The 72,089-nt window shown below is 43.3% G+C and overlaps 2 protein-coding genes across 3 annotated transcripts; one reads left to right on the top strand and one right to left on the bottom strand.

Moving 5' to 3' along the window:
* Nucleotides 1-13,111: 13,111 nt before the first annotated feature.
* LOC118380123 (zinc finger protein ZIC 4-like) lies at nt 13,112-30,371 on the bottom strand. Its single transcript, XM_035767115.2, has 2 exons — nt 28,469-30,371; nt 13,112-14,290 (listed from the first exon to the last, which is right to left on the bottom strand). Exons 1-2 carry the CDS (start codon nt 29,625-29,627, stop codon nt 13,854-13,856), a joined length of 1,596 nt encoding a protein of 531 aa, XP_035623008.1. The 5' UTR covers nt 29,628-30,371; the 3' UTR covers nt 13,112-13,853.
* A 225-nt stretch (nt 30,372-30,596) lies between these two features.
* On the top strand, nt 30,597-43,602 carry zic1 (zic family member 1 (odd-paired homolog, Drosophila)). 2 transcript variants are annotated; one of them, XM_035767117.2, is made up of 4 exons: nt 30,597-30,726; nt 40,459-41,455; nt 41,957-42,120; nt 42,548-43,602. In XM_035767117.2, the coding sequence occupies exons 2-4, from the start codon at nt 40,489-40,491 to the stop codon at nt 42,746-42,748; spliced, it is 1,332 nt and encodes a 443-aa protein (XP_035623010.1). In that variant the 5' UTR covers nt 30,597-30,726; nt 40,459-40,488; the 3' UTR covers nt 42,749-43,602. The 2 variants fall into 2 exon arrangements, with proteins under 2 accessions (XP_035623010.1, XP_035623009.1); XM_035767116.2 differs by lacking the exon at nt 30,597-30,726 and having other exon boundaries at nt 39,853-41,455.
* The last annotated feature ends 28,487 nt before the right edge of the window (nt 43,603-72,089 follow it).

The raw sequence follows: 72,089 nt of genomic DNA, 5'->3' as shown, positions 1-72,089 counted from the left end.
TAGATTGTGAGTTCCGGCCGGGCCTCTCCATGTCTGGTAACTATGACATGAAATGGAACGTTGAATGGCTTCCAGAACTGCCCGCGCGCTAATCCCCCCATTAAAAGAGCTTTATTCAATAATGCAAGACAGTTTCCGGAAGTCGGATTACCGCCTCCATTATTTTGCAAAGAAATTATATTTCACACTCAAACGAGTCTTGGGAAGCTTTGATATGATGCTGAGCGGGCCAGAGACAAGAAAGCAAATGGATTCATCTTATTTTTTTTGCGGCATTAGTCCCCAAATTATATACATTTTTAGGTAGGCCTAATCTGCAATTAATTTTAAATGTACTTTAACAAAAATGACCTTTCTACCATTGAATTCGGCTTCTTTCTCCAGTAATTTGATTTCTTATTCAGTGAACTATACTTTAAAAACTCCCATGTTCCAGAGTTAAAATAAAATTTTAGTCGTTGATTCAACTAACCCTAACCGATGTGAGACTAATTTTGGGCAGCAGGGTAGCCTAGTGGTTAGAGCGTTGGACTGGTAACCGGAAGCTGACAAGGTACAAATCTGTCGTTCTGCCCCTGAACAGGCAGTTAACCCACTGTTCATTGAAAATAAGAATTTGTTCTTAACTGACTTGCCTGGTTAAAAAAAGGTAAACATAAAATTTTAAAAATTCAAATGAGCATTTCCTTCATGCATTTGTGAATGGTGCTTTATGTAGTGATGCGTAGAATCAGATCCCGTTACACAGGCCTATGTTTCTGATTTCACTTATTTTTGGGCAGGAATATACATTAAATATACATTCTACATTAAAATTGTAATCAAATGCATTAGTCACAAACACGTGTTTAGCAGACGTTATTGTGTGCGGAGCGAAATGGTTGAGCTTCTCGCTCCGACATCGCAGTAATATTTAACAAGTAATATCTAACAGTTCCACAACCTATACCCAAAATACACATACATCTAAGTAAGGAATGGATTAAGACTATATACACATGTGTGAGAGCAGCATTGGACTAGGATACAGTGGCAAATTGATAATGCTGATACTGTTGTCTTCTAGACTGATGTACTGGTAGAATACAGGACGCTCGAACACAAGGGTGTCAAACTCATTCCGTTGAGGGAATAGTCTCTGCGGGTTGTTGGTTGTTGCCTTCAATTAAGCCCTAGAAAACCAGGTGTGGGTTAAGAACCTTAAGGACCTTCATTCATAAATGAATTGAAAGGGAGGAGGGACATAAACCCACAGACTCTCAGCCCACTATGGAATGAGTTGGACATAAACCCACAGACTCTCAGCCCACTATGGAATGAGTTGGACATAAACCCACAGACTCTCAGCCCACTATGGAATGAGTTGGACATAAACCCACAGACTCTCAGCCCACTATGGAATGAGTTGGACATAAACCCACAGACTCTCAGCCCATTATGGAATGAGTTGGACATAAACCCACAGACTCTCAGCCCACTATGGAATGAGTTGGACATAAACCCACAGACTCTCAGCCCACTATGGAATGAGTTGGACATAAACCCACAGACTCTCAGCCCACTATGGAATGAGTTGGACATAAACCCTCAGATTCTCAGCCCACTATGGAATGAGTTGGACATAAACCCTCAGACTCTCAGCCCACTATGGAATGAGTTGGACATAAACCCACAGACACTCAGCCCACTATGGAATGAGTTGGACATAAACCCACAGACTCTCAGCCCACTATGGAATGAGTTGGACATAAACCCTCAGACTCTCAGCCCACTATGGAATGAGTTGGACATAAACCCACAGACTCTCAGCCCATTATGGAATGAGTTGGACATAAACCCACAGACTCTCAGCCCATTATGGAATGAGTTGGACATAAACCCACAGACTCTCAGCCCACTATGGAATGAGTTGGACATAAACCCACAGACTCTCAGCCCATTATGGAATGAGTTGGACATAAACCCACAGACTCTCAGCCCATTATGGAATGAGTTGGACATAAACCCACAGACTCTCAGCCCATTATGGAATGAGTTGGACATAAACCCACAGACTCTCAGCCCACTATGGAATGAGTTGGACATAAACCCACAGACTCTCAGCCCATTATGGAATGAGTTGGACATAAACCCACAGACTCTCAGCCCACTATGGAATGAGTTGGACATAAACCCACAGACTCTCAGCCCACTATGGAATGAGTTGGACATAAACCCACAGACTCTCAGCCCACTATGGAATGAGTTGGACATAAACCCTCAGACTCTCAGCCCATTATGGAATGAGTTGGACATAAACCCACAGACTCTCAGCCCACTATGGAATGAGTTGGACATAAACCCACAGACTCTCAGCCCACCGTGGAATGAGTTGGACATAAACCCACAGACTCTCAACCCATTATGGAATGAGTTGGACATAAACCCACAGACTCTCAGCCCATTATGGAATGAGTTGGACATAAACCCACAGACTCTCAGCCCACTATGGAATGAGTTGGACATAAACCCACAGACTCTCAGCCCACTATGGAATGAGTTGGACATAAACCCACAGACTCTCAGCCCATTATGGAATGAGTTGGACATAAACCCACAGACTCTCAGCCCACTATGGAATGAGTTGGACATAAACCCACAGACTCTCAGCCCACTATGGAATGAGTTGGACATAAACCCACAGACTCTCAGCCCACTATGGAATGAGTTGGACACTCACGCATCTTATGGTTGGTGATAGGAAGAAACAGGAGATGGAGCTGAACCCTGACCCTTTGTAAAAACCCACAGACACACGGAAAAGGAGACATAAACTTACAAAATCAGCCCACTAGTAATGAGGGCATCACGTCTCCTTTCCACTGCCCATTATGGAAGCCTTCCCCTTTAAACCCACAGACTCTCAGCCCCTTGGAATTTACACTCAGACTCAGCCCACTATGGAATGAGTTGGACATAAACCCACCAGACCTCAGCCCACTGGAATGGAACACTGACATAAACCCCAGACTCTCAGCCCATTACATGGAACCAGACCTAAACCCACAGACTCTCAGCCCACTATGGAATGAGTTTACATGCCCAACAGCCTCTCAGCCCTTTACACTGGAATGAGTTGGACATAAACCCACCCTTTGGAACACTTCAACCAGCCCCCTATGGAATGAGTTGCCCATAAACCAGCCTTCACCTTTACACTGCCTAACCAGCCTTCCCTTTACATAAACTGCCCAACTCAGCCCTTCCCTTTACACTGCACAACTCAGCCCTTCCCTTTACAGACTCAGCCCACCATGGAAGACATAAACCCACTTCTCAGCCCCCTTTACACTTCCAACCAGCCTCAGCCCCTTTACACTAAACCCACAGACTCTCAGCCCCTTGGAATGAGTTACACTTCCAACCAGACTCTCAGCCCTTTGGAATGACTGCCCTACCAGCCTTCAGCCCATTTGGAATGAGTTGCCCACCCCAGCCTTCACATTTACACTGCATCAACCAGCCTTCCCCTTTACACTGCCCAACCAGCCTTCCCCTTTGGAACACTGCATAAACCAGCCTTCCTATTTACACTGCCCAACCAGACTTCCCCTTTACACTGCCCAACTCAGCCTTCCCCATCATGCTGCTGAACCAGCCTTCCCCATCATGCTGCCCAACCAGCCTTCCCCTTTACACTGCCCAACCAGCCTTCCCCTTTACACTGCTCAACCAGCCTTCCCCTTTACACTGCCCAACCAGCCTTCCCCTTTACACTGCCCAACCAGCCTTCCCCTTTACACTGCCCAACCAGCCTTCCCCTTTACACTGCCCAACCAGCCTTCCCCATCATGCTGCCCAACCAGCCTTCCCCTTTACACTGCCCAACCAGCCTTCCCCTTTACACTGCCCAACCAGCCTTCCCCTTTACACTGCCCAACCAGCCTTCCCCTTTACACTGCCTAACCAGCCTTCCCCTTTACACTGCCCAACCAGCCTTCCCCTTTACACTGCCCAACCAGCCTTCCCCTTTACACTGCCCAACCAGCCTTCCCCTTTACACTGCCCAACCAGCCTTCCCCTTTACACTGCCCAACCAGCCTTCCCCTTTACACTGCCCAACCAGCCTTCCCCTTTACACTGCCCAACCAGCCTTCCCTTTACACTGCCCAACCAGCCTTCCCTTTACACTGCCCAACCAGCCTTCCCCTTTACACTGCCCAACCAGCCTTCCCCATCATGCTGCCCAACCAGCCTTCCCCATCATGCTGCCCAACCAGCCTTCCCCTTTACACTGCCTAACCAGCCTTCCCTTTACACTGCCCAACCAGCCTTCCCCTTTACACTGCCCAACCAGCCTTCCCCTTTACACTGCCTAACCAGCCTTCCCCTTTACACTGCCCAACCAGCCTTCCCATTTACACTGCCCAACCAGCCTTCCCCTTTACACTGCCCAACCAGCCTTCCCCTTTACACTGCCCAACCAGCCTTCCCATTTACACTGCCCAACCAGCCTTCCCCATCATGCTGCCCAACCAGCCTTCCCCTTTACACTGCCTAACCAGCCTTCCCCTTTACACTGCCCAACCAGCCTTCCCTTTACACTGCCCAACCAGCCTTCCCCTTTACACTGCCCAACCAGCCTTCCTTTACACTGCCCAACCAGCCTTCCCATTTACACTGCCCAACCAGCCTTCCCTTTACACTGCCCAACCAGCCTTCCCCTTTACACTGCCCAACCAGCCTTCCCATTTACACTGCCCAACCAGCCTTCCCTTTCACTGCCCAACCAGCCTTCCCCTTTACACTGCCTAACCAGCCTTCCTTTACACTGCCCAACCAGCCTTCCCATTTACACTGCCCAACCAGCCTTCCCCTTTACACTGCCCAACCAGCCTTCCCCTTTACACTGCCCAACCAGCCTTCCCCTTTACACTGCCCAACCAGCCTTCCCCTTTACACTGCCCAACCAGCCTTCCCCTTTACACTGCCAACCAGCCTTCCCCTTTACACTGCCTAACCAGCCTTCCCTTTACACTGCCTAACCAGCCTTCCCTTTACACTGCCCAACCAGCCTTCCCTTTACACTGCACAACCAGCCTTCCCTTTACACTGCCCAACCAGCCTTCCCCATCATGCTGCCCAACCAGCCTTCCCCTTTACACTGCCTAACCAGCCTTCCCCTTTACACTGCCCAACCAGCCTTCCCCTTTACACTGCCCAACCAGCCTTCCCCTTTACACTGCCCAACCAGCCTTCCCCTTTACACTGCCCAACCAGCCTTCCCTTTACACTGCCCAACCAGCCTTCCCCTTTACACTGCACAACCAGCCTTCCCCTTTACACTGCCCAACCAGCCTTCCCCTTTACACTTCCAACCAGCCTTCCCCTTTACACTGCCCAACCAGCCTTCCCCTTTACACTTCCAACCAGCCTTCCCCTTTACACTGCCCAACCAGCCTTCCCCATCATGCTGCCCAACCAGCCTTCCCCATCATGCTGCCCAACCAGCATTCCCCTTTACACTGCCCAACCAGCCTTCCCCTTTACACTGCCCAACCAGCCTTCCCCATCATGCTGCCCAACCAGCCTTCCCCATCATGCTGCCCAACCAGCCTTCCCCTTTACACTGCCTAACCAGCCTTCCCCTTTACACTGCCCAACCAGCCTTCCCCTTTACACTGCAGAACCAGCCTTCCCCTTTACACTGCCCAACCAGCCTTCCCCTTTACACTTCCAACCAGCCTTCCCCTTTACACTGCCCAACCAGCCTTCCCCTTTACACTGCCCAACCAGCCTTCCCCTTTACACTGCCCAACCAGCCTTCCCCTTTACACTGCCCAACCAGCCTTCCCCTTTACACTGCCCTACCAGCCTTCCCCTTTACACTGCCCATCCAGCCTTCACATTTACACTGCTCAACCAGCCTTCCCCTTTACACTGCCCAACCAGCCTTCCACTTTACACTGCCCAACCAGCCTTCCTTTACACTGCCCAACCAGCCTTCCCCTTTACACTGCCCAACCAGCCTTCCCCATCATGCTGCCCAACCAGCCTTCCCCATCATGCTGCCCAACTTTACAGCCAACCCCTTTACACTGCCTAACCAGCCTTCCCTTTACACTGCCCAACCAGCCTTCCCTTTAGACTGCCCAACCAGCCTTCCCTTTACACTGCCTAACCAGCCTTCCCTTTACACTGCCCAACCAGCCTTCCCATTTACACTGCCCAACCAGCCTTCCCTTTTTGCCCAACCACTTCCCCATCATGCTGCCCAACCAGCCTTCCCTTTACACTGCCCAACCAGCCTTCCCTTTACACTGCCCAACCAGCCTTCCCTTTCACTGCCCAACCAGCCTTCCCTTTACACTGCCTAACCAGCCTTCCCTTTACACTGCCCAACCAGCCTTCCCATTTACACTGCCCAACCAGCCTTCCCTTTACACTGCCTAACCAGCCTTCCCCTTTACACTGCCCAACCAGCCTTCCCCTTTACACTGCCCAACCAGCCTTCCCCATCATGCTGCCCAACCAGCCTTCCCCTTTACACTGCCTAACCAGCCTTCCCCTTTACACTGCCCAACCAGCCTTCCCCTTTACACTGCCCAACCAGCCTTCCCTTTACACTGCCTAACCAGCCTTCCCTTTACACTGCCCAACCAGCCTTCCCTTTACACTGCCTAACCAGCCTTCCCTTTACACTGCCCAACCAGCCTTCCCCTTTACACTGCCCAACCAGCCTTCCCTTTACACTGCCCAACCAGCCTTCCCATTTCACTGCCCAACCAGCCTTCCCTTTACACTGCCTAACCAGCCTTCCCATTTACACTGCCCAACCAGCCTTCCCTTTACACTGCCCAACCAGCCTTCCCTTTACACTGCCCAACCAGCCTTCCCATTTACACTGCCTAACCAGCCTTCCCTTTACACTGCCCAACCAGCCTTCCCATTTACACTGCCCAACCAGCCTTCCCTTTACACTGCCTAACCAGCCTTCCCTTTACACTGCCCAACCAGCCTTCCCATTTTACACTGCCCAACCAGCCTTCCCTTTCCACTGCCCAACCAGCCTTCCTTTACACTGCCCAACCAGCCTTCCCTTTCCACTGCCCAACCAGCCTTCCCTTTACACTGCCTAACCAGCCTTCCCCTTTACACTGCCTAACCAGCCTTCCCTTTACACTGCCCAACCAGCCTTCCCTTTACACTGCCTAACCAGCCTTCCTTTACACTGCCTAACCAGCCTTCCCTTTACACTGCCCAACCAGCCTTCCTTTACACTGCCCAACCAGCCTTCCCTTTACACTGCCTAACCAGCCTTCCCTTTACACTGCCCAACCAGCCTTCCCCTTTCCACTTCCCAACCAGCCTTCCTTTACACTGCCCAACCAGCCTTCCCCTTTACACTGCCGAACCAGCCTTCCCTTTACACTGCCCAACCAGCCTTCCCTTTACACTGCCCAACCAGCCTTCCCTTTCCACTGCCCAACCAGCCTTCCCCTTTACACTGCCCAACCAGCCTTCCCCTTTACACTGCCTAACCAGCCTTCCTTTACACTGCCCAACCAGCCTTCCCTTTCCACTGCCTAACCAGCCTTCCTTTACACTGCCCAACCAGCCTTCCCCTTTACACTGCCTAACCAGCCTTCCCCTTTACACTGCCTAACCAGCCTTCCTTTACACTGCCCAACCAGCCTTCCCCTTTACACTGCCCAACCAGCCTTCCCCTTTACACTGCCTAACCAGCCTTCCTTTACACTGCCCAACCAGCCTTCCCCTTTCCACTTCCCAACCAGCCTTCCTTTACACTGCCCAACCAGCCTTCCCTTTACACTGCCGAACCAGCCTTCCCCTTTACACTGCCCAACCAGCCTTCCCCTTTACACTGCCTAACCAGCCTTCCCCTTTACACTGCCCAACCAGCCTTCCCCTTTACACTGCCTAACCAGCCTTCCTTTACACTGCCCAACCAGCCTTCCCCTTTACACTGCCCAACCAGCCTTCCCCTTTACACTGCCCAACCAGCCTTCCCCTTTACACTGCCTAACTAGCCTTCCCCTTTACACTGCCCAACCAGCCTTCCCCTTTACACTTCCCAACCAGCCTTCCCCTTTACACTGCCCAACCGGCCTTCCTTTACACTGCCCAACCAGCCTTCCCCTTTACACTGCCCAACCAACCTTCCTTTCCACTGCCCAACCAGCCTTCCCCTTTACACAGTCCTCATGAAGCTATAGAGGTGCAGACGGTCCTCATGAAACTATAGAGGTGCTGACTTTCCTCATGAAGCTATAGAGGTGCTGACGGTCCTCATGAAGCTATAGAGGTGCAGACGGTCCTCATGAAGCTATAGAGGTGCAGACGGTCCTCATGAAGCTATAGAGGTGCTGACTTACAGTCCTCATGAAGCTATAGAGGTGCAGACGGTCCTCATGAAGCTATAGAGATGCTGACTTTCCTCATGAAGCTATAGAGGTGCTGACTTTCCTCATGAAGCTATAGAGATGCTGACGGTCCTCATGAAGCTATAGAGATGCTGACGGTCGTCATGAAGCTATAGAGATGCTGACGGTCCTCATGAAGCTATAGAGATGCTGACGGTCCTCATGAAGCTATAGAGATGCTGACGGTCCTCATGAAGCTATAGAGGTGCTGACTTACAGTCCTCATGAAGCTATAGAGGTGCAGACGGTCCTCATGAAGCTATAGAGGTGCAGACGGTCCTCATGAAGCTATAGAGGTGCTGACTGACGGTCCTCATGAAGCTATAGAGATGCTGACTGTATACTTCTTGACCCCAGGGCGTGGCTGTGTCTTTGTACTAGTTATATTGGCCTATAGTTGCGACTGAGGGGTGATCAATATATGGTTGTAACTGTTTCTCATGTTTTGGGCTCCCCTCGTCTGAGGTAGTAACAGACATGTATGACTTAAGTACATGCTTGCGGCTTCCCTAGTATAATGTAATAACGGACCTGTGGGTCATGAGTTAAGTACATTTGCAGGGTACAGGGCTGAGCTGCAAAGTTTGCAGAATTAGATGAAAACGGCAATCTACTTTATTTCAATTCAACCATGCGTTATAGTTTGTTCTCTTACTACTTCTCTTTATTTCGCTCTCTCTCTCTCTCTCTCTCTCTCTCTCTCTCTCTCTCTCTCTCTCTCTCTCTCTCGTTCTCTCTCTCTCTCTCTCTCTCTCTCTCTCTCTCTCGTCTCTCTCTCTCTCTCTCTCTCGTTCTCTCTCTCTCTCTCTCTCTCTCTCTCTCTCTCTCTCTCTCTCTCTCTCTCTCTCTCTCTCTCTCTCTCTCTCTCTCTCTCTCTCTCTCTCTCTCTCTCTCTCTCTCTCTCTCTCTCTCTCTCTCTCTCTCTCTCTCTCTCTCTCTCTCTCTCTCTCTCTCTCGTTCTCTCTCTCTCTCTCTCACACACACACACACACACACACACACACACACACACACACACACACACTCCCACACACACACACACACACACACACACACACACACACGCACACACACACATACACACACACTTGTATTCGCGTACACCCTCTCCAAACATGCATGGTCAATGTTGTTTTTGCATGCTGTGCAGAAACGGTGCATTCTCACCAATAAGTATCAGTGTTGAATAATTACAGTTGTTTTTTTTTTATATATACACCAATCTGTCAGCCCTTGTCTCCCCTTTTTGACGGCTGGATCTTAAAGCGTTGTAAAGGCGCAACAGAGACGAGTCGAACACATCGGTGACAAAGAATGCTTTCCGTGTCATCAGCGTCGTTCGGACGACGTGGAAGAATTGCTCAGATAATAAAGTCCTGCTTCAAAGACTCCTCGCTTGAATTGAGGCCGAACTATCTTTTACCTCTTTGGGGGCACAAGAGCTGGTGCTATGGAGAGGACTGTTTGCTATGGAGAGGACTGTTTGCTATGGAGAGGACTGTTTGGTATGGAGAGGACTGTTTGGTATGGAGAGGACTGTTTGGTATGGAGAGGACTGTTTGGTATGGAGAGGACTGTTTGGTATGGAGAGGACTGTTTGGTATGGAGAGGACTGTTTGGTATGGAGAGGACTGTTTGGTATGGAGAGGACTGTTTGGTATGGAGAGGACTGTTTGCTATGGAGAGGACTGTTTGCTATGGAGAGGACTGTTTGGTATGGAGAGGACTGTTTGGTATGGAGAGGACTGTTTGGTATGGAGAGGACTGTTTGGTATGGAGAGGACTGTTTGGTATGGAGAGGACTGTTTGGTATGGAGAGGACTGTTTGGTATGGAGAGGACTGTTTGGTATGGAGAGGACTGTTTGGTATGGAGAGGACTGTTTGGTATGGAGAGGACTGTTTGGTATGGAGAGGACTGTTTGGTATGGAGAGGACTGTTTGGTATGGAGAGGACTGTTTGGTATGGAGAGGACTGTTTGGTTCTTTTTGGTTGTTGTAGTGTTTATTATTCATTCTTTTCTGTGGGGCACTTGGACAGAGTAAACGGCAATACAAGCACCAAAGGAACTCTAAACGTATGAGACAGTGGGGACTCCCGCCTTGTTCGTGCCTTAGAATGGCTAATGTTCTGCAGCGGGTTCTGCATACTCTCAGCCTCTAGAAAACAAATGTACGCCTCAGATCCTAGTAAAAGCATGCATGTACCTGTCTTAATTAGTGAATAACATTGCCCGGTGTATGTTTGACATGATGGAATAAATTAAGACACAAACCTATTTATAGGCTATTATTGTATTTTATTTTATTGTAAGATACATTTTCATTAATTTTGAAATAATATTACATTTTTGCTACCCTAAACGCCCATGTGCTCCACCGTCAGCTCAGTCACATAGGGAAGGTTGTTTCCCAATAGGCTACCTGTTCCAAACGGCTTTCGACCATCTCTACAATCACTATTAGCATGCTTGTGCTTTATCCCCCTCAGTCCAAAACATGAGGATATACCATACTGGTTTTGAAGAAAGCAGGTCCCGCTAACTACAGCCTCCAGTCACAGAACCCGCTAACTACAGCCTCCATTCACAGAATCCACTAACTACAGCCTCCGTTCACAGAACCCGCTAACTACAGCCTCCGTTCACAGAACACGCTAACTACAATCTCCGTTCACATAACCCACTAACTACAGCCTCCGTTCACAGAACACGCTAACTACAGCCTCCGTTCACAGAACCCACTAACTACAGCCTCCGTTCACCGAACCCGCTAACTACAGCCTCCATTCACAGAACCCACTAACTACAGCCTCCGTTCACAGAACACGCTAACTACAGCCTCCGTTCACAGAACACGCTAAACAATCTCCGTTCACAGAACCCACTAACTACAGCCTCCGTTCACAGAACACGCTAACTACAGCCTCCGTTCACAGAACCCACTAACTACAGCCTCCGTTCACAGAACCCACTAACTACAGCCTCCGTTCACAGAACCCGCTAACTACAGCCTCCGTTCACAGAACACGCTAACTACAGCCTCCGTTCACAGAACACGCTAACTACAGCCTCCGTTCACAGAACCCGCTAACTACAGCCTCCGTTCACAGAACACGCTAACTACAGCCTCCGTTCACAGAACCCACTAACTACAGCCTCCGTTCACAGAACCCGCTAACTACAGCCTCCGTTCACAGAACCCGCTAACTACAGCCTCCATTCCCAGAACCAACTTACTATAGCCTCCATTCACAGAACCCACTAACTACAGCCTCTGTTCACAGAACCCACTAACTACAGCCTCCATTCACAGAACCCGCTAACTACAGCCTCCGTTCACAGAACCCGCTAACTACAGCCTCTGTTCACAGAACCCGCTAACTACAGCCTCCATTCACAGAACCCACTAACTACAGCCTCCGTTCACAGAACCCACTAACTACAGCCTCCGTTCACAGAACACGCTAACTACAGCCTCCGTTCACAGAACACGCTAACTACAGCCTCCGTTCACAGAACCCGCTAACTACAATCTCCGTTCACAGAACCCGCTAACTACAGCCTCCGTTCACCGAACCAGCTAACTACAGCCTCCGTTCACCGAACCAGCTTACTCCAGCCTCAGTTCACAGGACACATACAAGAAGCTATGCGATGCAAGTCTATTATTGTGGGAATAAGTGCGTAATTCTAGCGGCTTCTCTTTTGATAGTTCTAAAAAAATATAGCAAAAGAATATTTTATCCTTATATTGGATCGAAAGACCATAGATGACCGTTCCCTACCCCATGGGCAGCAAATATTACATTCTTTTGAAGAGGCGCCGAAGTCCTCGGACATGGCCCCATATTATTTGAGTTTGACTCGGCTATTGCTATAGAAATCTTAATTCACCATGAGGACTCACCATCATGAAGAAATGGCTCTTTGTGTTAAAAGATCTTTGAAGTCTGGATGAGAATATACGAGCCTTTCATCAAACCCTTCCCGCATCTTCCCCTGCATAAAATCACACTTTATCTAAGAGAGAAATAGAGCCGCACAAACAAGACATGGACATGTGAATAAATATATATATTTAAAAAAAAAAAAATGTAATATGGATTTTCTTTTAAAGAATTGCTTTGCTTTTTTTCCACTATTCAGGGGTGAGGAAAGTTTAGAGTAAGCGAATTGTAAATATAATACCTAGGAGGTGGGATCTTTTCAATGTGTCTTTATGCGGATTTAAATGTTTAAATGTCTACACGTTGGCAAGAAGCTGTAGCAGTAGAAATGACAGCAAAACAACAAAAACATCGTTCAAACGTAACTAAAATCTCCTACTGAACGTTAGGTTTGAAGTGCTCCCGGTACAAAATGTTTTGTTCCTTATGGGCTCTACTTTATAGACGGTACATGAGACGTAATAAGTCACAAATGGCAATAAGGCTCGATGTTGAATATAGTGATAGAACAATCTCTTTGTATTTTCTCTCATGATTCCTTTAAAAAAAAAAGGATCGGTTTTAATCTGCTCTGCTGCGTTATAAGGTTATGCACGAGTCGTCTAAACCGTGAGGCTGAAAGCGTTTTACCGAACCTGTGATATATTCGTGTTTAACTGTACCCTCGTAGTATATGCATTTAAATAAATCATTGTAAATATCAATGTTAAAAAGTAAAGACCCAGAAAAGTAAAATAGCAATTTTATCATACAGGATTTATTCAAAATACTGACAAATTACAACGCAGTTGGTAACACATTTCGACTGTCTTTTCTCGGTAGGACAACATTTTTATAAAACTGCATTAATAACAAATAATGACAAGAATGACCAAATCACAAAATGACCACGTTGACCAAACATTTATGAATGTTATATATCAAATAGACTATATCAAAACAATCAATAGGAAAAAATATGTCTGTATGAAACTCAAAACTTCTCAATTATTTAATTTATACAAATAAGAGTAGCAAACAATTAAAATAGCTGAAAGATCAAAGCTTACAACATTACTGTTATTAACACATTTAATTTTAGCAATTTTACAAATGTACATTCACTTATTTTTCGTATTGAAAACACTTTGGTTCGATAATACAAAAATGTTCATGTCAGATTCAAAAAAATAAATTAAAAAGATATTGAATTCAAAACTCGATTTACAAAATAATACAACAACATACAAACATACAATTAACCAGCACGAGACATTTGAACAAATCTACAGAATATTTGTTCATACTCATCCACATGGGGATATAAGAAAGCGATCACAAAACTACAATTTGGCTGTTTCTTATTTTTTTGTCGATATGCCAGTGCATTGAATGATTTGGGCCTTAGAAAATAGACCTTCTCGATATGTTTTTTTTCTGAGTCCATGGGCATATTTGAAAATATCTTGGATATATGTTTTATTATTTTCTAGGCCAATTTTGGTTAGTACGCGTCCCTTGGCTCTGGGTGTCTGTAGAGGGCCTCGTCCTCGGAATCAGGGCTGGAGGAGCCGCTGGGGGGTGTCTGAGTGCCGCTGGCACCCGAACTATGACAGACGTACCACTCTCTTAAATTGGCGGGCTGGGACGAGGCTGCTGGTTCCGAGAGCGACGAAGACCCTGGCTCTCGGCCTAAGTCCAATGATGGGGACACCAATGACGGGGTTGATGACTCGTAGCCAGAGCTCGGTGGCGGAGACTTGCAGTGGACTTTCATGTGTTTTCGGAGCGAGCTGGGGTGTGTGTAGGATTTGTCACAGCCTCTCACTTTGCAGTTGTAGGGCTTATCGCTGGTGTGCACGTGGGAGTGCTTCTTCCGGTCACTGCTGTTGGCGAAACGTCGGTCACAGCCGTCAAACTCACATTTGAAGGGTTTCTCACCTGAAATAAGGGAACATAAGTTAGGCGTTGGATCCGGAAAACCCAAAGGCATAAACTAAAACCGCTGCTCTATTTTTGGTGGTGACGCATGGTCATATAAAACCATACTGGCTTATAGTGTATTGCCTATTGTATGAACCAGCTGAGTTCCTTTAGGACAGCCCAATGAACCAGCTGAGTTCCTTTAGGACAGCCCAATGAACCAGCTGAGTTCCTTTAGGACAGCCCAATGAACCAGCTGAGTTCCTTTAGGACAGCCCAATGAACCAGCTGAGTTCCTTTAGGACAGCCCAATGAACCAGCTGAGTTCCTTTAGGACAGCCCAATGAACAGCTGAGTTCCTTTAGGACAGCCCAATGAAGAGCTGAGTTCCTTTAGGACAGCCCAATGAACCAGCTGAGTTCCTTTAGGACAGCTCAATGAAGAGCTGAGTTCCTTTAGGACAGCCCAATACTGAGTTCCTTTAGGACAGCCCAATGTTACCAGCTGAGTTCATTTAGGACAGCCCAATGAACCATTTGTAGGTTTTAGTGACTTGGTTATGGTTTTGTAGCCCAATGAACCAGCTGAGTTTTTAAGACAGCCCAATGAACCAGCTGAGTTCCTGTATGTATCAGCCCAAATGAACCAGCTGAGTTTATATTGGAAAGCCCAATGAACCAGCTGAGTTCCTTTAGGACAGCCCAATGAACCAGCTGAGTTCCTTTAGGACAGCCCAATGAACCAGCTGAGTTCCTTTAGGACAGCCCAATGAACCAGCTGAGTTCATTTAGAACAGCCCAATGAACCAGCTGAGTTCCTTTAGGATGCCCAATGAACCAGCTGAGTTCCTTTAGGACAGCCCAATGAATGCTAGTTCCTTTAGGACAGCCCAATGAACCAGCTGAGTTTCTTTAGAACAGCCCAATGAACCAGCTGAGTTCCTTTAGGACAACCCAATGAACCAGCTGAGTTCCTTTAGGACAGGAACCAGCTGAGTTCTTATAAGAGCCCAATGAACCAGCTGAGTTCCTTTAGGACAGCCCAATGAAGAGCTGAGTTCCTTTAGGACAGCCCAATGAACCAGCTGAGTTCCTTTAGGACAGCCCAATGAAGAGCTGAGTTCCTTTAGGACAGCTCTACTGTTGTATGCAATAGGTCAAAGTGTTACATTGAGTAAAAAGATAATGGATTATAATTTGTAGGATTTTAGTGGCTTGGTTATGGTTTTGTAGTTTTGTAGTTTAATTAAGACACAAGCTGTCCTCTACCTGTATGTATCATCATACTTGACATGTACTTGTTTATATTGCAAAGTAATGGAAAACATTAATATATAATCAACAGTAAAACAAAATAGAAGTGTTACTGCAGCTTATTGTAAATGTTGGTGCATTGTGGGAAAATCGCTGTATTTCGGGATGGTAGGCCTACTGTAATTCCACCCCGCAGAATGTAATTCCACCCCACTAGTGAGTTCATGCTGATGTTGTTTCTTCGTCATTAACATATTTTCAGGCGTGTCTTATAAGAGGCTACATATGTTGCACCCGTGAGTGAGAACTTCGTAGCAATTGAATTCCTATGTGGTTACAATGTCCCAGTAAGTTTAAATATTTATTGGGGACAGATTGGAGTGACAACAAGTCTTTCAAACATAAATGGGTTATCACTTTCCTTGTCCTTCTGGTCTGTGTTGCCCTGACCTGTGTTGCCCTGGTCTGTGTTGCCCTGGTCTGTGTTGCCCTGTCTTTCTGGTCTGTGTTGCCCTGTCTTTCTGGTCTGTGTTGCCCTGTCTTTCTGGTCTGTGTTGCCCTGTCGTTCTGGTCTGTTGCCTTGTCCTTCTGGTCTGTGTTGCCCTGGTCTGTGTTGCCCTGGTCTGTGTTGCCTTGTCCTTCTGGTCTGTGTTGCCCTGTCGTCCTGGTCTGTTGATTTGTCCTTCTGGTCTGTGTTGCCCTGGTCCTGTGTCTGGTCTGTGTTGCCCTGTCTTTCTGGTCTGTGTTGCCCTGTCTGTGTTGCCCTGGTCTGTGTTGCCCTGGTCTGTGTTGCCCTGGTCTGTGTTGCCCTGTCTTCCTGGTCTGTGTTGCCCTGGTCTGTGTTGCCCTGGTCTGTTGATTTGTCCTTCTGGTCTGTGTTGCCCTGGTCTGTGTTGCCCTGGTCTGTGTTGCCCTGGTCTGTGTTGCCCTGTAGTCACTGCCAGTTTGGATGCCTTTGTTAAGGCCTCTAGAAGTGTACGTGATATTAATATACCAAATATTCAGTAATATACTGTAACGTGTGAACGCTTTGCCTAGCAACCAACCTGCGTACACCAATCCCTTGTAAATTATAGTAAAATACCATGTAATACAAAACCCCTTCCTCTCGACAGATTTCATTCATTCATTCAATTCCGATGACTTTTTATGATAGTATAATGCAGTCAATTCTACGATATTGCACTGTGTGTCATTACACAATACTTGCTTTCATACAATAGTTGTAATTTATATTACAGTGCGTGTATTGTAAATGACACCTTCTTAAATAACGATACCAAAGCATTTACTGTGTAATGAAATAGAGCATTTTACTGTCCACAGAGCTACAGCTTGATTGGCCTGTAATGTCTAGCTTCTATGTAGCCTGTACAGCATAACCTGGCAAAACCATAATGGTTGACTTAATTACTCTGAAATCATCCTATGCTGATCTCTCTCCGATGCAAGGCGGCGTTGTCAGGCAGCTAGGCTCTTAGCTACAGAGAATATATAATTGCTCAGTCTAATTACACATGCACGTTGAATATCAATTTGACCTTCAGCTGTTGGGCTGAGAGAGCAAATCAGAGACATTAGTGTGGTACAAGAGCCATGTCTCGGGAACACACCCCTGGGAAGCCCGGTCATTTCACGAACACGTCTGTGTTGCCCTGAACACTGGTCCCAGGGGAAGCACCGGTCATTTCTGGTCTGTGTTGCACCCCAGGGAAGTCTGTGTCATAACAGAGACCTGGTCTGTGGGCCCTGGCAACCACACGTCTGAACACACCCCAGTGGAAGCCCAGTCATAACCACACGAACACGTCTCGGAACACACCCCAGTGCCCAGTCATGAACACTTCTCGGGAACACACCCTGGGAAGCACGGTCATAACCACACGAACACGTCTGGGAACACACCCCAGGGGAAGTCTGGTCATAACCCACGAACACGTCTCGGGTTGCCCAGGGGAAGCCCAGTCATAACCCACGAACACGTCTGGAACACACCCCTGGGAAGCACCGGTCTGAACACGTCTCGGGCCCTGGTCAGGGAAGCACGTCATAACCACTGAACACGTCTGGGAACACACCCCAGGGGAAGCCCAGTCATAACCACACGAACTTCCTGGTCTGGGAAGCCCTGTCTTTCTGGTCTGTGAACACACCCCAGGGGAAGCACTGGTCATAACCATTTGTCCGTCTCTGGTGCCCTGGTCCTGTGAACACCAGGGAAGTCTGTGTCATAACCACACGAACACGTCGGGAACACACTCGGGAACACATAACCCACTGGGAAGCCCTGTCATAACCACACGAACACGTCTCGGGAACACACCCCAGTTTGGAAGCCCTGTCATAACCTCACGAACACGTCTCGGGAACACACCCCAGGGGAAGCCCAGTCATAACCACACGAACACGTCTCGGGAACACACCCCAGGAAGCCCAGTCATAACCACACACCCCACGTCTCTGGGAAGCAGTGGAAGCCCAGTCATAACCACACGAAACCAGTCATAACCACACGAACACGTCTCGGGAACACGCCCCAAGGGAAGCCCAGTCATAACCACACGAACACGTCTCGGGAACACACCCCAGGGGAAGCCCAGTCATAACCACACGAACACGTCTCGGGAACACACCCCAGGGGAAGCCCAGTCATAACCACAGATCCGGGTAGGTTTTAAACATGATACTCTGAACCAGAGGCCCTTGGGAATCAACACACGCACAAATCATTTAACAGATTTCTACTTAAGTAATGTGAGCAAACGATATGAATAATACATGTGGAGGAAGGAAAGAGGCAGCAGAGGCAAAGAGTCATATTCACCATAAAGGAATCAGAGTCATATTCACCATGAAGGAATCAGAGTCATATTCACCATAAAGGAATCAGAGTCATATTCACCATAAAGGAATCAGAGTCATATTCACCATAAAGGAATCAGAGTCATATTCACCATAAAGGAATCAGAGTCATATTCACCATGAAGGAATCAGAGTCATATTCACCATGAAGGAATCAGAGTCATATTCACCATAAAGGAATCAGAGTCATATTCACCATAAAGGAATCAGAGTCATATTCACCATAAAGGAATCAGAGTCATATTCACCATAAAGGAATCAGAGTCATATTCACCATGAAGGAATCAGAGTCATATTCACCATAAAGGAATCAGAGTCATATTCACCATGAAGGAATCAGAGTCATATTCACCATGAAGGAATCAGAGTCATATTACCATGAAGGAATCAGAGTCATAAAGGAATCAGAGTCATATTCACCATGAAGGAATCAGTCATATTCACCTGAAGGAATCAGAGTCATAAAGGAATCAGAGTCATATTCACCATGAAGGAATCAGAGTCTAAAGGAATCAGAGTCATATTCACCATAAAGGAAGCAGAGTCATATTCACCATGAAGGAATCAGAGTCATATTCATGAAGGAATCAGAGTCATATTCACCATGAAGGAATCAGAGTCATATTCACCATAAAGGAATCAGAGTCTAAAGGAATCAGTCATATTCACCATAAAGGAATCAGAGTCATATTCACCATGAAGGAATCAGAGTCATAAAGGAATATATTCACCATAAAGGAATCAGTCATATTCACCATAAAGGAATCAGAGTCATATTCACCATAAAGGAATCAGAGTCATAAAGGAATCAGAGTCATATTCACCATGAAGGAATCAGAGTCATATTCACCATAAAGGAATCAGAGTCATATTCACCATAAAGGAATCACAGTCATATTCCCCATAAAGGAATCAGAGTCATATTCACCATCAGAGTCATAAAGGAATCAGAGTCATATTCACCAGTAAAGGAATCAGAGTCATATTCACCATAAAGGAATCAGTCATATTCACCATAAAGGAATCAGAGTCATATTCACCATAAAGGAATCAGAGTCATATTCACCATGAAGGAATCAGAGTCATATTCACCATAAAGGAATCAGAGTCATAAAGGAATTCATACCATAAAGGAATCAAGTCATAAAGGAATCAGAGTCATATTCACCATAAAGGAATCAGAGTCATAAAGGAATCAGAGTCATATTCACCATAAAGGAATCAGAGTCATATTCACCATAAAGGAATCAGAGTCATATTCACCATAAAGGAATCAGAGTCATATTCACCATGAAGGAATCAGAGTCATATTCACCATAAAGGAATCAGAGTCATAAAGGAATCAGAGTCATATTCACCATAAAGGAATAAGCCCAGTCATAAAGGAATCAGAGTCATATTCACCATAAAGGAATCAGAGTCATATTCATAAAGGAATCAGAGTCATGAAGGAATCAGAGTCATATTCACCATAAAGGAATCAGAGTCATATTCACCATAAAGGAATCAGTCATAAAGGAATCAGAGTCATATTCACCATAAAGGAATCAGAGTCATATTCACCATGAAGGAATCAGAGTCATATTCACCATGAAGGAATCAGAGCCCATATTCACCATAAAGGAATCAGAGTCATATTCACATGAAGGAATCAGAGTCATATTCACCATAAAGGAATCAGAGTCATATTCACCATAAAGGAATCAGAGTCATATTCACCATAAAGGAATCAGAGTCATATTCACCATAAAGGAATCAGAGTCATATTCACCACAGATCAAGGGAATCAGAGTCATATTCACCATGAAGGAATCAGAGTCATATTCACCATGAAGGAATCAGAGTCATATTCACCATGAAGGAATCAAGTCATAAAGGAATCATATTCACCATGAAGGAATCAGAGTCATATTCACCATGAAGGAATCAGAGTCATAAAGGAATCAGAGTCATAGGAAGGAATCAGAGTCATAAAGGTCAAAGAGTCATATTCACCATAAAGGAATCAGAGTCATATTCACCATGAAGGAATCAGAGTCATATTCACCATAAAGGAATCAGAGTCATATTCACCATAAAGGAATCAGAGTCATATTCACCATAAAGGAATCAGAGTCATATTCACCATAAAGGAATCAGAGTCATATTCACCATAAAGGAATCAGAGTCATATTCACCATAAAGGAATCAGAGTCATATTCACCATAAAGGAATCAGAGTCATAAAGGAATCAGAGTCATATTCACCATAAAGGAATCAGAGTCATATTCACCATGAAGGAATCAGAGTCATATTCACCATAAAGGAATCAGAGTCATATTCACCATGAAGGAATCAGAGTCATATTCACCATAAAGGAATCAGAGTCATAAAGGAATCAGAGTCATATTCACCATAAAGGAATCAGAGTCATATTCAAGGATAAAGGAATCAGAGTCATATTCACCATAAAGGAATCAGAGTCATATTCATAAAGGAATCAGAGTCATATTCACCATGAAGGAATCAGAGTCATATTCACCATAAAGGAATCAGAGTCATAAAGGAATCAGAGTCATATTCACAATAAAGGAATCAGAGTCATAAAGGAATCAGAGTCATATTCACCATAAAGGAATCAGAGTCATAAAGGAATCAGAGTCATATTCACCATAAAGGAATCAGAGTCATATTCACCATGAAGGAATCAGAGTCATATTCACCATAAAGGAATCAGAGTCATATTCACCATGAAGGAATCAGAGTCATATTCACCATAAAGGAATCAGAGTCATAAAGGAATCAGAGTCATATTCACCATAAAGGAATCAGAGTCATAAAGGAATCAGAGTCATATTCACCATAAAGGAATCAGAGTCATATTCACCATAAAGGAATCAGAGTCATGAAGGAATCAGAGTCATATTCACCATAAAGGAATCAGAGTCATATTCACCATAAAGGAATCAGAGTCATATTCACCATAAAGGAATCAGAGTCATATTCACCATAAAGGAATCAGAGTCATAAAGGAATCAGAGTCATAAAGGAATCAGAGTCATATTCACCATGAAGGAATCAGAGTCATATTCACCATAAAGGAATCAGAGTCATATTCACCATAAAGGAATCAGAGTCATATTCACCATAAAGGAATCAGAGTCATATTCACCATAAAGGAATCAGAGTCATATTCACCATAAAGGAATCAGAGTCATAAAGGAATCAGAGTCATAAAGGAATCAGAGTCATATTCACCATGAAGGAATCAGAGTCATATGAAGGAATCAGAGTCATATTCACCATAAAGGAATCAGAGTCATATTCACCATAAAGGAATCAGAGTCATATTCACCATAAAGGAATCAGAGTCATATCAGAGTCATATTCACCATAAAGGAATCAGAGTCATAAAGGAATCAGAGTCATATTCACCATAAAGGAATCAGAGTCATAAAGGAATCAGAGTCATATTCACCATGAAGGAATCAGAGTCATATTCACCATGAAGGAATCAGAGTCATATTCTCCATGAAGGAATCAGAGTCATGAAGGAATCAGAGTCATATTCACCATAAAGGAATCAGAGTCATATTCACCATGAAGGAATCAGAGTCATATTCACCATGAAGGAATCAGAGTCATATTCACCATGAAGGAATCAGAGTCATATTCACCATAAAGGAATCAGAGTCATATTCACCATAAAGGAATCAGAGTCATATTCACCATAAAGGAATCAGAGTCATATTCACCATGAAGGAATCAGAGTCATATTCACCATAAAGGAATCAGAGTCATATTCACCATAAAGGAATCAGAGTCATGAAGGAATCAGAGTCATATTCACCATAAAGGAATCAGAGTCATATTCACCATAAAGGAATCAGAGTCATAAAGGAATCAGAGTCATATTCACCATAAAGGAATCAGAGTCATAAAGGAATCAGAGTCATATTCACCATAAAGGAATCAGAGTCATATTCACCATAAAGGAATCAGAGTCATATTCACCATAAAGGAATCAGAGTCATAAAGGAATCAGAGTCATATTCACCATAAAGGAATCAGAGTCATATTCACCATAAAGGAATCAGAGTCATATTCACCATGAAGGAATCAGAGTCATATTCACCAAAAAGGAATCAGAGTCATATTCACCATGAAGGAATCAGAGTCATATTCACCATGAAGGAATCAGAGTCATATTCACCATGAAGGAATCAGAGTCATAAAGGAATCAGAGTCATATTCACCATGAAGGAATCAGAGTCATATTATGTGCGGTTCAGACTCATCAAGGCCCAACCAGGAGACACGCGGCCATATTTGTTCAGGAAAAAAACGACTCTCTTCATGTCATTATCTCTAGTGGGATGAAACTACAATGGCACTAAGCTACATTACACCTGTCCATCAACTAATAGTGTAGGCATGCTGGATAAGCAGGTCAGTGTGATTGATCTGCCTGTTACACTGCTATATGGCTCCTCCTCCTCTCCTGCTGCCCTGCCTGTTACACTGCTATATGGCTCCTCCTCCTCTCCTGCTGCCTTGGCTCCTCCTCTCCTGCTGCCCTGCCTGTTACAATGCTATATGGCTCCTCCTCCTCTACATGATGCCCTGCCTGTTACACTGCTATTCAGCTCCTCCTCCTCTCCTGCTGCCCTGCCTGTTTCACTGCTATATGGCTCCTCCTCTGCTCCTCTGTTACATGATGCCCTGCCTGTTACACTGCTATTCAGCTCCTCCTCCTCTCCTGCTGCCCTGCCTGTTACACTGCTATATGCTATATGGCTGCCTCCTGCTCCTGCTGCCCTGCACTGTTACACTGCTATATGGCTCCTCCTCCTCTCCTGCTGCCCTGCCTGTTACACTGCTATATGGCTCCTCCCTCCTCTCCTGCTGCCCTGCCTGTTACACTGCTACATGGCTCCCCTCCTCTCCTGCTGCCCTGCCTGTTACACTGCTATATGGCTCCTCCTCCTCTCCTGCTGCCCTGCCTCTGTTACACTGCTCTATGGCTCCTCCTCCTCTCCTGCTGCCCTGCCTGTTACACTGCTATATGGCTCCTCCTCTCCTGCTGCCCTGCATGTTACACTGCTATATGGCTCCTCCTCCTCCTGCTGCCCTGCCTGCCTGTTACACTGCTACATGGCTCCTGTCCTGCTGCCCTGCCTGTTACACTGCTACATGGCTCCTCCTCCTCTCCTGCTGCCCTGCCTGTTACACTGCTATATGGCTCCTCCTCCTCTCCTGCTGCCCTGCCTGCCTGTTACACTGCTATATGGCTCCTCCTCCTCTCCTGCTGCCCTGCCTGTTTCACTGCTACATGGCTCCTCCTCCTCTCCTGCTGCCCTGCCTGTTACACTGCTATATGGCTCCTCCTCCTCTCCTGCTGCCCTGCCTGTTACACACTGCCTGTTACATGGCTCCTCCTCCTTCCTGCTGCCCTGCCTGTTACACTGCTATATGGCTCCTCCTCCTCTCCTGCTGCCCTGCCTGTTACACTGCTATGGCTCCTCCTCCTCTCCTGCTGCCCTGCCTGTTATGGCTCCTCCTCCTCTCCTGCTGCCCTGCCTGTTACACTGCTATATGGCTCCTCCTCCTCTCCTGCTGCCCTGCCTGTTACACTGCTACATGGCTCCTCCTCCTCTCCTGCTGCCCTGCCTGTTACACTGTTATTCAGCTCCTCCTCCTCTCCTGCTGCCCTGCCTGTTTCACTGCTATATGGCTCCTCCTCCTCTCCTGCTGCCCTGCCTGTTACACTGCTATTCAGCTCCTCCTCCTCTCCTGCTGCCCTGCCTGTTTCACTGCTATATGGCTCCTCCTCCTCTCCTGCTGCCCTGCCTGTTACACTGTTATTCAGCTCCTCCTCCTCTCCTGCTGCCTTGCCTGTTTCACTGCTATATGGCTCCTCCTCCTCTCCTGCTGCCCTGCATGTTACACTGCTATATGGCTCCTCCTCCTCTCCTGCTGCCCTGCCTGTTACATTGCTATATGGCTCCTCCTCCTCTCCTGCTGCCCTGCCTGTTACACTGCTACATGGCTCCTCCTCCTCTCCTGCTGCCCTGCCTGTTACACTGCTACATGGCTCCTCCTCCTCTCCTGCTGCCCTGCCTGTTACACTGTTATTCAGCTCCACCTCCTCTCCTGCTGCCCTGCCTGTTACACTGCTATATGGCTCCTCCTCCTCTCCTGCTGCCCTACCTGTTACACTGCTATATGGCTCCTCCTCCTATCCTGCTGCACCTGCCTGTTACACTGCTATATGGCTCCTCCTCCTCTCCTGCTGCCCTGCCTGTTACACTGCTATATGGCTCCTCCTCTCCTGCTGCCCTGCCTGTTACACTGCTATATGGCTCCTCCTCCTCTCCTGCTGCCCTGCCTGTTACACTGCTATTCGGCTCCTCCTCCTCTCCTGCTGCCCTGCCTGTTACACTGCTACATGGCTCCTCCTCCTCTCCTGCTGCCCTGCCTGTTACACTGCTATATGGCTCCTCCTCCTCTCCTGCTGCCCTGCCTGTTACACTGCTATATGGCTCCTCCTCTCCTGCTGCCCTGCCTGTTACACTGCTACATGGCTCCTCCTCCTCTCCTGCTGCCCTGCCTGTTACACTGCTATATGGCTCCTCCTCCTCTCCTGCTGCCCTGCCTGTTACACTGCTATATTGCTCCTCCTCCTCTCCTGCTGCCCTGGCTCCTCCTCTCCTGCTGCCCTGCCTGTTACAATGCTATATGGCTCCTCCTCCTCTACATGCTGCCCTGCCTGTTACACTGCTATATGGCTCCTCCTCCTCTCCTGCTGCCCTGCCTGTTACACTGCTATATGGCTCCTCCTCCTCTCCTGCTGCCCTGCCTGTTACACTGCTATATGGCTCCTCCTCCTCTCCTGCTGCCCTGCCTGTTACACTGCTATATGGCTCCTCCTCCTCTCCTGCTGCCCTGCCTGTTACACTGCTATATGGCTCCTCCTCCTCTCCTGCTGCCCTGCCTGTTACACTGCTATATGGCTCCTCCTCCTCTCCTGCTGCCCTGCCTGTTACACTGCTATTCAGCTCCCCCTCCTCTCCTGCTGCCCTGCCTGTTACACTGCTATATGGCTCCTCCTCCTCTCCTGCTGCCCTGCCTCTTACACTGCTCTATGGCTCCTCCTCCTCTCCTGCTGCCCTGCCTGTTACACTGCTATATGGCTCCTCCTCCTCTCCTGCTGCCCTGCCTGTTACACTGCTATACGGCTCCTCCTCTCCTGATGCCCTGCCTGTTTATTGACTTGTTGCTGAGTGTACTACAACCCTGCTCTGAGCAAAACTACAACACTTTCCTTAGCAACAACCTTTCCCTAAGTAATACTACAACCGTTTCCTTAGCAACAACCCTTCCCTGAGCAATACGACAACCCTTTCCTTAGCAACAACCTTTCCCTTTGTAATAATAGATCCCTTTCCTTAGCAACAACCCTGCTCTGAGCAATACTAGAATTCTTCCCATAGCAACAACATTTCCCTAAGTAATAATAGAACCCTTCCCTTAGCAACAACCTTTCCCTAAGTAATAATAGAACCCTTTCCTTAGCAACAACCCTTCCCCGAGCAATACTACAACCCTTTCCTTAGCAACAACCTGTCCCTAAGTAATAATAGAACCCTTTCCTTAGCAACAACACTTCCCTGAGCAATACTACAACACTTTCCTTAGCAACAACCTTTCCGTAAGTAATACTACAACCCTTTCCTTAGCAACAACCCTTCCCTGAGCAATACTACAACCCTTTCCTTAGCAACAACATTTCCCTAAGTAATACTACAACCCTTTCCTTAGCAACAACCTTTCCCTAAGTAATAATAGAACCCTTTCCTTAGCAACAACACTTCTCTGAGCAATACTACAAGCAGAGGGGTTTCCAATATAAATACATTAATAAAAATAAATTTTTATGAACATGATTTCATATTGTGTGTTGTATAGTGTATTACTGCTTTGTATATACTACTACTACAACTTCCACTACTGCTACTACTACTGCTACTACTACTGCTGCTACTAATAATACTACTGCTACTACTACTACTACTACTACTACTACTACTACTACTACCACTACTGCTACTACTACTAATATGACTACTACTACTACTACTACTACTACTACTACTACTACTACTACTACTACTACCACTACTACTACTAATATGACTACTACTACTACTACTACTACTACTACTACTACTACTGTTGCTGCTACTACTACTACTAATATGACTACTACTACTACTACTACTACTACTACTACTACTGCTACTGCTACTACTACTACTAATATGACTACTACTACTACTACTACTACTACTACTACTACTACTACTAATATGACTACTACTACTACTACTACTACTACTACTACTACTACTACTAATATGATGACTACTACTACTACTACTAATATGACTACTACTACTACTACTACTACTACTTCTACTACTACTACTACTACTACTACTACTACTACTACTACTACTACTACTGTTGCTGCTACTACTGCTATTACTACAATCCACCCCACAACTAACCATACAATTAAATGCAAAATGTGAATATTTAATATTTTACAATAATACTACTAATACTACAACTACTACTACTACTACTAATAATAATAATACTAATGAGATATAAATCATAACCATTGAATAGCGAACAAATGAAAATATGACATCAATCTATGTTGTTATGTTTTCTTAGCCATGTGTCATGACTTATATAATAATATTAATAATAATCCTCAATTCCATTGAGCAGATGCTTTTATCCACACTGACTGAGTCATGCTTGCATACATTTTGCATATGGTTGTCCGGGGAATCGAACCCAAAACCTTGGCAGCGCATGCGTCACGCTCTACTATCCGAGCCATATATCTTAAATTATTATTAGTATTACGGTATTCTACGTGACCATTCAGTTCTAGTCTCAACAGAAGACCAAACATTACACAGAGAGTCTCGTTGACAAATCACTGTATTAAAAGACACATCCACGGGTTGTTCACGGCGCTGGAAGCAGAAACGGTCTCCACTACAGAAAGAAAAAAAAGTCCATTACAAAATGTGAATTTATTTCCGCTCCAAGGCTAACTTACTCCCAACTGCATTCTGAAACCAGAAGGCTTCTAGTACTTTATAGGGCGATACACAACACTTCAGAACAGTAAGTAACAACGCTATATCTGATATGCTTGGTTCCATGTGCCTGCAGCAGCATGGTTTTGAGAGTACAGTTTATGCCTTTTCGTAGCAGGTTAGTAAAATGTACGCAAGCAGGATCATTCGAAGTTAATGTTAGGAAGAGGGTTAGCTAAAAATGCAAAAAACATTTTCAACTTTCGTCGTCAATTTGTCAGGAACTGTGTAACATCTCGACTTGACCCTGCTGCAGGCAACGCAACAGTTGGACAGACCGTGTGGGCCATAGTCTCTCTTCGGACGGCATGTTTTGGCACACATCAAACCGCTGAGGGAGAGAGAACTGTTTTACCATAATCCCCCTAGCATTATCTCTGTAGAGCGCTGGCCCACTGGAGCAATTCACAACAGACACATCGGAAATGTGTTTGTCCAACAATACACTATTGCCTAATGTTTAGGCTAATCAGGCTCAGTGTCATGCCAACGTTTTGGTAGCTTACATTTGTTTTTATTTGAAATGCCATGATCCAAATATCACATTTAGAAAGAATAAAACAAACATATATATATATATATATATATATATATCGAAATAATTATCAAATAAATACTGCTTTCAGGGATTTGGCAATTGGTTCAATGACATTTGAAATAATATGTTTTCCCTTTTTGTTTTACGCTGCGGCTGCTGTACAGCATATATTCTCACAATAACTACATTTCATTTGTATGCAATTTCAAATAGAAATGTTATGCAATTTCAAATAGAAATGTTATGCAATTTCAAATAGAAATGTGAACTGAGCTCTAGTGTTGAATGGGTTTCAAAGCCATAAATTCAAATCGTAACCTTGCTCAATGCTGGAGGAGGATGCAACCTTTACCGATGTCTCTGAAACGGAAATAAAGTCACTGACCTGTGTGAGTCCTCTTGTGGATCTTCAGGTTTTCCGATCGAGCAAATACTTTTCCACAGCCGGGGAAGGGACATGGGAATGGTTTCTCTCCGGTGTGCACTCTGATATGATTTACCAGTTTGTACTTGGCTTTAAATGGCTTTCCTTCTCTGGGACACTCTTCCCAGAAGCAGATATGGTTTGCCATCTCCGGGCCACCGACATGCTCCACCGTCACATGAGTTACTAGCTCGTGCATCGTGCTGTAAGTTTTTGAGCAGAGTTTCTTCGGCGACAGTTCCGGTTCATGCCACTTGCAGATGAGTTCTTGCTTTATTGGCTGCCTCATGTAGCGGAAGAATGCACCGGCTCCGTGATGCTGAGCGCCGAGGTTCATGTTCAGATGGTTCAGACCGCCGTAGCCATGTAATGTCGATGCGGAGAACGGATCAGCCCTGGAGCTCGCAACTTGACTCAAGTGATCAGACCTAACGTACATTTCGCTAGGTATTCCTAACCTTATTTGTCCATTCATGGCTTGGCCACCTGGTGCTCCGCTAGATGACTGCTCATGGTGGAGTCCGGAGAAGAGGGCATGGCTACCAGCATCAGGGTGATGGCCGTAGTGTCCCGGATAGCTACCTGTTGTTGAGACAAACATTCCGTGATGAGAGGTTGAACCGGGGCTCTGGTCGGTCAGTACCGGCATGGCTTGAGCTGTCAGATCCCTCCGAATGAGGAAATCCCTACCTGCGGCTGCGGATAACGCCTGGGCCGTGTGGGACATGGAATAAGGGACGGTCGCCGCCTGCACCGGGCCAAAAGCTCCCGTTTGACTGGAGACCACTTCACTGTGGCCTGCCATATGATGATTGTGGTGGTGATGGTGGTGTGGGTAATGATGGGCTGGGCTGATTTTGAGGGCCGCGGAGTGCCCCATGTGTTCTGGCCCAAATGGACTCGGCCCCAGGCGGGGTTTCGCAGTAATCTCCCCAGGGTGCGAGTGAGCCATTGAGTGTGGATGGCTGCTGAACCCCGGGAAGCCTGTCACGCTCTGAGGGGTATGGTGGTGATGATGGTGATGGTGGTGCGCCCCTACCAAGTCAACTAATCTCAGCGCCGTGTTCCGTTTGGAAAACGTAGGGTCCATCATAGGGCTTTCCAAAGCATTCATGTTCATTACTCCTAATTCTAGAATAACTTGACAGCAGGCAAAATAACAATGATGACAAATATATTTTAATTGCAATGAAAAATATAGAAAAACAAACTAAAACATATATTAAAAAAGTTTGAAAGTTGTGATTCTATCTCAGTGGCTGCATGGAATCCCATTCGGTTGGCCGGCAGCAGCAGCAGGACGCTTTGATAGTGAATAGAGAGATTCATGGTAGGCGCTGCAGCCCGTGGAGCTAAACAATCACGCCGACTTCTAATTGGTCAGAGCCCCGTGATTGACGTCACTTGTGACAAGTCTCCAATGTGAACAAAAAATGTTTTAGCGACAGCAAACAGGCAGAGCGCCTGCGCAGAGCCTCAGGCAAAAAAAAAAAAAAAAAATGTAGTTGTTATGCAAAAGGTTATTGTACTTTAAACTATTCTCCAAAAGTTAAACCGTTACACCAAAACGACAACTGTCATATTTTACTACTGAGTGACGAAGAGTTATGGAAGTGCAATATACCCAATGTAGCCTGAATAACACCTAGCCTACAGTACACATGAAAATAATGCAGTACAGCCTCTAAGGTTATAGCTGATAATCAACAGAGAGATATCTTCATTTCGGTGCATATTTTACGAAAATATGTCATTGAAATTCATAAAATGTATGCAGAGTCGGAAAATGTGTGCATCAAAGTACCGGATATATTTTCGAACATAGACTAGACTAGTCCTTTTCTCAAAAGCAATTCTCTGCGGTTCGGAGTTTTTACGCGGTTCGGAGTTCACTCAATGGCCCAAAATGATCCGGTAAGATAAAGAAACGTTTTTTTTTACACGTTTTCCCAGGCGCTCGCTTGTTCGTCCGCACCGCACCACCACCCCTCGTTGCTCGTTGCGCTTCGTCCTCCTCCTCGTCGCGGGATCGGTTTCTGTGTATTAGTGAATAGAGACGACGCCGTCCATTGTCCCGGGAAAAAGTAATGGAACCGACCTGTTGTTATGATCCGGGGTAATTTCGCTCACGAGCCCTGTCGGATTGAGACCCAGAACTGAAGCGGATCAGGGGCACGGGAGGTGGCGCCCGATGAACGGCACAGAACGGCACAAGAGCGGTAGAGATTTAAATCCAAAATAAAACTTGCTAAAATATGAGTTTATACTTTAGAATGATACCCCGAGAGGGAAAGGGATGTCTGCTGTCGAAGGAAAGAACATAAAAGTTAATATTGTTGATGATTCCCTGCTATCAAACCAACACCGCTACACAATACCATAAATCACAAAACATATTTTGCATTTATTTTGTCTTTGGATTTATGTTAGACGATGAGATTTAATTGTTAATAACGTTTTTTCCTCTCCTCTTTTATTTAAGACATTGATTCAGAAACCAACGCGTTATTGGAGCACCTGAAGCTGCTGCATATGTTATATAAAATATATATATTTAAAAAAAACATTCCGCTCATCTCTACTGTTTGTGATGCTATAGTGTGTCATCATTATGTTCGGCCTAATATAATCAACTACATAATGAAGACATTGAGCTGCGATATGATATCATTAACATTTTTTTTAATCAACTTTATTTTGCTGTTCACATCTATATTAAAGGGACTATTTATTGTTGTAACCTAATTCTAGCCTATAAAACTGTTGTCACGGGTCCTCCTAGCTAAGGCCTTGAATAGGGTTTTTTTTCATTCAACTTTAACATTTGGTAAACGCATGTATATTAATCGACATATACTTAAAAATATTATTACCTCAATCTACATTTGGGCCCTTTTATCTTAATCAAAACAGTCGGAGACAAATAGGAATTGTTCTGTGAATTGACCCAAAAGGAGGTCAAACCGTTGCCATTAGATCCATGTCAAATATAGCATGCAGAAAGTGTTTAACATTAGGTCGGATTATAACGTGCCACCAGTAGTCAATCATTGGGCTGTTGTCTCAGAGAGCCACGGGTAGGTTCAGAGGCAGTAAAGCCGTCATTTATTTTGACAGTGTGTCTTGCCAATATTTGACTACTTTGTGACCATCGCCTCAATAGGTATTTGAGAGACACAGGTTGGGTTATATTCATGCATCGGTCTCTTTGGGCTGTTGAACAAAAGTAATGTCCATTCTCAATGTAGAATGAATTTGTTAATCAGTTAACAAAAAAATATAAACAAGTATAAAATATTCCGTTAGTATGTCAATAACGTGGTCATTTTACAACCACAATATATTGCAAAAAAAAAAAAAAAAAAACGTTTTGGGGTAAATGTAATTTTAGGCACTTCTAAAACACAACTAGCGTACTGCACTGCACACTGCTGAAAATGCTGGACACCAAACATGTCCCACCCCACCTATCTATGTGAGTACATCTCCTGCACACTCCGATCAGTTACCGAAACAACATAATGATGCAGCATTCTAAAACAAGACATTTTTCTATATGTAGGCGAATGGGCCACATATTTATTTATGTTAGTATTTGTGACTCAATGTTATTCGGTCAACAGTAATTCAATTGATATGGACTGGCCATGTGTAGTAAGTAGGCCATGTGCTTTGTTCTTTACACCAAAAACGTAAAACAGAAATGTATTACTTTTAGGGGGATAAAGTTGGCATATTACGCACAGGCTACCATTGTAAATACTGATAGAGATAGGCCGACGGCAGTGATTGAACGTCTCTGGAGAATCATAACCACGATTGACTTGTCAAAGTCATTTGGTGACAAAGCCACGTTAAACACGTCATGAATAAGTAAATATAATGTGAAATATGTGTGATCCTGGCAATGTTTATGAAGTGGCCTCGGCTCCAGGTGCCTAGTGCAGGGTCGCAGCTGTAGTCTGCAGAGAGAGAGAGAGAGAGAGAGAGAGAGAGAGAGAGAGAGGAGAGCTCAGGAACACACTGCAGTAATGCATATGCCGAGGAAGAGCTTTTTCTGGTCCAAGCTGCGCCCTCTTGTAAACCACAAGAAATAAAGCAAATGGGTCGGGACCAAGACCAGACCATATTGAAGCAATTCACAGATAGGGACCAAGACCAGACCATATTGCAGCAATTGACAAAACGCGTAATCGCTAAGCTAATTGAGTTGTTTTGTATATGTAAATACAAAAATATGTAGAAAGGGAAAATAATATACTGTATATATATGTATGTTATATGCATAAACTGGACATATTTTTCGTTACAAACAACACGGTGTGGTGTATATGCCGTTCGCCAATCAGAATTAGATTGCCTTTCCAAACTCAATGTATTTCAGAAAAGGCCTATTTTAACGCATTTAATGTCAGTTGTAAGACACCGCTTAATAACATCCCGATTACGTTATGTTACATCACTATTACCTTATGGTACATCACTATTACCTTATGGTACATCACTATTACCTTATGGTACATCACTATTACCTTATGGTACATCACTATTACCTTACGTTACATCACTATTACCTTATGGTACATCACTATTACCTTATGGTACATCACTATTACATTACATCACTATTACCTTATGTTACATCACTATTACCTTATGTTACATCACTATTACCTTATGTTACATCACTATTACCTTATGTTACATCACTATTATGTTACATCACTATTATGTTACATCACTATTACGTTACATCACTATTACCTTATGGTACATCACTATTACCTTATGGTACATCACTATTACGTTATGTTACATCACTATTACCTTATGGTACATCACTATTACCTTATGGTACATCACTATTACCTTATGTTACATCACTATTATGGTACATTACTATTACCTTATGGTACATCACTATTACCTTATTACATCACTATTACGTTACATCACTATTACCTTATGGTACATCACTATTACGTTACATCACTATTACCTTATGTTACATCACTATTATGTTACATCACTATTACGTTACATCACTATTATGTTACATCACTATTACCTTATGTTACATCACTATTACCTTATGGTACATCACTATTACCTTATGGTACATCACTATTACCTTATGGTACATCACTATTACCTTATGGTACATCACTATTACCTTATGGTACATCACTATTACGTTACATCACTATTATGTTACATCACTATTATGTTACATCACTATTATGTTACATCACTATTACCTTATGTTACATCACTATTACGTTACATCACTATTATGTTACATCACTATTATGTTACATCACTATTATGTTACATCACTATTATGTTACATCACTATTATGTTACATCACTATTATATTACATCACTATTACCTTATGTTACATCACTATTACGTTACATCACTATTATGTTACATCACTATTATATTACATCACTATTACCTTATGGTACATCACTATTATGTTACATCACTATTACCTTATGGTACATCACTATTACGTTACATCACTATTATGTTACATCACTATTACCTTATGGTACATCACTATTACGTTACATCACTATTATGTTACATCACTATTACGTTATGTTACATTACTATTATGTTACATCACTATTATGTTACATCACTATTACGTTATGGTACATCACTATTATGTAACATCACTATTACATTACATCACTATTACCTTATGTAACATCACTATTATGTTACATCACTATTATGTAACATCACTATTACCTTATGTTACATCACTATTACCTTATGTTACATCACTATTACCTTATGTTACATCACTATTACCTTATGTTACATCACTATTATGTTACATCACTATTATGTTACATCACTATTACCTTATGTTACATCACTATTATGTTACATCACTATTACCTTATGTTACATCACTATTACCTTATGTTACATCACTATTATGTTACATCACTATTACCTTATGTTACATCACTATTACATTACATCACTATTACCTTATGTTACATCACTATTACCTTATGTTACATCACTATTACCTTATGTTACATCACTATTATGTTACATCACTATTACGTTACATCACTATTACCTTATGTTACATCACTATTATGTTACATCACTATTACGTTACATCACTATTACCTCATGTTACATCACTATTACGTTACATCACTATTACGTTACATCACTATTATGTTACATCACTATTACCTTATGTTACATCACTATTACCTTATGTTACATCACTATTACCTTATGTTACATCACTATTACCTTATGTTACATCACTATTATGTTACATCACTATTACCTTATGTTACATCACTATTACATTACATCACTATTACCTTATGTTACATCACTATTACCTTATGTTACATCACTATTACCTTATGTTACATCACTATTATGTTACATCACTATTATGTTACATCACTATTACGTTACATCACTATTACCTTATGGTACATCACTATTACGTTACATCACTATTATGTTACATCACTATTACCTTATGGTACATCACTATTACGTTACATCACTATTATGTTACATCACTATTACGTTATGTTACATTACTATTATGTTACATCACTATTATGTTACATCACTATTACATTACATCACTATTACCTTATGTAACATCACTATTACATTACATCACTATTACCTTATGTAACATCACTATTATGTTACATCACTATTATGTAACATCACTATTACCTTATGTTACATCACTATTACCTTATGTTACATCACTATTATGTTACATCACTATTACGTTACATCACTATTACCTTATGTTACATCACTATTACGTTATGTTACATCACTATTATGGTACATCACTATTACCTTATGGTACATCACTATTACCTTATGTTACATCACTATTATGTTACATCACTATTACGTTACATCACTATTACCTCATGTTACATCACTATTACGTTACATCACTATTATGTTACATCACTATTACGTTACATCACTATTACCTTATGTTACATCACTATTATGTTACATCACTATTATGTAACATCACTTTTATGATACATCATCACTATTACCTTATGTTACATCACTATTACGTTACGTTTATAAGAAATTAAATGCCCTGTAGCCTGTCCTATCGACCATAATATTAATTAAATTAGCGGCCTCCACCCATAATGGATATATTATTATCTATATCATTGGTCACCTTGCTGTAATGTTCTCCATTCACAATAAATCAGTCAGCAATGCCAATCACCAGATACTTCTGATAAATCAGTCAGCAATGCCAATCACCAGATACTTCTGATAAATCAGTCAGCAATGCCAATCACCAGATACTTCTGATAAATCAGTCAGCAATGCCAATCACCAGATACTTCTGATAAATCAGTCAGCAATGCCAATCACCAGATACTTCTGATAAATCAGTCAGCAATGCCAATCACCAGATACTTCTGATAAATCAGTCAGCAATGCCAATCACCGGATACTTCTGATAAATCAGTCAGCAATGCCAATCACCGGATACTTCTGATAAATCAGTCAGCAATGCCAATCACCAGATACTTCTGATAAATCAGTCAGCAATGCCAATCACCAGATACTTCTGATAAATCAGTCAGCAATGCCAATCACCAGATTCTTCTGATAAATCAGTCAGCAATGCCAATCACCAGATTCTTCTGATAAATCAGTCAGCAATGCCAATCACCAGATACTTCTGATAAATCAGTCAGCAATGCCAATCACCAGATTCTTCTGATAAATCAGTCAGCAATGCCAATCACCGGATTCTTCTGATAAATCAGTCAATGCCAATCACCAGATACTTCTGATAAATCAGTCAGCAATGCCAATCACCGGATTCTTCTGATAAATCAGTCAGCAATGCCAATCACCAGATTCTTCTGATAAATCAGTCAGCAATGCCAATCACCGGATTCTTCTGATAAATCAGTCAGCAATGCCAATGATTCTTCTGATAAATCAGTCAGCAATGCCAATCACCGGATTCTTCTGATAAATCAGTCAGCAATGCCAATCACCAGATACTTCTGATAAATCAGTCAGCAATGCCAATCACCAGATACTTCTGATAAATCAGTCAGCAATGCCAATCACCAGATTCTTCTGATAAATCAGTCAGCAATGCCAATTCTTCTGATAAATCAGTCAGCAAGCCAATCACCAGATACTTCTGATAAATCAGTCAGCAATGCCAATCACCAGATTCTTCTGATAAATCAGTCAGCAATGCCAATCACCGGATTCTTCTGATAAATCAGTCAGCAATGCCAATCACCAGATACTTCTGATAAATCAGTCAGCAATGCCAATCACCAGATTCTTCTGATAAATCAGTCAGCAATGCCAATCACCAGATTCTTCTGATAAATCAGTCCAAGATATTCTTCTGATAAATCAGTCAGCAATGCCAATCACCGGATTCTTCTGATAAATCAGTCAGCAATGCCAATCACCAGATTCTTCTGATAAATCAGTCAGCAATGCCAATCACCAGATACTTCTGATAAATCAGTCAGCAATGCCAATCACCAGATACTTCTGATAAATCAGTCAGCAATGCCAATCACCAGATACTTCTGATAAATCAGTCAGCAATGCCAATCACCAGATACTTCTGATAAATCAGTCAGCAATGCCAATCACCAGATACTTCTGATAAATCAGTCAGCAATGCCAATCACTGGATACTTCTGATAAATCAGTCAGCAATGCCAATCACCAGATTCTTCTGATAAATCAGTCAGCAATGCCAATCACCAGATTCTTCTGATAAATCAGTCAGCAATGCCAATCACCAGATACTTCTGATAAATCAGTCAGCAATGCCAATCACCAGATACTTCTGATAAATCAGTCAGCAATGCCAATCACCAGATACTTCTGATAAATCAGTCAGCAATGCCAATCACCGGATTCTTCTGATAAATCAGTCAGCAATGCCAATCACCAGATACTTCTGATAAATCAGTCAGCAATGCCAATCACCAGATACTTCTGATAAATCAGTCAGCAATGCCAATCACCAGATACTTCTGATAAATCAGTCAGCAATGCCAATCACCAGATACTTCTGATAAATCAGTGGACAATAAACATGCAGATTCAACTACAAAGATGTTTTGCCTTCTGTTGTTGTATTTGATGATTCCCAGACCCCTGTCGAACCCCAAAGGTATTTATGTCTTCCCTGTTTAGAGTCACTTGGACACACGTTCCATCATGACCGTTTTCCACCTGTTGAAGCCAAGGGTCTTCCAGATTTGTATGTGAGTTGTGGTAGTCTACTTTAAAACTTGATACAACTTGTACGGAAAAAGAGAACCATGGATAATGTTCTCTTCCCTTTGGCCTCTCAGGAAGGAGTCGGAGAATGTACGGAGCAGAAACGTGCAGTCAAAATGAGATTTTAATGGTTCGTATGGCAAGTCTGTTCATGCGGCTTTGAACCAGCGAGAGCTGCAAATCCCACTTGATAACTTCGGTAACCCACAACGTTGTACACATATATACCGTCTGGCTATGGTGACGCAGTAAGCTTTTACTAGTCGGCCAACATACAACGTGAGCAGTGTTTTGTTTTCAACAATCACCAGTGAGTTATCATCATAAATGTCCTTCAAAGTAACTGATTGTTAAACATCTTTGTGATGATAACTTTTTGTGTGATTTTGGGGAAAGAATTTAGGTTGAGAATGATCATGCCAGAAGGGAGTCCTGACTGCTGATGTTCCCTTTTACGAGGCTGCTGCAAAAACGGACGTGGAATTGAGAGAGAGACAGAGAAAGAGGGATGGGGGGCGCAAAACAGAGTTCACAGATAACTACAGCCTAGGCCCTACATATGTAGGATCCTAATTTGAGACAGGTTGCTACAGCTGGAAATTTAATTACAGCAAAAATACAGCAGGAGGAAATGTGAATTTTTATGTGATTTAGAACTAATGGACATTTATGTAGGGGTTGATACATTTTACATAAGGGAAAATACAGTCTGAATTTTAAAGTGGAAATTAGAAGCTTCAGAAGCCTGTTTAAACCTCAAACAGACTACATGATTTAAAAGTTCTTCATTGCCAGAAAGTTCTCCTGTAACAGAATGATCAGGTTAAAATCCTCCATCTTTAGACGTTCTCCTGTAACAGAGTGATCAGATTAAGATCCTCCATCTGTAGACGTTCTCCTGTAACAGAGTGATCAGATTAAGATCCTCCATCTGTAGACGTTCTCCTGTAACAGAGTGATCAGATTAAGATCCTCCATCTGTAGACGTTCTCCTGTAACAGAGTGATCAGATTAAGATCCTCCATCTGTAGACGTTCTCCTGTAACAGAGTGATCAGATTAAGATCCTCCATCTGTAGACGTTCTCCTGTAACAGAGTGATCAGATTAAGATTCTCCATCTGTAGACGTTCTCCTGTAACAGAGTGATCAGATTAAGATCCTCCATCTGTAGAAGTTATCCTGTAACAGAGTGATCAGATTAAGATCCTCCATCTGTAGACGTTCTCCTGTAACAGAGTGATCAGATTAAGATCCTCCATCTGTAAATGTTTCCATGGTCACACCTGATGTGTAAATGGCAACACATGAAGTGTAAAACTGGAGGATAGCTTTATAAAAGAGGTGCTGTGTGCACAGGAAGTGATGAGTGAGCCAACCTGGGTTGTGAGGCTACTTGCAGTGTTTTTCAACATTGACAATGGATTGTTATTTCGAGATAGACCTATAGCCGATTTGAACTGACAAATAAAAAAATAAAATACTTACTTAATCGTGGCACTTGTAGGATAATTGGTATATTATTAGTCATATTATAATGTGTTTGTGACAGTCACATATTGACGTTTTGGCTGTTTTGTATTAATATTCCCTTGTGGTATGTATCCATGCAGCCTCTACTCCCTAAACTACTTGAATAGAGAGGGGGAAATGGAGTCGAGTCGTCTTTTCCGTTCCCTTTCATCCTCCGGAAATTTGACTCGATCCAAAGATTGCCATGGAAATCAACAAAGACATCGCCATGCCCTCAACGTGTGTCCTATGAAATCAAACAAATATCCCTGATCAGCAACAGAGAGTGTGTGGTATACTGTTATATACTATATACCCCAGTCTCTTTGCTGAGCAACAACATTCAGCGACACATTGACTTCTTGGTATGCAACCGAATAGCTATGCTCCACATCAGCATTTGCCACCGCCTTCCCTAACAAAAAGTGTGTTTTAGTATGGAAAGTTGTTGCTATGCATTAGTTATAGAGGAACATGCACGCATTTGACTTCTAGCAGTGTATAGTGTGACTGAATAGCCGACGACTGTCTACATTTTCACACCGTCTATTGTTGCTTTTATTTCTCTCAACTTTCTTTCTTGTGTTATTCAGCCGTTTAACCAAAACCACAGTCAGCAATCTCACAATACCTGGGATTGATGATGCACGCGGACCAATAGGAGAGGGGCCTCGGCACGCGGATTGTTATTTGATGGGTGCATGTTAGTAGGGGGATAGGGCCTCCTCCAATGATCGTCTGAGTAACGGGTCACATGTTTGGGCCCCCCTTCCTCTCCATTCATCAGGGGTGGACTGTGTTGTCTTTTCAATTCATTTATCTGCAGGAATGATTGCGACTATCAGTCTGAAGCTCACCGCCTGACTGGGGAGGTGAAAGTTTCGCCACAGGAAGATAAACCGCAAAATACAATATTGTACATGATTTGCGTGTGCATCGGATGAGAATTAGTGTGGGGGAGAATTCCACTCTTGTTTTAGGTAAATAGAAAACCGGTGGATTGGAGTTTGTACTCCTCTGTAAGGTCTGAGAGAGACTTTTGCATAAAGAGAGAAAGCGAGAGAAGTATAGGAGTGAGAGAATAACTGTTCGTGATTTTTTATTTCTGCTCTCAGTCGCCTCATTGAGTTGTAGACTGCCGGAAGATGCTTCTGGATGCAGGACCCCAGTACCCAACCATAGGAGTCACTACGTTCGGCTCCTCAAGGCATCACTCAACAGGCGAAGTCACAGAAAGAGAAGTGGCTTTGGGGATAAATCCGTTCGCAGACGGGATGGGAGCTTTTAAAATCAACCACAGCTCCCACGACCTGGGCTCCGGCCAGACGGCGTTCTCCTCCCAGGCTCCCGGCTACGCTGCTGCCGCCCTGGGTCACCACCACCACCCGACACACGTCAGCTCCTACTCCACCGCAGCCTTCAACTCCACCCGGGACTTTCTCTTCAGAAACCGGGGCTTCGGGGATGCCACCAGCGCGCAGCACAGCCTGTTTGCCTCGGCAGCGGGAAGTTTTGCAGGGCCACATGGACACTCTGATGCCGCGGGGCACCTGCTCTTCCCGGGACTCCACGAGCAAGCCGCAAGTCATGCATCATCAAATGTCGTCAACAGCCAGATGCGGCTTGGCTTTACCGGGGACATGTACGGCCGGGCTGACCAGTACGGCCATGTTACGAGCCCCCGCTCCGACCACTACGCCTCCTCCCAGCTGCACGGCTATGGCCCCATGAACATGAACATGGCGGCTCACCACGGGGCAGGGGCCTTCTTCCGATACATGAGGCAGCCCATCAAACAAGAGCTCATCTGTAAGTGGGTCGAGCCCGAACAGTTGTCGAACCCCAAAAAGGCTTGCAACAAAACGTTCAGCACGATGCACGAGCTCGTGACCCACCTGACAGTGGAGCATGTCGGTGGACCGGAGCAGTCTAACCATATCTGCTTCTGGGAAGAGTGCGTCAGAGAAGGAAAACCATTTAAAGCCAAGTACAAACTGGTAAATCATATCAGAGTGCACACCGGAGAGAAACCATTCCCATGTCCCTTCCCCGGCTGTGGAAAAGTGTTTGCCCGATCGGAGAACCTGAAGATCCACAAAAGGACACACACTGGTAAGAAATGTAACATGTTTTTATAAATTTCCGCTCCAAAAGCGATGAACTGTGATTAAACGTAAGACATATTTGACTGTGTAACAGGAATAGCTTATCAAATTGAATGTTTTTGTTACGTTTTTACACACACAAAAAAATGTCAACAATATTGAATGCATTTATTAAATTGTATATACAGTATAACTTTATTATTCGTGTTTTGAAACTTTCAACAATTAATATAATGCAATAGGTTTGTGAAATATGTGGCATGCTGTTGCGAACTGTTTATCTTAGTGGTCTAAGTAAAACATGCGAACACAACAAAATGTGTGTGTAAATATATAGGCCTACACACAGTAAACAAATCATAAATACTGAAAATAAGGTTATCTTTATACAATATCCTTGAACCACGTGACAACTGAAACTCTGAAATGTTCATGTTAAATGAAAATGTATCATAGTTCATATTCTCCGTGTGTAAAATGTTTATGTCGTGTCATTTTTTTTCTTAAGGTGAAAAACCTTTCAAGTGTGAGTTTGAGGGCTGCGACAGACGGTTTGCCAACAGCAGCGACCGGAAGAAACACATGCACGTCCATACATCTGACAAGCCTTATCTCTGCAAGCAATGCGACAAGTCCTATACACATCCCAGCTCTCTGCGGAAACACATGAAGGTAACACATTAACTTACACTTTTTATTTTAATCCGTGGCTACTAATTGTTCTGAATATTTAGCGTGCTATAAATAAGTCCATATATTGGATATTGTTGAGAAGGAAAATGCTGTGTATACATTGCAGCATGATGCAGTACAACTAACTAGCTGTTGTGTTTTCATAAAAACTTTCACGCTGTAATAATTTCCAAAATATTGCATCATGCATTTTAATTTAGGATCTTGGTTTATTTATTAAAAATGGATTATCATTAACATGTATATAATTAGCCGGCGTATTTTCTTCTCACTATGGAGAATCGAACTTTAAGCCTTCATATATTTTCGTAAAGTATGGCAGCGTATGAGTAATACACAGGCACACTGTCAAATGTAAAAAATGTCCTGTTGTTCATTATTTTATTTTTTTCGCTCTGTCTCATAGGTTCACGAGGCTACCACGCAAGGACCCCAACCGTCACCAGCGGCCAGTTCCGGGTACGAATCGTCCACGCCGCCCACCATCGTGTCCCCGTCCACAGAGAACCACAATTCCAGTTCCATATCACCGGCAGCCTCGACAGTACACCACACGACCAGTCACCACACCACGCTGTCGTCAAATTTTAACGAATGGTACGTGTAAAATATTTTCACAAAGACTGCAGAAATAGGACTGCTTGGAATCAAAGACTTTGAAAGTCAGTCTATAATGCGTGGACAGAGAAAATTACGGGGAAGCCAAAATGGTTGGTTAATGGCTACAGAGAGAGAGACAGAGTGATGCATGGACAAGGTGCACGACCAGCTACCAAGTTAAAGTTTTTTTTAAACACCCCCCCCCCGTCTCTTTTTTGAAAGACTGCACGCAAGATATCTCAATGCATGCTATCTGCGGTTCGTGGCCTGGTTTTCTTTGTACATAAAGATTCACAGTTCAAACATGTTATATTTTATTTTGTAAATAGTTATATCACAGTTTAAGGGCATTTGTGAAAACGTGGTCCCTAGATATATGGAAAATGAGATGAGTTTTAACAATAATATTGCGATGACTAGTGTTGATTGAACAGAATGTTGTAGTTGATGTGTACCCCAATGTGAATTACTCAGTATAACTACCGTCTCCACTATGACGTCGACCTTACCGACTATTAGTCTATTTATGTGCTTTTGTATTTGGTGCCACATTCCGTCTACGGTCCAGTTGGAGTAGCACAGTACTTACCATTGCTGTTATTTAATGTCATGTCGATAAATCGTGTAGTGAAAGCCTGAAACTCCGTGTCAATCTGTTTATGTACGTGATAAAATATTTTTAAAAAACTATTTGTCCATTACCTTGATAATGTCAAGGCAGTATTACCTTATCCGCATGTAAAGGGTAACGTTAGAAATGATCGGGATTTATGGAGAAATACGCTCTTATGTAGAATTTAGTCTACACAAAATGTTTGGTTACATTTCGTACTATATTAAAGCATAAAAAAATACAACCAACTATTGTCTTCCAATATTTTTTGTTTCTCATAGCCTACTGTCTAAATATGACTGGACATCAAAATGACTGTTTCGTGATTACCTATGTATACCATTATCATTAACAACACAGTTAAATAGAGAACTAGGCATTTAGTAAAGCATGATAAGCCTATATGAGGTATTATATTGAAATAACTATCATACTAAATAACCTTTTTTAAATGACATGTTCACAGGGGCACAAATCAAAGAGGTGGTGCACATTTCATAAACACGACTATCAATAAAGGGACATGATATACGGACCGTCTTATCAGGGGACCGTCTTATCAGGCTAGGCTACTGCTCTATCACCCGCTTATCGAAGGGCACCACCTCAATCACATCATGCTAGCCTTTTTTAGGCTTGCACAATCCTATTCAGTAATACGAATTAATGTTAAGTAATTTCATTATTCCTGTCCTTGTCTCCTGTTAATCCATAATTAACATACCAGTCCTTGCCCTCGAGTAATTCGAGAATGTAAACGGTTAATCGTGACGGATATAATTATCAGTCTGTGTAAACGAAATTGTTTATGTTTTTACTTAATTGTTTTGTCGATGTAATTCAGTTTCCCCAAAAGCTCGCTGTGTCAGATGGATGTCATAGTGCCGAGGAAGTGTTGGGACTTCTGGAGTCAGTGTTGTAGTCTTTGTTCCGTGGTGTAGCCAGCCTGGTTGACCGGACCATTAGGCAGGGTTCACGTCAACAGACAGACGCCAGTGATCACCAGCCTGGCCTGCGTCGTTAACACTGCCAGTGCGCTAAGGCGACAGAGAATAGAATCATATAATCCCCGATCTGTCAGTCTGCAGCTGACAACATGACACGTTGGACAGGCCGAAAAATGACGGAACAATTCTAACAGAAAAGACGAAGACAAATGGCCTGCACACAATGTTCAATTGATCAGTCATCAGTAACAATCCTCACGCAGTGTGTTTATGTGTTTTATTGTTTTTTACATATAGTTTACAGTAATACTACGGGCCTAAACATTTTATCTGAAATAAGATTTGAAATAAGATCTGTTTTTTTTTATTTTATTAAAATGATTTGCAATCGTACAGGATGGAACTAAGAGTTGAAATATGATCTGTTTTTATAAAATACGTTACCATGGTCCAGGATGAAATAGAATAATTACTATGTGTTTTTCCAAGTCCATATAAAACATTTGATTTAAAATGTAAGAGTGTGTGTATGTGCATTCGTGTGTGTGTGTAATTTAAATGGCGGAAATTCATGATATCTAAGGTGATTTGTTTGAAATGTTTTCATATTATTTTTGCGTGCCAGGCTATTCATTCTTTTTCCTGATAAATGAATGGCGGTACTAAAATGACTTTTCCGACTCTATTTAAGACTATCTATTTAGATTCTAGTGCCAATACGTTTTCATTCATGCATCATTAGACCAGCTATAGAAAGTGCTGTGTATACCATATACCCATAAATATGTTTTGCATTATAGAAGGACATTGGTTTTGTTTGAAAAGACCGGTCGTTCTCCAACAAAGCTAGAAAGCTTTGCTTATCGACTCTTGAACGCTTCGACGCTTGAATTTCTTTAACATTTATTTTGAACTAAAATATCACTAGGCCTCAAATATAACTTTATAATATTATTAGATGTTACCAGATCATATCGTTATATCGCACACCTGATTTCGGAAAAAGCAACAAATGCATGTCGAGGCTGAATTCAACTGCAAAGTGTCTTGAACTACGAGACAACCATGGTCTCCTCATGCCAATATCAGCGCTACACAGACAGACACTACTAAAGCATGTATATGCAGAGATTCCATTAGGTTACTCAAGTTCAAGACGATTGTATTCAACTCGTAATAACTCTGTCCATGCAGGGGGCTTTAGAACCACACACTGTGTGTCGTAGTGATAGCCTAAAAAGTAACACAATAGTCCTATAATTACCAATGTCCTACATTTGTTCTCAGTCTTTTCAAATGTTAATAGTTGACATTTGTTCTGTAATAACACATGACGATGTCTGTTTTTTAATGTAAAATGTCAATTACATTGTTTATGTGTGTTTATGACTAATTTAATTACATTTGTTTTACATTTTGGAATATATATCTGGTAGAATCAATATTTGAGATTCTTCCTTTACAAAAATAGCTGACATGGAAATCTTCTCGTCTCCAGACGAAGATGTCTGAATGACAGGCGGTGTAGCCAACACGGCGTGCATGGGCTCTTATGAACCGGATAATCGACGGAATAAGGAAATCTCATCCTTTCAGTTTTGTTCACACTAACTTAATTTGTTCAGTTGACTGTATTGCGACGTTTCTTAACGGTCACAACAAGCAGAAAACAGCAGAGTCGCGTTTAAAGCTCTTGAACAGCGCAGGCGCCAGCCCTCAGTGCGCCTAGCTTGTCAATGAATATTTATGACTTGCGCTAGCAGCCAGTTAAACCCAGGCCGAGCTGTGTGTGTTGTTTTCAATGATAGAAATGAATGCGAACTTGCACGTTCCAACTATTAATTATATTTAAACCTTCAGGAAAATATTTGACCCATGAATACAGACATGTGTCACTTTATAACTTCAACACGCAGGTTATTGCAGAGTAAAATATCCTGTTCCAAATATGATAGTCAGATTATAGCGTAGTATGGTCCAATTATAATATAGACGTCAAATATTCAATTAAGATGTTAATGGAAATCAAGGTTTTATTATTTGACTAAGAGACCTACAAAACGGGTAATACTAACTCTCGAACAAAGCCGTTCGCTACCAAAATAGCTGCTTACTTTCTCCAATAATATAAGACAATATGTTTCATCATTTCAGAGTTATTTCAAGTTCTGAACAAAGTTTAGAAGACATTCTGTATGATTATGTTCGTTATTGTTATACCCTAACCTGTTTTTTCTGATTGGGTGTTGGAGTGTAAACCTGGCAACTTGTTTCCAATGCGCACTTGTTGTTGGCCTATACAATCCTCAAATCTGTCAAGTTATTAACATAGTTGCCAGGCTGCAGGTAGGATTAGTCTAGTAATCAAGTTACTGAATTCACCAGTCTATGTACTAGAGCTGAGGCGTTGGTTGAACCCGGCAGTACATGGAGCCCCGGAGCCCCGGAGCCCCGGAGGAACACGGAGACCCAGTCGGGAGAAGAGAAGGAAGGCTGTTGTGCCACTTGATGAATCATGACTCTGCCCGTCCACGGTTCCACATGTTCATCCCACGGTGTTAACTAAATGAATACGATACATATTTAGTCGTAAGACTACATGCTCATATGTATAGGGTAGCGTATGTGTCCCCCCCAAAATAATCAATGATGGTGCAAACATGTTTAGTTAGACAATTGATCTGATGATTGAACATTTGTGTCTTTAGTTTAGGATAGTTTAGTCCTTATTATGGTAACAGGTGAAAAAAAAAATCATCGGTGTGATTACACGTATTTAAAAAAAAAAACCCCTTTTGGGCAGAAATGTGTATTTATTATAATGATTGTGATGATTCAGCTAATGTTCTGTTTGTTATCGTGTCGTTATCTCTTCTGTGTGGTTTCTTTTCATGAACCCAAGGCAAATAAAGACATCCAGCCTTACAGATCAGAGAGCCGCTGCCAAGGGCCCTTCATATCCTTCATGTTTTCCATCCACCTACTTACGATCTTGGTTAAATGACAACGCTATTTTCTTACATATACATAACATTTAAAGGAAACCTTTGATAATGGGTAAGCCTGTTTGTATCGATGCGTATTGTGCTATATATGTCTGAACTATGCTGTACCCTTCCCAAGGCCACTATATATCCGTTTTCAGAGATAAAGATCCTTATTCGCCAGCCGTACAGTGGACAGTGAATCATATCAACCCTACAATGAACCTCTCGGGTTGCCGTCTAGCTGTTAGGCAGAGATGGATGTGAGAGGGGCAATTCCTGCCCTTTCTCCAATGTAAAGGTAGTTGGACTTTTTTCTCTCTCTCTCTCTCTCTTCCTCAATTCACATGCGCTTGTCCTTTGGCTGACTTGTCGGCTGTCTCTGTTCAAAAGCTTCTGATAGGTTGATCTGCCTGAGCCGCTGTGTGCTGCGGAGTTGAACTTTGAGAGGTGGTATGGAAAACTACATATTCATGCTCCGCGTAAAGCTGACATGAGCGCGTCAGATGTGTATGGTCACATCTGACGCGCTCGCTATATATATATATATATATATATATATATATATATATATATATATATATAGCACAATACGCATCGATATATATATTCTGATATATTACTACCGTGGAAAGACATTCTAACGGGAAAGTTAATGCAACACTAATGTCGTAATAATTTGCATTGTTAGCAGCTCACTTGAAGATACCAATTGTACGCGTTAAACACAACGAGCATAGACATAGACATATCGTGTTAGAAATGAATAGAGTAGAATTAGTTTGTTCTGTATCAAATAGGCCAATATTCTTAATATTAATATGTTGAGTTCTCGATTCGAGATAGGGCCTACGTTATTTTTATTCTGACTTTTCATTTTGTATCAATTCATAATTTAAAAAAAATAAAATAACGTTATAAGGCTCTTCGTGGCCAACCCCCTGGTTTACAGCCTGGGTGAGGTTGTACGTGGGCTCCTGGGTCAGACATGGCGCAGTGTGGATTATATATTTGTCTATAGGTAAATGATATGAACACCTTCACTTATAATTAGAAACCATTGTATGTGTCATTAGAAATAATTGGAACTCATGTCTAGGATATTAGCACTCATATGGATAAAGGAATAATTAGTGGAGGTAGGCTCGTTAATTACCGTGTTCAGTCTGATTCAGAGGTCTTTACCGGTCTTTCATGAGTTAATAAAAACAATAGTCAAGTCTTTATATAATATCAAATGATTGGCTTAATGCCTTTCAACGGACTGGTCACTTCCTGCCAGACACAACCCAAAGTGGAATAAGGGTTGACGCGCGTTTCCTGCCATCATGCAGTATAGCTGTATGTATGTTCCACATTTTTCCCTCTGCGATTCGCCCGAATCGCCCAGCAGCTAAATAAAGAACGGTCATGTACCATGAGTCACGCAGATAGCTGTCTGAGACACCAACCAGTCAGTAGTGGCGCTGGACAGGCACAGTGACACGCTATTAAGTTTAGACCACAGAAGATTTGTAGAGGCGCTGACATTGTCCATGTTGTCGCCTTTCCCTGACATGTTGCTAAATGGGTTCATTCCAATTAGATGTTTGCGACAGGGGTAGACCAGGGGTAGCTTTCTCCCTGGGCCGTTGTTTCCCACCCCGATGCAGTGGTTTAGGGCTAGAAAAACATCACCATCCGTCCCCTACAGAAGGCATCATGTCAACTGTACAAATTAAGCCGCCAATTTAAGTTGTTCATCTTTGTTGTTTTATGACACACAACTACACTGAAGTAATGTCGGTAGGCCTGCGTTTTTTTTGCTATGTTTTTTTTTTACCTCTCCTTTTTTATGGCACAGGTCATTTGACTTAGTTATCTCATGAATGCTAAACCGTTTTTAATTACACTTGTAGAAGGCAATAAAACATAAATGCTATTTCGTTGTTTTGTAAATTAAATCCTATTAGGTTAGGGTTGGTATTTTATATCCTCTTCATAAGAGAGAAAGAGAGAGAGAGACAGAGAGAGAGACAGAGACAGAGACAGAGACATAGACAGAGACAGAGACAGAGGCAGAGAGAGAGACAGAGACAGAGACATAGACAGAGACAGAGACAGAGACAGAGGCAGAGCAGAGAGAGACAGAGACAGAGACAGAGACAGAGACAGAGACAGAGACAGAGAGAGAGAGAGAGAGACAGAGAGAGAGACAGAGACAGAGACAGAGACAGAGACAGAGAGAGAGACAGAGAGAGAGAGACAGAGACAGAGACAGAGAGAGAGAGACAGAGACAGAGACAGAGACAGAGACAGAGACAGAGACAGAGACAGAGAGAGACAGAGACAGAGGCAGAGCAGAGAGAGACAGAGACAGAGACAGAGACAGAGACAGAGACAGAGACAGAGAGAGAGAGAGACAGAGACAGAGACAGAGACAGAGACAGAGACAGAGACAGAGACAGAGACAGAGACAGAGGCAGAGGCAGAGAGAGAGACAGAGACAGAGACAGAGACAGAGACAGAGAGAGAGAGAGAGAGAGAGAGAGAGAGAGAGAGAGAGAGAGAGAGAGAGAGAGAGACAGAGACAGAGAGACAGAGACAGAGACAGAGACAGAGACAGAGAGACAGAGACAGAGACACAGAGACGTATCTATTATAAATACAGGAGCATGCGCACTACCAACGGTTATCTATTATAAATACAGGAGCATGCGCACTACCAACGGTTATCTATTATAAATACAGGAGCATGCGCACTACCAACGGTTATCTATTATAAATACAGGAGCATGCGCACTACCAACGGTTATCTATTATAAATACAGGAGCATGCGCACTACCAACGGTTATCTATTATAAATACAGGAGCATGCGCACTACCAACGGTTATCTATTATAAATACAGGAGCATGCGCACTACCAACGGTTATCTATTATAAATCTATTATAAACGGTTATCTATTATAAATAGGAGCATGCGCACTACCAACGGTTATCTATTATAAATTATCGGTTATTATAAATACAGGAGCATGCGCACTACCAACGGTTATCTATTATAAATACAGGAGCATGCGCACTACCAACGGTTATCTATTATAAATACAGGAGCATGTTATCTATTATAAATACAGGAGCATGCGCACTACCAACGGTTATCTATTATAAATACAGGAGGACGGTTATCTATTATAAATACAGGAGCATGCACTACCAACGGTTATCGGTTATCTATTATAAATACAGGAGCATGCGCACTGTTATCTATTATAAATACAGGAGCATGCGCACTACCAACGGTTACCATGCGCACTACCAACGGTTATCTATTATAAATACAGGAGCATGTGTTATCTATTATAAACTACCAACGGTTATCTATTATAAATACAGGAGCATGCGCACTACCAACGGTTATCTATTATAAATACAGGAGCATGCGCACTACCAACGGTTATCTATTATAAATACAGGAGCATGCGGTTATCTATTATAACTACCAACGGTTATCTATTATAGCACTACCAACGGTTATCTATTATAAATGCGCACTACCAACGGTTATCTATTATAAATACAGGAGCAGTTATCTATTATAAATAGCATTACGGTTATCTATTAGATATACCATATGTATAGCTGATGTGAATATTTCATTTGACTTCCATTCATTTATTTTTCTGTGACACTACATGCAATTCAGTTTTATGATATTCGTAATTAAATTTGGACAAAATATTTCTCATGTGGATTTATTTATTTTGTTGTAGCCTAACTAAAATCTATGCATCGTTGAGCTTTGAGCTTTGAACCATTTTTGAATAGGCAAGAATGTGAAATAACAAATCGTGTAATTCTGTTACATAATCTTTTATTTACTATTATTATTTACTTTTCTGGTGAATCGAAGGAAATTCAAATTTATTTTTTCAAAATATTTTAAGACATCAATAGTTTTACATTAGGACGCGTTTAGGTCTTGGCATGAGTTGAATTAAAGTACCACAAATCCTAACAGATTGTCATTAAAGCTACAAAACATATTCTGTACCCTTGGGGAAGGTATCTTGTTCTCTTCTTAGATTAGAATTAGACACACAGATATGTTGTAGAGAAACGACTTCAATTAACATAATCACTGACCTCATTATTATTGTGCTCTGAACCGAGAGGGAAAGTTTTCTTCCTTTGTCATTAAGGACATGATAGAGATGTCCTCAAACTGTTCAAGTTGACTTCCAGCAGGAGTCCATGGCAACCGACAACCACACCTAGTGTTCATAGGAGTTGCTTGATCTAGGTTAATTTAATATGGTCTCCGTAACGTCACTCTCTAAATGTTTAAATCTGGGATTTAAAAAAAATAGATTATTCTGTCAACTGTTGTTATCGTGACACAATCTAACGTGTCCCAGTTTTTTTCTTTTTTCTTTTTTACCGGGTAATTTTACATTCTGAAAACGGGCTCCTATCAGTATGGCTATAAACCTAATGAAAATGCACTCATATATAAATGGTGAATATGTTTTCTAGCCACACCTGTTTGTGTCTTCTAAAGAGAACAGAGGAAAGAGAAGCTTTGAAGTGTGTTGATGATTCATTTCCTTTCTCTACAGGGTGACAGGGTGTATCCTAGACCTACTGCAAGCCAAGCTTTGCTTAAATAGCGCAAGCAATGGGATTGTATATTGTCATTGAGTTGCAGTAGCCTAATTATAAAGGGAATTTCAGAGCAGCCAAACCCAGCCTTCTGGTGTAGTTGCACAATAAATAAACAATTACATTTCGGTTATCACAACACTACAGCTGGGACTATTTGTTTAGCGATTCTGACAGGCAGTTCTTCAAAACGTTTAACAACATACCTGTTTGGTGAACTTACCCATGTGTCTTTTTCCAACGTCTCAGATCCACAGTTGAGATTGTGTCATGTGCTGTGGACATTGTGTGGCCCTATGTCATGTGATAGAGAATGCAGATGTATGCAGGTGTGGTCGGAAGGAGGTAAGATACAACTGTCTTAAGATCAGTAGGCCTCAGATAGCACCATTGCTGAAAAAAAAATGCATGCCTTTGTTTTAACTCTTTATTTTATACTCAATGTCATCGGTTGTTGTTGATGTATTTAATTGATAAATCTTCTTCAGGATCGGTGTCCCTTTCACAGGAACTGTTGAGCTAACGTAGGCTAATGCGATTAGCATGAGGTTGTAAGTAACAAGAACATTTCCCAGAACATGGACATATCTGATATTGGCAGGAAGCTTAAATTATTGTTACTCTAACTGCACTGTCCACTTTACAGTAGCTTTTACAGTAAAATAATACCATGCTATTGTTTGAGGAGAGTGCACAGTTTTGAACATGAAAAGTTATTAATAAACAAATTAGGCACATTTGTGATACATTGATACATTTTGAACAAAAACGCAATTGTTCATTGTATCAGTCTACAACTTTGCACATACACTGCTGCCATCTAGTGGTCAAAATCTAAATTGCACCTGGCCCGGAATAATACATTATGGCCTTTCTCTTGCATTTCAAAGATGACGGTACAAAAAAATACAAAAGAACAGTTGTTTATTCTTTGTATTATCTTCTACCAGATCTAATGTGTTTTATTCTCCGACAGTTATTTCACATTTACACAAACTTCAAAGTGTTTCCTTTCAACTGGTACCAAGAATATGCATATCCTTGCTTCAGGTCCTGAGCTACAGGCAATTAGATTTGGTTATGTTATTTTAGGCGAAAATTTAACATAAAGGGGCGGATCCTTATTAATGAGGGCTTGCGCATGCTGATAGGACCACTACTGGCGCCAAATTAGCTTACTAGCCTTGCCTCATTTTTGGGCCAAAACAGAAGATGCTTAATTGTACAATTGGTATCCATTTCATTATCGATTTAAATGATGGATATTAAGTATTCATAAACTTTACAAAGCAGATCAGAGATGATGTAAATAAAAGAAAAGCCTCGCCACCTCCCTCCAGGTAGCAGCTCAATCTTGAAATAATTTGCCTTCCTCCTTCTTCCGGTTGTTGCCTCCAATTCGATTCAAAGCAGTGGACATTCCTCACATTTATATTGAAGTCAACTGTGTAGACTCCCTGTCTAACAGATGCAATGAATTGAACTTTGTGTTGTTATCACCTTTGGCATCACGCTGTCCAGCCTGCCCAGATGATTGTGTTGTGTCTCTACTCTAAGACTGGCCCATAAATACATACAGTGCTGTGACAGCCAGAGGCTGTGAAACAGACATGGTATTTCGGAAGAGAAATTACCTTCAATTCGGTGTATCCTCCGTTCGACACCAGTGACCCCCCGCACATCGTCTCTTTACCGGTACCCCCCCCCCGTATATAGCCCTGCTATTGTTATTTACTGCTGCTCTTTAATGATTTGTTATTCTTATCTTTTTAACTTTTTGGGGTTGTATTTTTGTATTGTATTTTCCAAAAACTGATTTGTTGGTTAAGGGCTTGTAAGTAAGCATTTTCCTGTATGAAAAAATACAATTTGATTTGACTTAATTCCTTGTGGACACATATTGTTTGTGTGAGTCAAACACACACAGTGCAGCTATTCCCTCCGCAAGGCTATTAAACAAGCTAAGCGTCAGTACAGAGACAAAGTGGAATCTCAATTCAACGGCTCAGACACAAGAGGCATGTGGCAGGGTCTCCAGTCAATCACGGACTACAAGATGAAATCCAGCCCAGTCACGGACCAGGATGTCTTGCTCCCAGGCAGACTAAATAACTTTTTGCCCGCTTTGAGGACAATACAGTGCCACTGACACGGCCTGCAACGGAAACATGCGGTCTCTCCTTCACTGCAGCCGAGGTGAGTAAGACATTTAAACTTAAGCTTCCAGACGGCATTTCAGAGCATAGACCAGCTGGCCGGTGTGTTTACGGACATATTCAATCAATCCCTATACCAGTCTGCTGTTCCCACATGCTTCAAGAGGGCCACCATTGTTCCTGTTCCCAAGAAAGCTAAGGTAACAGTCACTGAGCACTCACTTCCGTCATCATGAAGTGCTTTGAGAGACTAGTGACCATATCACCTCCACCCTACCTGACACCCTAGACCCACTCCAATTTGCTTACCGCCCAAATAGGTCCACAGACGATGCAATCTCAACCACACTGCATCTAAACCTGGACAAGAGGAATACCTATGTGAGAATGCTGTTCATCGACTACAGCTCGGCATTCAACACCATAGTACCCCAAGCTTCATAGCTCGAGACCCTGGGTCTCGACCCCGCCCTGTGCAACTGGGTAGACTTCCTGACGGGCCGCCCCCAGGTGGTGAGGGTAAAACTGATCCTCAACACGGGGACCTTTCCTGTACTCCCTGTTCACCCACGACGTGGCCAGGCTCCAACTCAATCATCAAGTTTGCGGACGACACAACAGTGGTAGGCTTGATTACCAACAACGACGAGACGGCCTACAGGGAGGAGGTGAGGGAGTGTGGTGTCAAATAACCTCACACTCAACGTCAACAAAAAGGAGATGATTGTGGACTTCAGGAAACAGCAGAGGGAACATGCAATCGATGGAACAGTAGTTTAAAAGTTTTAAGTTTCACATCACAGACAAACTGAATTGGTCCACTCACACTAACAGCGTTCATTCAACCTCAGGAGGCTGAAGAAATCGGCTTGTCACCAAAAGCACTCACAAACTTCTACAGATAGAGCATCCTCATTCACCGCCTGGTACGGCAACTGCTCCGCCCTCAACCGTAAGGCTCTCCAGAGGGTAGTGGATTCATCACCGGGGCAAACTACCTGCCCTGGCGTTGTTACAGGGGCCATAAAGATCATCAGACATCAACCACCGAACCACTGCCTGTTCATCTATCATCCAGAAGGCGAGGTCAGTACAGGTGCATCAAAGCTGGGACCGAGAGACTGAAAAACAGCTTCTATCTCAAGGCCATCAGACTGTTAAACAGCCACCACTAACAGTGAGTGGCTGCTGCCAACACACTGTCATTTGACCCAACTCCAGCCATTTTAATAATGGGAATTGATGGGAATTATGTAAATATATCACTAGCCACTTTAAACAATGCTACCTTATATAATGTTACTTACCCTACATTATTCATCTCATATGCATATGTATATACTGTCCATCATCGACTGCATCCTTATGTAACACATGTATCACTAGCCACTTTAACTATGCCACTTTGTTTACTTTGTCTACACACTCATCTCATATGTATATACCGATACCATCTACCATCTGTACCATCACTCATTCATATATCCTTATGTACATATTCCTTATCCCCTTACACTGTGTATAAGACAGTAGTTTTGGAATTGTTAGTTAGATTACTTGTTGGTTATCACTGCATTGTCGGAACTAGAAGCACAAGCATTTCGCTACACTCGCATTTAACATCTGCTAACCATGTGTATGTGACAAATACAATTTGATTTGATTTGATTTGAGTCTGGCTGAGAATCATATTTCAGACCACACCAGTCCGGATACGATCAACTCTCATAGACCTAGTATTGTATCTTAGTTCCATTTAAATAGCATTGTAGCTCTTCCATGTCTACTATATAGACAGTCATGACACTATGTAGTGACTGTTCTTTGAGAAGTTAACGGGTGCATCAATAAGAGCGGTATGTGTAGCTAAATACTGTTTATATACTGTGATAGACAGATTAAAACACTGACCTTTCACTTCCACAGGATATTTTGTCATCCTTAGAAAGGAGGTCAAATATACTGAACAAAAAATATAAACGCAACATGCAACAATTTAAAAGATTTTACTGAGTTACAGTTCATATGAGGAAAATCTGTGAATTGAAATACATTCATTAGGTCCTAATCTATGGATTCCACATGGCTGGGAATACAGATATGCATCTGTTGGTCAGAGATACCTTAATACAATGGGCCACAGGATCTCATCACTGTATTTTTGAGCTTTCAAATCGCCATTTATAAAATGCAATTGTGTTTGTTGTCCTCCGCTTATGCCTGCCCATACCATAACCCCATCGCCATCATGGGGCACTCTGTTCACAACGTTGACATCAGCAAACACCATACCATAACCCCACCTCCACCATGGGGCACTCTGTTCACAACGTTGACATCAGCAAACCGCTCGCCTGCGTGACACCACACACAGGATCTGCAGTTGTAAGGCCGGTTGGAAGAATTGTGTGACAAAACCGTACATTTTAGAGGGACCTTTAACTGTCCTCAGCACAAGGTGCACCTGTTAATGACATCTGTTTAAACACCATACCATAACCCCCCACCTGGGGGATCTGTTATCTTGAAATTAGTAAACACCATTATCTTGGAGAAATTCCAAATGGATTATCTGTGGAGAACGTTGAAATGGATTAACACCAGAAATAAAATGGATTATCTGTTCAGAACGTTGACATCAGTAAACAGAAATTACCATAACCCCACCTTATCTTGGAGAAATCTGAAATTGACATCAGTAAACAATACCATAACCCCCCACCATGGGTTATCTTTCAAAATTGACATCAGTAAACCATTATCTTGGAGAAATTAGAAATGGATCTAGTTGAGAGGCCGAAATGGAATTATCTTGGAGAAAAGAAATTTTCTTGGGAAATTTAAATGGATTATCTTCAGAAAGGTAGCAAATGGATTATCATGGAGTTTAATCATTATCTTGATAGAAATTCAGGTGGATGGATTATCTTGGAAAAATTAGAAATGGATTATCTTGGAGAAATTAGAAATGGATTATCTTGGAGAAATTAGAAATGGATTATCTTGGAGAAATTAGGAATGGATTATCTTGGAGAAATTAGAAATGGATTATCTTTGATGGTTTATAAAGGAGAAAGACTCAATAACAGGGGATGTAAAACAAATGTGTGCCCAACATTTCAGAGAATTAAGCTTTTTTTGTGAGTAACATTTCTGGGATCTTTTTTATTTCAGCTCATGAAACATGGGACAAACACTTTACATGCTGCATTTGTATTTGTGTTCAGTGTTTATTAGTAATCCAAACCCTCGTTGAGACAACAACGTGGTGTTTGGACGAATGGCAACGTGTGACTAGCTTGTCGGTAAGACCCTCCACCGCAGAGCTGTGTGCATTAGTTAATAGAGCTAACATACTACGTAGCGTAATGGCTAAACACAACTCTCCTATATACTACCTTACCATTGGTTCTTGATTTATGATATAAACTACATAGGCATAACAGTTCACCCTCTCTGCTTAAATTACCCATATTTACAGATCAACTCTATTCCATTTATCGAGCCATTGAGATTGTTTCCTTTGGAAATGTAAGTACATCTGCGGCAATTTGCTATACAATCCTGACTATTTGGTTCATACACTATAATATCAGTCCGTACAACGGGCTACTTTAAATGTAGTCAAATTTAATCTCAACCTTGGATCAAATGTTCATATGATTTGTCTTGAACGTGGATGGAAGAAGCATAAAGATGCCAATAAAACACAGGTGATAATGTCTCCGTGAAGCCTGGCAGGCGTGTGTAGCATGGTTACTGTTTGAGAACATGTCCATGGCTCAGCTAATGACTCTTATTGATCATAATCACACCAGGTGTGTTGGCCAGGTGGATGGCATTTATTACATCCCTTGTCTACTCTTTAATGAATTCATTACTAATTGGTTCTAGCACCTGCTTAGGCAAAGTGGATTTCTTTTTTTTTAGATGGAGAAGCCACATTTAACACTCTCTGTTCAGATCTCAGTGGAAAATAACTTGTTTTTAGTGGACCTCAGAACTAGATTTACTAGCATGTCCTGTGAGTGCTTAACACTATGTATGATAAATATGGTGCAATTTCATAAAATATAGAATATCCATTCATGGACATAAAATAAGGGGAAAAAAAGAATTACAAGCTTGAAAGTCCACTACAGTTTATTCCCAAGCTTCACTGTCTGGTATTTATTCAAAATGTCTTGGGGCAACATTGAGTTCCTTTTTCAGTTCAACTCAATCACCATGTTGACTAACAGACAGCACTTAATCCAGGAATGGCTGGGAGGGAAAACTGTCTGGTTATTCCACTATATCAGACAGCCCAGCCATATGCACATTCACATACTATTTTTAATTTTGTGAACTTGGGGAACTGCACATGCTCTTGATAGGCAGGGGCTAGTGCCAGGAATCTATCCCAATAACCATTCCAACATTCTGTCTACAATCTAGAATCTTAGGAAACAATCCAACGCTCTGTCTAGATTCTAGAATGTTAGGAAACAATCCAATGCTCTGTCTAGATTCCAGAATGTTAGGAAACAATCCAACTCTCTGTCTAGATTCCAGAATGTTAGGAAACAATCCAACTCTCTGTCTAGATTCCAGAATGTTAGGAAACAATCCAATGCTCTGTCTAGATTCCAGAATGTTAGGAAACAATCCAACTCTCTGTCTAGATTCTAGAATGTTAGGAAACAATCCAATGCTCTGTCTAGATTCTAGAATGTTAGGAAACAATCCAATGCTCTGTCTAGATTCTAGAATGTCAGGGGTGTAATCATTAGTCCAAAACGTTTTCTAATGGAAACAGTTTACTCCAAAGGGAAAACGTTTTGCAACGAAAACGAGAGTTTCTATTGGATAAATTCAGGTAGGTCGCACCCCGTTTCATTCCGTTTCGTTCCATTTGGTCCCTAGTGAATACACCCCAGGCTTCTTTTCAGTTCCTGTGAAGGACATCCTGGTCATGTGACTTAGCTGTAGATCAGAGCTCTTGTACATTACCCACCAACAGTTCAACCCATTTCTTTGGTGGAAAAATACTCCTCCACCCCATCCATCCTCCCCATCCACACTCATTCATACAGTATGTGGATATGAGGTGCAGCAGGACCAGAGTGTCTAGTGGTAGAGTGCTGATTGGTCCTTGGGAAGAATAGTCAGCTAAACTCTGCTTCTGTCTCCATGCTGTTGCCTTCCAGTAGCTTGACCAATGGAAACGTCCACCTCAGACCACTCCGAAGGGACAGAACGCAAACAGACAGCAACACATGGTGGCACAGTAATATATAGTGTTGTTATTAATTAAATCCATCAGAAGATCTAGAACTAGCTAGGTAGCTCTGTATGGCCGTTAGCCTTAAATACATTTCCAACTGTGCTTCTACACCTGCATTGCTTGCTGTTTGGGGTTTTAGGCTGGGTTTCTGTACAGCACTTTGAGATATCAGCTGATGTACGAAGGGCTATATGAATACATTTGATTTGATTCAACTAGCTCGGTAGCTCTGTATGGCCGTTAGCCTTAAATACATCTCCAACTTGAATGGCATGGTGTTTAATTAGCATTGAACGTTTTCTGTTTGTTTTGTTCCTGAATCAAATTGGTGTTAATTATTACAAAACTATTATTGCTGATGTCTTTTTTTTTTGAAAAACCTTTGTTGCAGTAGATTTTTAAATTCTGGTTAGATGTTTTGGTGCAGATGCTGTAGGCAACTTTTTGTTGTGTAGTTGGTGTGTCCCAGACAGTCTTTGTTAATTAATTGGTATCTCAGATCCTTCATTTACCTGGAAGTCATCTGGTGATCACTCTGACTTCGTGAAGCTCTTCCTCAGTGAGCGGCAACGGAGTTATTCATGATGATGTGGCACACCATTACAGGTAAGACCCTAAGACCCTGGGATCAACACAGCATTACAGTAAGACCCTAAGACCCTGGGATCAACACACCATTACAGTAAGACCCTAAGACCCTGGGATCAACACAGCATTACAGTAAGACCCTAAGACCCTGGGATCAACACACCATTACAGTAAGACCCTAAGACCCTGGGATCGACACACCATTACAGTAAAACCCTGGGATCAACACACCATTACAGGTAAGACCCTGGGATCAACACACCATTACAGTAAGACCCTAAGACCCTGGGATCAACACACCATTACAGGTAAGACCCTAAGACCCTGGGATCAACACACCATTACAGGTAAGACCCTAAGACCCTGGGATCAACACACCATTACAGTAAGACCCTGAGACCCTGGGATCAACACACCATTACAGGTAAGACCCTGAGACCCTGGGATCAACACACCATTACAGGTAAGACCCTAAGACCTGGGATCAACACACCATTACAGGTAAGACCCTAAGACCCTGGGATCAACACACCATTACAGGTAAGACCCTGGGATCAACACACCATTACAGGTAAGACCCTGAGACCCTGGGATCAACACACCATTACAGGTAAGACCCTGAGACCCTGGGATCAACACACCATTACAGTAAGACCCTAAGACCCTGGGATCAACACACCATTACAGGTAAGACCCTGGGATCAACACACCATTACAGTAAGACCCTAAGACCCTGGGATCAACACACCATTACAGTAAGACCCTAAGACCCTGGGATCAACACACCATTACAGGTAAGACCCTGGGATCAACACACCATTACAGTAAGACCCTAAGACCCTGGGATCAACACACCATTACAGGTAAGACCCTAAGACCTGGGATCAACACACCATTACAGTAAGACCCTGGGATGAACACACCATTACAGTAAGACCCTGGGATCAACACACCATTACAGGTAAGACCCTAAGACCCTGGGATCAACACACCATTACAGGTAAGACCCTAAGACCCTGGGATCAACACACCATTACAGGTAAGACCCTGGGATCAACACACCATTACAGTAAGACCCTAAGACCCTGGGATCAACACACCATTACAGGTAAGACCCTAAGACCTGGGATCAACACACCATTACAGTAAGACCCTGGGATGAACACACCATTACAGTAAGACCCTGGGATCAACACACCATTACAGGTAAGACCCTAAGACCCTGGGATCAACACACCATTACAGGTAAGACCCTAAGACCCTGGGATCAACACACCATTACAGGTAAGACCCCAAGACCCTGGGATCAACACACCATTACAGGTAAGTCCCTGGGATCAACACACCATTACAGTAAGACCCTAAGACCCTGGGATCAACACACCATTACAGTAAGACCCTGGGATCAACACACCATTACAGTAAGACCCTGGGATCAACACACTATTACAGGTAAGACCCTAAGACCCTAGGATCAACACACCATTACAGGTAAGACCCTAAGACCCTGGGATCAACACACTATTACAGTAAGACCCTAAGACCCTGGGATCAACACACCATTACAGGTAAGACCCTAAGACCCTGGGATCAACACACCATTACAGGTAAGACCCTGGGATCAACACACCATTACAGTAAGACCCTGGGATCAACACACCATTACAGTAAGACCCTGGGATCAACACACCATTACAGGTAAGACCCTAAGACCCTGGGATCAACACACCATTACAGGTAAGACCCTAAGACCCTGGGATCAACACACCATTACAGGTAAGACCCTAAGACCCTGGGATCAACACACCATTACAGGTAAGACCCTGAGACCCTGGGATCAACACACCATTACAGGTAAGACCCTAAGACCTGGGATCAACACACCATTACAGGTAAGACCCTAAGACCCTGGGATCAACACACCATTACAGGTAAGACCCTGGGATCAACACACCATTACAGGTAAGAACCTGAGACCCTTGGATCAACACACCATTACAGGTAAGACCCTAAGACCTGGGATCAACACACCATTACAGGTAAGACCCTAAGACCCTGGGATCAACACACCATTACAGGTAAGAACCTGAGACCCTGGGATCAACACACCATTACAGGTAAGACCCTGAGACCCTGGGATCAACACACCATTACAGGTAAGACCCTAAGACCCTGGGATCAACACACCATTACAGTAAGACCCAAAGACCATGGGATCAACACACCATTACAGTAAGACCCTAAGACCCTGGGATCAACACACCATTACAGTAAGACCCTGGGATCAACACACTATTACAGGTAAGACCCTAAGACCCTGGGATCAACACACCATTACAGGTAAGACCCTAAGACCCTGGGATCAACACACTATTACAGTAAGACCCTGGGATCAACACACTATTACAGTAAGACCCTAAGACCCTGGGATCAACACACTATTACAGTAAGACCCTAAGACCCTGGGATCAACACACCATTACAGGTAAGACCCTAAGACCCTGGGATCAACACATCATTACAGGTAAGACCCTGGGATCAACACAACATTACGGTAAGACCCTAAGACCTGGGATCAACACACCATTACAGTAAGACCCTAAGACCCTGGGATCAACACACCATTACAGGTAAGACCCTAAGACCTGGGATCAACACACCATTACAGGTAAGACCCTGGGATCAACACACTATTACAGGTAAGACCTTAAGACCCTGGGATCAACACACCATTACAGGTAAGACTCTAAGACCCTGGGATCAACACACTATTACAGTAAGACCCTAAGACCCTGGGATCAACACACTATTACAGTAAGACCCTGGGATCAACACACCATTACAGTAAGACCATAAGACCCTGGGATCAACACACCATTACAGTAAGACCCTAAGACCCTGGGATCAACACACCATTACAGTAAGACCCTGGGATCAGCACACTATTACAGGTAAGACCTTAAGACCCTGGGATCAACACACCATTACAGTAAGACCCTAAGACCTGGGATCAACACACCATTACAGTAAGACCCTGGGATCAACACACTATTACAGTAAGACCCTAAGACCCTGGGATCAACACACCATTACAGGTAAGACCCTAAGACCCTGGGATCAACACACCATTACAGTAAGACCCTAAGACCTGGGATCAACACACCATTACAGTAAGACCCTAAGACCTGGGATCAACACACCATTACAGTAAGACCCTAAGACCCTGGGATCAACACATCATTACAGGTAAGACCCTGGGATCAACACAACCATTACGGTAAGACCCTAAGACCTGGGATCAACACACTATTACAGTAAGACCCTAAGACCCTGGGATCAACACACCATTACAGTAAGACCCTAAGACCTGGGATCAACACACCATTACAGTAAGACCCTAAGACCTGGGATCAACACACCATTACAGTAAGACCCTAAGACCCTGGGATCAACACACTATTACAGTAAGACCCTGGGATCAACACACCATTACAGTAAGACCCTAAGACCCTGGGATCAACACACCATTACAGTAAGACCCTAAGACCCTGGGATCAACACACCATTACAGTAAGACCCTGGGATCAACACACTATTACAGGTAAGACCTTAAGACCCTGGGATCAACACACCATTACAGGTAAGACCCTAAGACCCTGGGATCAACACACCATTACAGTAAGACCCTGGGATCAACACACTATTACAGTAAGACCCTAAGACCCTGGGATCAACACACCATTACAGGTAAGACCCTAAGACCCTGGGATCAACACACCATTACAGTAAGACCCTAAGACCTGGGATCAACACACCATTACAGTAAGACCCTAAGACCTGGGATCAACACACCATTACAGTAAGACCCTAAGACCCTGGGATCAACACATCATTACAGGTAAGACCCTGGGATCAACACACAATTACGGTAAGACCTTAAGACCTGGGATCAACACACTATTACAGTAAGACCCTAAGACCCTGGGATCAACACACCATTACAGGTAAGACCCTAAGACCTGGGATCAACACACCATTACAGTAAGACCCTAAGACCCTGGGATCAACGCACCATTACAGGTAAGAAAGACCCTGAGACCCTGGGATCAACACACTATTACAGTAAGACCCTAAGACCCTGGGATCAACACACCATTACAGGTAAGACCCTAAGACCCTGGGATCAACACACCATTACAGTAAGACCCTAAGACCTGGGATCAACACACCGTTACAGGTAAGACCCTAAGACCCTGGGATCAACACACAATTACAGTAAGACCCTAAGACCCTGGGATCAACACACCATTACAGTAAGACCCTAAGACCCTGGGATCAACACACCATTACAGTAAGACCCTGGTATCAACACACTATTACAGGTAAGACCCTAAGACCCTGGGATCAACACACCATTACAGTAAGACCCAAAGACCCTGGGATCAACACACCATTACAGGTAAGACCCTGGGATCAACACACCATTACAGGTAAGACCCTGAGACCCTGGGATCAACACACCATTACAGTAAGACCCTAAGAACCTGGGATCAACACACCATTACAGTAAGACCCTAAGACCCTGGGATCAACACACCATTACAGTAAGACCCTAAGACCCTGGGATCAACACACCATTACAGTAAGACCCTGGGATCAACACACTATTACAGTAAGACCCTAAGACCCTGGGATCAACATACCATTACAGGTAAGACCCTAAGACCTGGGATCAACACACCATTACAGTAAGACCCTAAGACCCTGGGATCAACACACCATTACAGTAAGACCCTGGTATCAACACACCATTACAGGTAAGACCCTGGGATCAACACAACATTACGGTAAGACCCTAAGACCTGGGATCAACACACCATTACAGTAAGACCCTAAGACCCTGGGATCAACACACCATTACAGGTAAGACCCTAAGACCTGGGATCAACACACCATTACAGGTAAGACCCTGAGACCCTGGGATCAACACACCATTACAGTAAGACCCGAAGACCCTGGGATCAACACACCATTACAGTAAGACCCTAAGACCCTGGGATCAACACACCATTACAGTAAGACCCTGGGATCAACACACTATTACAGGTAAGACCTTAAGACCATGGGATCAACACACCATTACAGGTAAGACCGTAAGACCCTGGGATCAACACACTATTACAGTAAGACCCTAAGACCCTGGGATCAACACACTATTACAGTAAGACCCTGGGATCAACACACCATTACAGTAAGACCCTAAGACCCTGGGATCAACACACCATTACAGCAAGACCCTAAGACCCTGGGATCAACACACCATTACAGTAAGACCCTGGGATCAACACACTATTACAGGTAAGACCTTAAGACCCTGGGATCAACACACCATTACAGGTAAGACCCTAAGACACTGGGATCAACACACCATTACAGTAAGACCCTGGGATCAACACACTATTACAGTAAGACCCTAAGACCCTGGGATCAACACACCATTACAGTAAGACCCTAAGACCCTGGGATCAACACACTATTACAGTAAGACCCTAAGACCCTGGGATCAACACACCATTATGGTAAGACCCTAAGACCTGGGATCAACACACCATTACAGTAAGACCCTAAGACCCTGTGATCAACACACCATTACAGTAAGACCCTAAGACCCTGGGATCAACACACCATTACAGGTAAGACCCTAAGACCTGGGATCAACACACCATTACAGTAAGACCCTAAGACCCTGGGATCAACACACCATTACAGGTAAGACCCTAAGACCTGGGATCAACACACCATTACAGTAAGACCCTAAGACCCTGGGATCAACACACCATTACAGGTAAGACCCTAAGACCTGGGATCAACACACCATTACAGTAAGACCCTAAGACCCTGGGATCAACGCACCATTACAGGTAAGAAAGACCCTGAGACCCTGGGATCAACACACCATTACAGTAAGACCCTAAGACCCTGGGATCAACACACTATTACAGTAAGACCCTAAGACCCTGTGATCAACACACCATTACAGTAAGACCCTTAGACCTGGGATCAACACACCATTACAGTAAGACCCTAAGACCCTGGGATCAACACACCATTACAGGTAAGACCCTAAGACCTGGGATCAACACACCATTACAGTAAGACCCTAAGACCCTGGGATCAACGCACCATTACAGGTAAGAAAGACCCTGAGACCCTGGGATCAACACACTATTACAGTAAGACCCTAAGACCCTGGGATCAACACACCATTACAGGTAAGACCCTAAGACCCTGGGATCAACACACCATTACAGTAAGACCCTAAGACCTGGGATCAACACACCATTACAGGTAAGACCCCAAGACCCTGGGATCAACACACCATTACAGGTAAGACCCTGGGATCAACACACAATTACGGTAAGACCCTAAGACCTGGGATCAACACACTATTACAGTAAGACCCTAAGACCCTGGGATCAACACACCATTACAGTAAGACCCTAAGACCCTGGGATCAACACACCATTACAGTAAGACCCTAAGATCCTGGGATCAACACACCATTACAGGTAAGACCCTAAGACCCTGGGATCAACACACTATTACAGTAAGACCCTGGGATCAACACACCATTACAGTAAGACCCTAAGACCCTGGGATCAACACACTATTACAGTAAGACCCTAAGACCCTGGGATCAACACACCATTACAGGTAAGACCCTAAGACCCTGGGATCAACACACCATTACAGTAAGACCCTGGGATCAACACACTATTACAGTAAGACCTAAGACCCTGGGATCAACACACCATTACAGGTAAGACCCTAAGACCCTGGGATCAACACACCATTACAGTAAGACCCTAAGACCCTGGGATCAACACACTATTACAGTAAGACCCTGGGATCAACACACCATTACAGTAAGACCCTAAGACCCTGGGATCAACACACCATTACAGCAAGACCCTAAGACCCTGGGATCAACACACCATTACAGTAAGACCCTGGGATCAACACACCATTACAGGTAAGACCTTAAGACCCTGGGATCAACACACCATTACAGGTAAGACCCTAAGACCCTGGGATCAACACACCATTACAGTAAGACCCTGGGATCAACACACTATTACAGTAAGACCCTAAGACCCTGGGATCAACACACCATTACAGTAAGACCCTAAGACCCTGGGATCAACACACCATTACAGTAAGACCCTAAGACCCTGGGATCAACACACCATTACGGTAAGACCCTAAGACCTGGGATCAACACACTATTACAGTAAGACCCTAAGACCCTGGATCAACACACCATTACAGTAAGACCCTAGACCTGGGATCAACACACCATTACAGTAAGACCCTAAGACCCTGGGATCAACACACCATTACAGGTAAGACCCTAAGACCTGGGATCAACACACCATTACAGTAAGACCCTAAGACCCTGGGATCAACACACCATTACAGGTAAGACCCTGAGACCCTGGGATCAACACACTATTACAGTAAGACCCTAAGACCCTGGGATCAACACACCATTACAGGTAAGACCCTAAGACCCTGGGATCAACACACCATTACAGTAAGACCCTAAGACCTGGGATCAACACACCATTACAGGTAAGACCCTAAGACCCTGGGATCAACACACCATTACAGTAAGACCCTAAGACCCTGGGATCAACACACCATTACAGGTAAGACCCTAAGACCCTGGGATCAACACACCATTACAGGTAAGACCCCAAGACCCTGGGATCAACACACCATTACAGGTAAGTCCCTGGGATCAACACACCATTACAGTAAGACCCTAAGACCCTGGGATCAACACACCATTACAGTAAGACCATAAGACCCTGGGATCAACACACCATTACAGTAAGACCCTAAGACCCTGGGATCAACACACCTATTACAGTAAGACCCTGGGATCAACACATCATTACAGGTAAGACCCTAAGACCCTGGGATCAACACACCATTACAGGTAAGACCCTAAGACCCTGGGATCAACACACCATTACAGGTAAGACCCCAAGACCCTGGGATCAACACACCATTACAGGTAAGTCCCTGGGATCAACACACCATTACAGTAAGACCCTAAGACCCTGGGATCAACACACCATTACAGTAAGACCTAAGACCCTGGGATCAACACACCATTACAGTAAGACCCTGGGATCAACACACTATTACAGTAAGACCCTGGGATCAACACACCATTACAGTAAGACCCTAAGACCCTGGGATCAACACACCATTACAGTAAGACCCTAAGACCCTGGGATCAACACACCATTACAGGTAAGACCCTAAGACCCTGGGATCAACACACCATTACAGTAAGACCCTAAGACCCTGGGATCAACACACCATTTAAGACCCTGGGTAAGACACCATTACAGTAAGACCCTGGGATCAACACACCATTACAGGTAAGACCCTAAGACCCTGGGATCAACACACCATTACAGGTAAGACCCTAAGACCCTGGGATCAACACACCATTACAGGTAAGACCCTAAGACCCTGGGATCAACACACCATTACAGTAAGACCCTGGGATCAACACACTATTACAGTAAGACCCTAAGACCCTGGGATCAACACACCATTACAGGTAAGACCCTAAGACCCTGGGATCAACACACCATTACAGTAAGACCCTAAGACCTGGGATCAACACACCATTACAGTAAGACCCTAAGACCTGGGATCAACACACCATTACAGTAAGACCCTAAGACCCTGGGATCAACACACCATTACATTACGGTAAGACCCTAAGACCTGGGATCAACACACTATTACAGTAAGACCCTAAGACCCTGGGATCAACACACCATTACAGGTAAGACCCTAAGACCTGGGATCAACACACCATTACAGTAAGACCCTAAGACCTGGGATCAACACACCATTACAGTAAGACCCTAAGACCCTGGGATCAACACACTATTACAGTAAGACCCTGGGATCAACACACCATTACAGTAAGACCCTAAGACCCTGGGATCAACACACCATTACAGTAAGACCCTAAGACCCTGGGATCAACACACCATTACAGTAAGAGACCTGGGATCAACACACTATTACAGGTAAGACCTAAGACCCTGGGATCAACACACCATTACATATATTAAGACCCTGGGTAAGACAGGTAAGACCCTAAGACCCTGGGATCAACACACCATTACAGTAAGACCCTGGGATCAACACACTATTACAGTAAGACCCTAAGACCCTGGGATCAGCACACTATTACAGGTAAGACCTTAAGACCCTGGGATCAACACACCATTACAGTAAGACCCTAAGACCTGGGATCAACACACCATTACAGTAAGACCCTAAGACCTGGGATCAACACACCATTACAGTAAGACCCTAAGACCCTGGGATCAACACATCATTACAGGTAAGACCCTGGGATCAACACAACCATTACGGTAAGACCCTAAGACCTGGGATCAACACACTATTACAGTAAGACCCTAAGACCCTGGGATCAACACACCATTACAGTAAGACCCTAAGACCTGGGATCAACACACCATTACAGTAAGACCCTAAGACCCTGGGATCAACGCACCATTACAGGTAAGAAAGACCCTGAGACCCTGGGATCAACACACTATTACAGTAAGACCCTAAGACCCTGGGATCAACACACCATTACAGGTAAGACCCTAAGACCCTGGGATCAACACACCATTACAGTAAGACCCTAAGACCTGGGATCAACACACCGTTACAGGTAAGACCCTAAGACCCTGGGATCAACACACAATTACAGTAAGACCCTAAGACCCTGGGATCAACACACCATTACAGTAAGACCCTAAGACCCTGGGATCAACACACCATTACAGTAAGACCCTGGGATCAACACACCATTACAGGTAAGACCCTAAGACCCTGGGATCAACACACCATTACAGTAAGACCCAAAGACCCTGGGATCAACACACCATTACAGGTAAGACCCTGGGATCAACACACCATTACAGGTAAGACCCTGGGATCAACACACCATTACAGTAAGACCCTAAGACTCTGGGATTAACACACCATTACAGTAAGACCCTAAGACCCTGGGATCAACACACCATTACAGTAAGACCCTAAGATCCTGGGATCAACACACCATTACAGGTAAGACCCTAAGACCCTGGGATCAACACACTATTACAGTAAGACCCTGGGATCAACACACTATTACAGTAAGACCCTAAGACCCTGGGATCAACACACTATTACAGTAAGACCCTAAGACCCTGGGAACAACACACCATTACAGGTAAGACCCTAAGACCCTGGGATCAACACATCATTACAGGTAAGACCCTGGGATCAACACAACATTACGGTAAGACCCTAAGACCTGGGATCAACACACCATTACAGTAAGACCCTAAGACCCTGGGATCAACACACCATTACAGGTAAGACCCTAAGACCTGGGATCAACACACCATTACAGGTAAGACCCTGAGACCCTGGGATCAACACCCCATTACAGTAAGACCCTAAGACCCTGGGATCAACACACCATTACAGTAAGACCCTAAGACCCTGGGATCAACACACCATTACAGTAAGACCCTGGGATCAACACACTATTACAGGTAAGACCTTAAGACCATGGGATCAACACACCATTACAGGTAAGACCGTAAGACCCTGGGATCAACACACTATTACAGTAAGACCCTAAGACCCTGGGATCAACACACTATTACAGTAAGACCCTGGGATCAACACACCATTACAGTAAGACCATAAGACCCTGGGATCAACACACCATTACAGTAAGACCCTAAGACCCTGGGATCAACACACCATTACAGTAAGACCCTGGGATCAGCACACTATTACAGGTAAGACCTTAAGACCCTGGGATCAACACACCATTACAGTAAGACCCTAAGACCCTGGGATCAACACACCATTACAGTAAGACCCTAAGACCTGGGATCAACACACCATTACAGTAAGACCCTAAGACCCTGGGATCAACACACCATTACAGTAAGACCCTAAGACCCTGGGATCAACACACCATTACAGTAAGACCCTAAGACCCTGGGATCAACACACCATTACGGTAAGACCCTAAGACCTGGGATCAACACACTATTACAGTAAGACCCTAAGGGATCAACACACCATTACAGTAAGACCCTAAGACCCTGGGATCAACACACCATTACAGGTAAGACCCTAAGACCTGGGATCAACACACCATTACAGTAAGACCCTAAGACCCTGGGATCAACACACCATTACAGGTAAGACCCTAAGACCTGGGATCAACACACCATTACAGTAAGACCCTAAGACCCTGGGATCAACACACCATTACAGGTAAGACCCTAAGACCTGGGATCAACACACCATTACAGTAAGACCCTAAGACCCTGGGATCAACACACCATTACAGGTAAGACCCTGAGACCCTGGGATCAACACACCATTACAGTAAGACCCTAAGACCCTGGGATCAACACACCATTACAGGTAAGACCCTAAGACCCTGGGATCAACACACCATTACAGTAAGACCCTTAGACCTGGGATCAACACACCATTACAGTAAGACCCTAAGACCCTGGGATCAACACACCATTACAGGTAAGACCCTAAGACCTGGGATCAACACACCATTACAGTAAGACCCTAAGACCCTGGGATCAACGCACCATTACAGGTAAGACCCTGAGACCCTGGGATCAACACACTATTACAGTAAGACCCTAAGACCCTGGGATCAACACACCATTACAGGTAAGACCCTAAGACCCTGGGATCAACACACCATTACAGTAAGACCCTAAGACCTGGGATCAACACACCATTACAGGTAAGACCCTAAGACCCTGGGATCAACACACCATTACAGTAAGACCCTAAGACCCTGGGATCAACACACCATTACAGGTAAGACCCTGAGACCCTGGGATCAACACACCATTACAGTAAGACCCTAAGACCCTGGGATCAACACACCATTACAGTAAGACCCTAAGACCCTGGGATCAACACACCATTACAGTAAGACCCTAAGACCCTGGGATCAACACACCATTACAGGTAAGACCCTAAGACCCTGGGATCAACACACTATTA

The sequence above is a fragment of the Oncorhynchus keta genome, chromosome 4, assembly GCF_023373465.1.
Source record: "Oncorhynchus keta strain PuntledgeMale-10-30-2019 chromosome 4, Oket_V2, whole genome shotgun sequence".
Taxonomy (NCBI): domain Eukaryota; kingdom Metazoa; phylum Chordata; class Actinopteri; order Salmoniformes; family Salmonidae; genus Oncorhynchus; species Oncorhynchus keta.
The sequence above is the reverse complement of the archived record's forward strand: the minus strand, read 5'-3'. Positions and strand labels throughout refer to the sequence as shown.

What these genes read in the sequence shown, in the direction of transcription:
- LOC118380123 (XM_035767115.2), bottom strand. Translation starts at nt 29,627, where the DNA reads ATGAACATGAATGCTTTGGAAAGCCCTATGATGGACCCTACGTTTTCC. An exon ending in CCACAAGAGGACTCACACAG is followed by an intron (nt 14,291 to 28,468) that starts GTCAGTGACTTT and finishes CCCTTATTTCAG; the next exon opens with GTGAGAAACCCTTCAAATGT.
- zic1 (XM_035767117.2), top strand. Translation starts at nt 40,489, where the DNA reads ATGCTTCTGGATGCAGGACCCCAGTACCCAACCATAGGAGTCACTACG. An exon ending in CCACAAAAGGACACACACTG is followed by an intron (nt 41,456 to 41,956) that starts GTAAGAAATGTA and finishes TTTTTTCTTAAG; the next exon opens with GTGAAAAACCTTTCAAGTGT. An exon ending in CTCTGCGGAAACACATGAAG is followed by an intron (nt 42,121 to 42,547) that starts GTAACACATTAA and finishes TCTGTCTCATAG; the next exon opens with GTTCACGAGGCTACCACGCA.